The sequence below is a fragment of the Schistocerca americana genome, chromosome 1 (assembly GCF_021461395.2).
Source record: "Schistocerca americana isolate TAMUIC-IGC-003095 chromosome 1, iqSchAmer2.1, whole genome shotgun sequence".
NCBI classification, from domain to species: Eukaryota; Metazoa; Arthropoda; class Insecta; order Orthoptera; family Acrididae; genus Schistocerca; species Schistocerca americana.
The window spans coordinates 141512450-141584538 of record NC_060119.1 but is presented as its reverse complement, the minus strand read 5'-3'; the positions used below and the strand labels follow the sequence as shown (position 1 = coordinate 141584538).

Below are 72089 nucleotides of genomic sequence, written 5' to 3'. Positions count from 1 at the left end.
TTCCGACACTGACAATGTTGAGTGTTTATGGAAAAAGTTCAAGGCAATCGTAAAATGCGTTTTAGACAGGTACGTGCTGAGTAAAACTGTGAGGGACGGGGAAAACCCACCGTGGTACAACAACAAAGTTAGGAAACTACTGCGAAAGCAAAGAGAGCTCCACTCCAAGTTTAAACGCAGCCAAAACCTCTCAGACAAACACAAGCTAAACGATGTCAAAGTTAGCGTAAGGAGGGCTATGCGTGAAGCGTTCAGTGAATTCGAAAGTAAAATTCTATGTACCGACTTGACAGAAAATCCTAGGAAGTTCTGGTCTTACGTTAAGTCAGTAAGTGGCTCGAAACAGCATATCCAAACACTCCGGGATGATGATGGCATTGAAACAGAGGATGACACGCGTAAAGCTGAAATACTAAACACCTTTTTCCAAAGCTGTTTCACAGAGGAAGACCACACTGCAGTTCCTTCTCTAAATCCTCGCACAAACGAAAAAATGGCTGACATCGAAATAAGTGTCCAAGGAATAGAAAAGCACCTGGAATCACTCAACAGAAGAAAGTCCACTGGACCTGACGGGATACCAATTCGATTCTACACAGAGTACACGAAAGAACTTGCCCCCCTTCTAACAGCCGTGTACCGCGAGTCTCTAGAGGAACGGAAGGTTCCAAATGATTGGAAAAGAGCACAGGTAGTCCCAGTCTTCAAGAAGGGTCGTCGAGCAGATGCGCAAAACTATAGACCTATGTCTCTGACGTCGATCTGTTGTAGAATTTTAGAACATGTTTTTTGCTCGAATATCATGTCGTTTTTGGAAACCCAGAATCTACTATGTAGGAATCAACATGGATTCCGGAAACAACGATCGTGTGAGACCCAACTCGCTTAATTTGTTCATGAGACCCAGAAAATATTAGATACAGGCTCCCAGGTAGATGCTATTTTTCTTGACTTCCGGAAGGCGTTCGATACAGTTCCGCACTGTCGCCTGATAAACAAAGTAAGAGCCTACGGAATATCAGACCAGCTGTGTGGCTGGATTGAAGAGTTTTTAGCAAACAGAACACAGCCTGTTGTTATCAATGGAGAGACGTCTACAGACGTTAAAGTAACCTCTGGCGTACCACAGGGGAGTGATATGGGACCATTTCACAATATATATATATATATATATATATATATATATGACCTAGTAGATAGTGTCGGAAGTTCCATGCGGCTTTTCGCGGATGATGCTGTAGTATACAGAGAAGTTGCAGCATTAGAAAATTGTAGCGAAATGCAGGAAGATCTGCAGCGGATAGGCACTTGGTGCAGGGAGTGGCAACTGACCCTTAACATAGACAAATGTAATGTATAGCGAATACATGGAAAGAAGGATCCTTTATTGTATGATTATATGATAGCGGAACATACACTGGTAGCAGTTACTTCTGTAAAATATCTGGGAGTATGCGTGCGGAACGATTTGAAGTGGAATGATCATATAAAATTAATTGTTGGTAAGGCGGGTACCAGGTTGAGATTCATTGGGAGAGTCCTTAGAAAATGGAGTCCATCAACAAAGTAGATGGCTTACAATACACTCGTTCGACCTATACTTGAGTATTGCTCATCAGTGTGGGATCCGTGCCAGATCGGGTTGACGGAGGAGATAGAGAAGATCCAAAGAAGAGCGGCGCGTTTCGTCACCGGGTTATTTGGTAACCGTGATAGCGTTACGGAGATGTTTAATAAACTCAAGTGGCAGACTCTGCAAGAGAGGCGCTCTGCATCGCGGTGTAGCTTGCTCGCGAGGTTTCGAGAGGGTGCGTTTCTGGATGAGGTATCGAATATATTGCTTCACCCTACTTATACCTCCCGAGGAGATCACGAATGTAAAATTAGAGAGATTAGAGCGCGCACGGTGGCTTTCAGACAGTCGTTCTTCCCGCGACCCATACGCCACTGGAACAGGAAAGGGAGTTAATGACAGTGGCACGTAAAGTGCCCTCCGCCACACACCGTTGGGTGGCTTGCGGAGTATAAATGTAGATGTAGATGTAGTTACATTATATTACTACAAACAGTAAAATACAGTTGATTGCGTCATTTGCACTGTTTCGTACCACAGTTCACTTTGAACTGTTAGATTTAGAAATATTTCACTTTCACACAACCTGAACAAATGGCATTCCATGGCACTTTCTCAGTATTGTCACATCCATGCAGAACAGTAGTAAAGATCTACTGTACAACGAAGTCTACATGTGACAATCCACGAACATTTATCAGCATGAGGAGACTGACGTCATTACAACACCCTTTTCCTGGGTGTATGGTTCATAACGTTCGTTCTTGTGTAAATGAAAAAATACTGATATTATAAACATAAAAATAAACATGTTTCAAAACTAAGAATAGCATTACTTTGCTACAGTTTGTCTTCATTAATCACTTCTATGTCACTAACATTGGTTCAAATGGCTCTGAGCACTATGGGACTCAACTTCTGAGGTCATCAGTCCCCTAGAACTTAGAACTACTTAAACCTAACTAACCTAAAGACATCACACACATCCATGCCCGAGGCAGGATTCGAACCTGCGACCGTAGCGGTCTTGCTGTTCCAGACTGAAGCGCCTAGAACCGATCGGCCACTCCGGCCGGCCCTGATTTAAATTGAATACTGTGTTTCAAACATTCGCTGCAAGTGTCCTGTTTCATGCTTCCAGACCTTAGTTTGAATTTGAGAACAAATATCTGTAAAAAAAAGAATAGCCGGTTGTAGCGATAAAATATTTTCATTTGGAGTAAATTATTTAAAAATCGCAACGAATTATAAAAACACCCAGTATAGAAATACAAGTGCATGGTAAAGACTATGAGAGTATGCTTCCTTGCAAAGTCTATTACAGAACTTTTTTTCCACTTTTCAACCAAAACACACTCATGTTCAGAAAAAAGCAGCGCACCTTGACCGACTGGAGACAGTATGTTCGTATTCACACGACAAGTACATTAGTATGTTCTGCAGAAGTGATTAGCATTTGAACCACGTCGGCTCGCAGGTTCAAGGTCAACGTCGATATCAGGGTGCAACACCACCTACCGGTAAAATGTGCCTGAGGCTCTCATTGTCTCTATACACCGAAGGTAATGGATCAGTGTGACTCGAGCAGACGTGCAGGATGCCTCGCAGACGTAAGCGCGAACCGTGACGTCAAATTAATGAGTTTGAAAGAGGGCGCGTTATCGACATGAGAGAATGTGATGCAACTATCCGGGAAATTGCTGCTCGTGTGGGACGAAATATTTCCGCTGTGCATCGGGTGTGTGCAGCATGGTTCCCGGAAGGCCGTAAAACAAGAGGGGATGAGTCAAGTTGCACCACCCAGATATCACCCCTCCCTCATCCCAATGACACTGCGGGACAGATTCGTGTCCTCCTCGGCTCTGACGCAACAGTGGAACAGTCTAAGACATCGTACTTTATCAGTGGTGGTCGTCCGCCGCCGTTTATTACGGCATTGTGAAAGACGTGTACTTCATTCAGCATTCAGTGCTCGTATTTCATATTTGTAATCCCAGCATTCAGGTATTCGGTAATATAATGATTCAGACCCTGTTAATAATTTCTATGGGTTGGCTAATTTATTTGACGATGTTTACAGTTTGTCTCACACTGATCTGTGAGAGGAGCTTGGCGCTAGGAATTTTCTTTATTTATGGGCGAGGGCGGCAGTCTTCCTAGCAGCCATGATGGCTTCCCGTTTCCCATCCTTTTTCCGATCGCCAGGGTAGCACGTGGTGTCATTTGAACGTTCTCCTACTCTCAGTTCCCCAACCTGCCTTACCAAGCTTGTAACTGCTATTTCTGCTCGGTTTTCATATCGCGAGGTCACCTCCCTGTGAGATTCCGGCCCTCTGATTGGCCAGTTCGGGTGCGCGCCCGTTTCTCGCGGGTGGGCGCCAATTGTCCTCCGCGGGTGGATAGTGGACAAAGGGGCAGTAGGCAGTTCTAATATGACCGTGCCTAAGATTGGAGGTGCTGCTTCCAGAAGATGGAGTTTCGGTAAGCAGCATAGGTTTTCCGTGTACGATTGTGCATAATGTGCGCGATGTGTTGGTTAGTCACAGTATCTTGCAGCTCGGCACTAAAGTCTATACATTCATGCTCACTTTTCCGCTTCGACTGGCAGTCGCTCTTTCAGTTCTCCCGTGCAAATTTGACTCAGAATTTAGGTCTTCCTAGCTTGAAAGCTTGTACCCTTTGTCCTACGCCACGTGGTGAGTGTCTGGCGCCCCTTCATGTTTCGTTAACGTAGTCGGACCACGAACCAAAGTTATCTATTATCGCCTGTATGAATAGTTTCGTGTCTTGCTGGTTTTATTCCTTTAGTACAGGAGGCTACCTAGCCATTCATCCCCAGTAGCATGTCTCTTAGTCTTTGGCTGATTTATGGTGGTGGTCGTTGCATGCCTGCAACCCCTCCCTTTAGTAAACTGAACTCCATTTGATAAATACGGCTATCGTTCCTAAAATTCCTTTTCTCCTGCCATCGTGGCTTATTATGAACGTATGTTGGGGCAGGCTGCTGAATTCAATTCCTTCTTCCCCCACACCCATTTCATTGTTTAAGTGTTCAATATTCAACTGTTAAATAAATGAGTCCTTTAATCTTTACATTCTCCCTTTCATTACGTGAAATCACCCTAAGTTTCACAGTAGAATAATGCAGAACTATTCTCATGATAACGGTTGCTGTAAGGTCGTGCAGGTCTCGCGCCTTTAATGATAGGATAAAGATTCAATATCACCCGCCTCGCACGACCATTGCACGCATGGTAGCGATAATATTAATAATAATTTTCAATTATCCCCCATTGATAAACTGGGAAGTGTTCACGGCTCAGTGTGAGTACGTGAGCACTAAATCCACTTGATGTGGTGGAAGTAGTGTCACTGTTTTACCTTGCTGGTTTAGAAAAAATATCAAATTTACAGCCCCTACATCGAGGGATAGTAACCTGTAAAAGAACGAGCCACCGCTTTTAATGGGTTACATGAGCGTCGTCCAATTCTCCACTTACCTTTGGCGAATGTGCAGATACATGCTAGGCGGCAATGATTTATGGAACGACGTCACTGGAGACAGGAATGGCATCAGATAGTGCTTTCGGACGAATCCAGGTTTGAAAATGATGGCTGCATTTTGGTTCGCCGCAGACAGGGGGAGCGGCATCACGCTGAATGCATTTGCACGAGATATACACCACCAACTGGAGGCCTAATGGTGTGGGTGCTGTTTGGGTACAACCACAAATCACAGTTATTGTGTTTCCAGGAGACTGTGACCAGTGTGACCTACATGAATGACATCCTGTGACCTGTAGCCATATCCTTTCTGCACAGCGCCCCTGACACCTTTTTTCAGCAAGACAATGCATGACCCCATGCTGCTGCACGAACATGTGGCTTATTGGTGTCACAGGATGTCAGGCTTTTGCTCTGGCCCACCAGACTACTCGCCAATCGAAAATGTGTGGGATATAGTGAAAAGACTGGTGTAGTGCTGTGACCCAATGCCAACAACCGCAGATGAACTTTGGAGCCAGGTGACTGCAGCATGTATGGCTATATCACAAGACGCCATTCGCACAAGTTATCAGGGTTCATTGCGGATTCTGTGCCCACAAGGCAACAGGAAACATGCTGAACCGAGGTTAACGAAATGCTTACTATTTCTGCAGAACATAATAATGTACATGTCCTGTGAATACGAACATCCTGTTCTGTTTTTTCTGAACATGAGGGTATATGGTATGAATACTAATCAAAATGACTTTGTGTTTTCCTAACCTTTAAATTTACAGTGAAGTAGAGTTTAAGTAATATTAAAGGAGAGAAGATAGCACATCATCTTGTAATACAAACTGTAGGTCCATTAAGGTGATACCCAAGAAATTCCATGTCTTCACAAAATAATATCCACATTTTTCGAAAATTCAGGTCTACATGAATGTATTTTCTCCCTGGTGCTCCATCTGGGCCTTAATTCTTCTGTTTGCGTTTGAGTGATTGAATATGGGAAGAAATTTCTTCTTGAAGTCTAGTCATTTCAGCTGTCAATCTAGCTAGACCCATCTCTCTTCTATGGACCAGTAACACCTGTTCCTCGTTTTGCCTTTGCAACTCTCCCAATCATTCCCCTACCAATGTTCGATACACTCAGAAATGTATCTCGACATGCATTCACCACCTCAGACTGAGACTTTTTTTCTTTATATTTTACAGGCATTGCTTTCCTGACACCTTTACCATTTTCCTAATTGGGGGTGCGCCTTTGCGGTGAATTACATCAGTGTAGGCCGAAATGAACTTCTTTTGTGAACCAGAATCTATTTTCTCATAGAAACTGTAATGGAACTCTTGAATTTCAGTTGGTAAGAAACGAGCAGCACTGCAGAAGCCACTTATATGTTCGCAACTAATTTGAGACCTAACACTCCCATTTTTTGCACGCTTACCTTGCTCCGCTACATTTTTCTCCCACTTACGGTCTACATGCCCTTTTCTTTGAGTTTTCAGTTTCTGTTGGTGATTCATAGTATTCATCTGATATATCAGACTCCATAATTTAATTAAAAACTCGCAATGAACAAAAAAAAAAAAATGCCATACACGTCTTTACAATATAACGTTATGTAAACAAATGTGGGCCATGTTGTGTGTGACGGCATTACCAAAAAGAGCAACGGTTGGCTGCAGGGATTTGGCACGTCTTGAAAACAAAACAAGACTGGATTTGGTACTCTTCACCATGAACCCCAAATATACAACGGATATGGTACGTTTTGGCACACATAACAGTTCTTGTTACATAGGTAATGGTTCCAAGTAGAGCTACCACCTGTTATAACATTTTTCAATTTTTCAGATTTGGTACCTTTCGGAAATGAGCTTCTGAAAGGTCAGTGCCTTCGTGGAAAGATGTTTGCGGTTGTCTTCGGAAACATGATTGTGAACAGGCGAGCATCTCCATGTCCAAATAACTGACGGCCACGAATATGTTTCTTCAGGGCTCCAAAAATATGGAAATCGTATGGGGAGTTATAGGGACTGTGTGGAGGATTTTTAAGGGCTTACCACCGAAATTTATGCTGCGTAGTCGGAACGACCTTGGCAAACTGTGGGCGAGCATTATCCTGCAACTGAATAATTCCAATCCGTCAACATTCCTGGGCATTTGGACTACGCTGAGGAACTTTCGCGGGAAGACTATACAATCTTCATATAGTCGCGGTCTCTTCCAATGCGATTTCAATTTTTTGAGCCCTGAAGAAAGAAGTTCGTGGTCGTCGATTTGCTTCGGACGAAGAGTGCACGTCTGAATACAACCAAGGTTCCGCAGGCAAACGCAAACATTTTTCAATGAAGCCACTGACCGTCTTCTCTCACAGTGAGATAAATGTATTAACAGTTACGGCGATTATTTTTGAACTAATAAACAGTTTACTTCCATTTTTTCTATGTATCCCGCTTTCATTAGACTGCCTCTTATACTCTAGTTTTCTATTACTTACGTGATGTACACAATCGAAGGCCTTGGCGAATAGAGAGCGAATGATTATTTCTTTTGAATAGATTTCGTATTGATTGTGGCCGGCGGGGGTGGCCGAGCGATTCTAGGCGCTACAGTCTGGAACCGCGCGACCGTTACGGTCGCAGGTTCGAATCCTGCTTCGGGCATAGGTGTGTGGTATAACCTTAGGTTAGTTAGGTTTAAGTAGTTCTAAGTTCTAGGGGACTGATGACCTCAGAAGTTAAGTCCCATAGTGCTCAGCGCTATTTTGAACCATATTGATTGTGTGTTACCGCAAGGTTACCCACGAAGACATACAATTCGAAGTAGGGCTACTGTTTGTTGTTTTAATCTGTTCTGCTTACCAAAACATCACGGGAAACTGCACGGTAAATTATTTGCAGTATTCTCGCGTTTATCAAAATTACCTCTGATTATGACACATTTTGGTTAGGAAGCATAGATTGATAGGAAATCATGTCCTGAGGCGTCAAGGCATAGTTAACTGGAAGGGATGAGTGTGTTTCGGTTGGGTGGTAAAAACTGTAGATGGAGACTTCAGTGTGTGTGAAATCTTACGGGACTTAACAGCTAAGGTCATCAGACCCTAAGCTTACACACTACTTAACCTAAATTATCGTAAGGACACACATACACACCCATGCCCGAGGGAGGAGTCGAACCTCCGCCGGGATTAGCCGCACAGTCCATGACTGAAGCGCCTGAGACCGCTCGGCTAATCCCGCGCGGCAGACGGAGACTTATAAACAGACAAGTAAGCAGTCGATCGGAGGTACGATGCAATAATTATGCTGTATGATGAGATTTGCACATGGTAAGTGCTACATCACAACACTCTTCGGACTGTAGGCTACATCAACAATGATAAAATAACCACGTTCAGATCGTGGGAGGGGAAGGTAAGTGTGACAGATTTAGGCTCAACTATCAATTTCAACACATAATTTATTTTTTGTATTTCTGTGAGCAAAAATAAATACTAAACAATTTTACAACTATAAAAGTGTGAACCACATGCATATGACGGAGCTACGGCTAATGCTCCACAAGCTTGAATCATGTCTTATCAGTCTTAAGTATGTAATGTAATGACAAACATATACACATTATACAAAACGTTTAAATTAGTAACAATCACATACAGCGTTGTGCTGCGGAACACAAGAGACTATATTCCATCACAATCTCAGTACTTCAGGCAAATGGTAGTTTGTCCATGAACATTCCTTGCTGAACACAGGCGCTTGTGATGATGCAGTGTCACAACTGTCTTCCAGACAGTTCCCACGGCACTGAATTTTGCTCATATCGCAGAGAGCGAATTAAGATGCAATACTAGTATTTAATGAGACCCGCTTCCTTGCGGAGAACTCTGAGGCGAGAGAAGACTTCGTCCCAGTCGAGGAACTGGCCTATGATGTGCCTCTCGTTGCCCGGTTTGTCGTCGTAGCCTTCACGGGCGTGGATCAGCCGGATGTTGTCGAATGTCAGGATCTCTCCTGGAATCAGGACACGATATTCAGCCAGGCTACACTACACAACACATTCTCTTTACATCATCGGAGAAACCAATGTTGTTTATGACTAGAAGGTTTTTAGCCTTGAAAATACCTGGACGGGTCTTGAAGCGAACTTGATTCTTTGGGCTGTGTAACTCTTTGGTGAAGACGTCGTACGCTTTATACCAGGCAACAATCTGGTCAAGAGTGGCATTGAAGTGTGAAGATCTCTGAGGCTGGCTGTAATTTATCCTCATGAACTCGCCAAACATGTCATTACTGAAAAGAAGTAGCATTGTTAGAATAGGTGCTTATTATGGTGTTCGGTGTCAAACTGAAAACAGACGAAACGTAGGTCAGTGTCAAACTTTGAAATTGCCAACAATAATTAAAGAAAGTTAGTTTTATGTACCACCAATATCTGCTGATAAAACTTTACTAGCTACCAGTTACGAGCAAAACGATCACCAGACAACAAAAAAATGGGTAGCAGCGAAATTGGCATCACATTAAAATACAGAGGGGTCCAAAAAAATTAATCTCCACTGTTCAAAAGTCCATAATTGGCAAACTAATTGATGGAGTTGTCTCATCCTTGGTCGTGTAATAGTTTATAGTTCCGGCAATCGCCACACAAGCGTTGTATTGCGTTGTTCTGTTTTGTCAGATGACAGTCGCCAGATAGACAGGGTTTTGTTCTTAGTTGCACCTAGTTACTCGAGTAAACATGGCTGGCGCAAGGCTTACATTCGATGAAAGGAAGTCAGTTTTGAAGTGGTATTTTAAGTACGAAAACATTAATGAGGTTCAACGGCAATGGCGAAATGAGTATCAAACAGACCCACCGACACTGTTAACGATTCGTCGTATTCAAGACAAATTTGAAGCCGAAGGCTGTGTTAAAGATGTACACAAACAACGATATGGACGACCTGTTACACTAACAAGCCCAGCTAACTCCCGTAAGTACTACATCCCACGATTGCTACACGCAATGAACGAGCACGACCCAGATCGTAGAATGGAGTACTGCGAGTGGTTTACTTACATGGTGCTCAACGATGAAGAGTTTGCAGAGATGATTGTGTGATCTGATGAGGCACAGTTCAAACTCAAATCGCCACAATTGCATCTACTGGGCCGCTGAAAATCCAAATGTCCATTTAGACAAAGTCGTGAATTTGCCTTGAGTAAATGTGTGCTGTGGATTGTCTTACCGTGGCTTGATTGGGCCATTCTTCTTTGACGGGACAGTTAACGGCGAGTTCTACCTTCAGAAGCCTCAGACATCCATTTTACCAGCCATCCGAGACTTGTATGGAGACGGAAGAGTTTACTTTCAACAAGATGGTGCCCCAGCCCACTACCAAAATCGTGTTAGGGCGTATCTCGATGAAAATCTACCACAAAGATGGATAGGCCGTAGAGGTGCTGTGGAGTATCCACCACGTTCCCCAGACCTAACTCCTCTGGACTCTTATCTGTGGGGAACACTAATGGACATCGTTTAGCGATAAAAGCCACGCACATTGGATGAACTTCGAGAATCCATCGTACATTCATGTGCAAATATCCAACTGAACACGTTGCAGTCAGTAGTTCGTAGTGCAGTTCGGCGGCATCGTTTGTGTGTGGATGTTAACGATGACCATTTCGAACACCTACAGTGATATCTTTAAGTTGGACATTAAGGTACACTTTCACCAAAAATGAGACGACTCCGCCAATTAGTTTGCAAGTTATGGACTTATAAACAGTGGATATATTTTTTTTGACTCCTCTGTAATATTAGTCATTTTGCATCACTGTCGTCAAGCGTAAAACACATTTACACTGGGTGGCAAAATAAAACTGGCCCGGAAAATATTTGATCCACCTCAATACAGACAGCCCAACTTGCATCTTCCACTCTAGTGCCAGATGGTATAAGTTGGGTTGCCTGTTTTAAAGCGCACGAAATACTTTCTGGGCCAGTTTTGATTTTGCTCACCCTGTACAAGATTGAAAAATCTTACACTATTATCTGTTGCTATGTGGAGTACACTCTGCATGCTCAAGTAAATTTCAGTTTAATTGTGGCACATGTTCTAACAGAGTCTAACTCATGGCAACCTTCAGTACTTACGTATTCAATACAACTCCTGTGTCGCAGGTGCGCACTACACTATTCTTGTACTGGACTTACCATATGACAGGTGCCCTGTACAAGCTGTAGAACGTCTTCCCTCCGTCCTCTCCGATGTCTGCCCACGTAACAGGGACCGTGCTAAGAGCTTTGTAAGCCTCTGGGTTTGTAACTTTCAGCTTTTCGCTCAGGTAATAAGCATCAGCCAATAGGTTATCACCTCCAGCTCCCTCTGTCTGAACCAGACAGTGCAGCATGTTTATCTGAAAAGCAAAAAGGTGTTGTTCATATTACTTGAGACTCGGAGCTGTTTCTACCTACAGAATTTCAAGTACTCATTATTGTTTACTGTAGGTTGGTGTGAGAGTCTTACCCCAGGTTTGTACTCGTAGTACATGAGGTCGGTGTGCATCTCTAGCTTCTCCTTAAGATACGCCACATTTGTGGCGTTGGGTTTGTCCCTTATGTGGAACTGCACGCTGCAAATTTAACGAACATTGGATATGAGTTTGTGTATTTTATGTCTTAACAATTTTTCGCTGACACAAAATAGTAAATCCTTCAAACAGAGAACCAAAGCAATTATTAAACAGCAAAAAATATGTAATGAATTTTACCCATAATGCGTCCTTCTTGGGAACATCACTTTGTCTCCCAATTCCAGCAATGACTCTTCTGTTGGTGGTGTGTCGTACACTATAGCGACACCATATACAGCCATAGCTTCAAGCCAACCTCGAAGGTGTTCCTTGCTGGAAGTCAAGAGAAGAAAGGCAAAAAAAATGATTTAGATGGCTCTGAGCACTATGGGACTTAACATCTGAGGTCATCAGTCCCCTAGAAATTAGAACTACTTAAACCTAACTAACCTAAGGACATCACACACATCCATGCCCGAGGCAGGATTCGAACCTGCGACCGTAGCGGTCGCGTGGTTCCACAATGAGTGTGATTGCTACTCTGAGGTGCCACAAGAGAAGAAATCAAGGTAGATCACATCAAACCAGTCAGTAGACTAATGAAAACAGAAAAAAAAATGTTTGTGTAATGTTCATCAGTAGTTCTTTTGGCTTAATGAGTGACTCCAGAATATGAAAAAAATGTGACTTTAGATTAGTTTCATGGGGAGCGGGAAAGGGGTAAATTAATGATCTTGCATAAATTTGTTATCCATAGCTTTTCATCCGGAAGCACATTCTATCGGAATATAAAGTTCTAAAATTATACACAGTTAACTGTCTCAATGTAGATTCACTTCCTTGCAACAGCGAAAATAATTTGCGAAGTTTACGTAATCGAAAGTCGTAGAGCAGAAACCGTGCACAGTCATGTGATGGTTTCCCAGTATTTCGTTCCGCCACGCAACAGTGGCTCATTTATTGATTTAGTTCTTACCTGTTTACAACGTCGCTGTACTTGAATCTCTGGAGGATGGAGTTGTAGTTTTCGGCGTTCCAGGCAACCTTTGGGAGCCTGTAGGTCGTGTCGAGCCACTTCCTCTGGTCTTCCGGCAGTAAGCTGCGGTCTTTGAGCCACTCCAGCGTGAACTCGCTCCTGTGGCCGTCCGACCACTTCACAGCTAACTTTTCTTCGTCCGCCTATCAAAAAGAGTAGAATACGGAGTCCCACCACAAATTTTCCGTGAAGTTTAGCTGTGAACATGGTTGTTTCACCTAATGAAAAGATTCCCATTTGCAATATTTGAAAGGCGTTGCTGCTCCAGACGATTAGGTATAAACACACGTAAGAGTGAGCGTCTGAAAATAAGTTCTAGGAAAGTGTCGTGATTATAAAAATAAATCAAGGTTCATAAAGTGTCTTTTAGCTGAAGTTCATTGTCCTCATTATAATTAATTTTTTTTATTATTGTTTATTTGGCAACGGCCTTGGCGCAGTGGATACACCGGTTCTCGTGAGATCACCGAAGTTAAGCGCTGTCGGGCGTGGTCGGCACTTGGATGGGTGACCATCCGGGCTGCCATGCGCTGTTGCCATTTTTCGGGGTGCACTCAGCCTCGTGATACCAATTTAGGAGCTACTCGACAGAGTAGTAGCGGCTTCGGTCAAGAATACCATCGTAACGACCGGGAGAGCGGTGTGCTGACCCCACGCCCCTCCTATCCGCATCCTCCACCGAGGATGACACGGCGGTCGGATGGTCGCGGTAGGCCACTCGTTGCCTGACGACGGAGTGCTTTTTTTATTATTTATTTATTCGAATAGGAGTTTACGGCGCACGTTAAAACAATATTTCAATTCTGGCTGCACACAGTCTTCTTCCTCTTCGCCCACATTCGTTTCATGTGTTCCGATCTCTGCTTCGCGCACTTTTTGAAGCATAGACCTTTCTTGTTCGTTACTGAAGACAACTTTCTGAATTTTGTTCATTAATAAAGTCCTGTTATGTATGTCAATTATGTTGATGGTTGCTTCTTTGAGTTCTTTCAGTGTCCGTGTAAACTAACCCAGTTATCGTTTCAGGTTCATAACTGTATTACAGATATGCTTCGTCAGCGTGTCCTCATACTTGTACATGTCCAAAGAACAACATTCTTCTTTTGAAGATGGTGCATTGTGTTCTTTACATGTTCATAGATTTCTGTGCTAATTGTTGCCCTTGGGCCAAGTATGCTTCTAACCAGTTTGCATACCATTTTCGTGATTTTATTTATGCATCCTGCCGCACTAGTTATAGCGATTCGGAACCGTAGAGAGCTTCGAGTCTCACTATTTTACTATGATGTTTAATCTTGGTGTCACACGCCAGAGTCCTCTACTTGTGTATGTTTCTGGTATTCTGGAATGCAATGTTCGTCTTATTTACTCTTATCTCGACACTGTCCTTCTCACTGTCTTTAATGCTCAGTAACTCGACCAAATGTTTGAAAGAGCCGACTTCCTTTGTTTTGTTTTGATTTATGAGTAATTTCTGTGAACGATTTTTAATGTTTGTTATAAATTCTATCTCTGGGAAAGCAACTTTTAAACTCACTTTTCCTATTTAGGTTTTGGCATTTCCTGGTGTATCTGTTATCAAGGAAATGCCGTCTGCGAATGTAAGGCAATTTTCATAGGTATTATCTTTTGGTCCCCAGTTTGATACATTTCGTGTCGGATTTTCACCGATCTCCTTTTTCAGAGCCCAGTTGAAAAGCGAAGGTTACAGTCCGCCCCCGTTATTCTTCTACTATTGAAAATTCACGTCTACATGCACGCGTGATCCATACATAGCAGTGGGAGTCAAGTACCGACGAGGGGAGGGATCCATCGAGAGACGGAGGCAACTTAGTCACTGAAATCTTCAGGTAATTTACATGCTTACTTTTTTAAAGTGAGAAACTTGGCTTATTGTCGACCTAGAGGATAAGGAATTGGCACTTACCTGTACGTCGGTGGGCTTGACGCTTGTGTCCAGCTCGTCCCAGTAGATGATGCGCGACATCTGCTGGCTGTTGAAGCACTTGGGGCACTGGCAGTTGTCCCTGAACCACATGGTGGGGAGCTTGTGGTGCTCCCCAGAGGGCAGGTGTAGCGACACCAGATCACCGTCCACAGTCGCCACGGGTTTTGGGTGCTGCAAACAACAGCAGTCATTCACATTACTACTAGTGCCGTTATCGTTGGCCCAAAATCGACTGCAAGTCATTGTAAATCACTTCAGAGGAACTGTTGGGATCACAAATTACTGCAACGAATTTACCTAGTACGCATTGTCAGTGAATTTCTTTCCACCACTAGCTACTTTGTCCCAAAGTGTCCTGCTTACAGCGCTGATGAAGCCTACAGTCCTACTCGATGTCAACGGAAAGCTGACCACTAGCACGTTTATTCCAACATGATATCAGACATTGTTCGAAATATCAAGTAAAATACGAGACAATAAAATGCTCAACACCGAACAATAAAAACTTATCTTTCGAAGAGAGTCCCATCTCTTCAACTCGTCCCACATGATGGCAAAAGCTGCAGGTGTAATCAGTATATAGGCATTTTCAAGTTGAAATTCGTGATGGTGCAACTTGGGTGACTATTGGTTTTTCTTGTTGTTCTGGACATAGTAATTGTGTGGGACTGAAGGGTTTTTCCATTTCCTGATATGTTGGCTTACAAGACTTATAGACTGAATTGGAGTACATGTATGTGTTCGTTCACAGTATCCACACGTACAAAGAATCCTGTCGCAGATGATGTTTGATATCTGCTTCACTTTCCACCTTATACATCTACATCTACATAGATACTCTGCAAACCACCATGAAGCGCATGCCAGGGGTTTTAGGCTTTCTACCCATTCGAGTCGCGTATAGAGCGGGGGAAGAATCACTGCCTCGCCTCTGTAAATGCAACAATTATTCAAATCTTAGCGGCCCGTACGGGAATGATAAGTATGGGCTCAATATTACGCTCTACATACGTCACTTAATACTCCTTCCTGAAACTTTGAAAGTAGCCTTTTAGCGTCTGCCAATTCAGGTTTTTCAGCATTTCCATGACTTCCTCTCGTGAGGAAAACCTGTCACTTCCCGTTCTTCTGTGTTTATGTTCAATATCTACTGCTAGTCCCATGGTATGTGTCCCGGATACTGAGCAATATTCTAAGATGGAACGCACTAGTGATTCTTAAGCAGTCTCCTTTGTAGATTAACTGCATTTTTCCCGCATCCTGTCACCGATCCGATATTTGCCATCTGCCTTTTCACGAATGAGCCTATGTAACCGTTCCATTTCATATCTCTACAAACTGTTACATCTTGGTATTTATGTGAGCCGGCTGCTTCTAATTGTAATGCACTGATTTTGTACGGTACTTCTTTTCTGCGTTCCGTTAACTGCACAGGTTTACGCTTGTGAACATTTAAAACAGATTGCCAATCTTTGCATTACATTGAACTTTTCTCAAGACCTGACTGGACATTAGTGCGATTATTTTCAAACAGTGCTCCATTGTAGATTATTGCATCGTCTGCGTAAAGGCCGAGGTTACTGTAAATACTGTCTGCCATGTCATTAACATACAACATGAACAACAAGAGTCGCAACACAGTTACCTAAGGCCCACCTGCATTTACTTCCACTTTCAATCTTGGATTACATGCTGCGTTCTTCCTGTTATGAAATCCTCAACCCAGTCATATATTTTGTTTGATACAATGGAGACGCGATTACACGGTCCTCGGTTACACGGATTCGCGATTATCCGGACTGTGAACAGCGAGCAAGTATCTTTGTACTGTCTAGTCCGTGTACTATCCGCCCGCGACTCGTGAGAGAAACGAACAGCAGCAAAAGCAAGAAAATGAAACAGAAGGAAACAAAGGTGCAGAAAATCATCCAGAACCATCTCATGCAAGTGCATTTCAATCCCTCGAAACAAATTTCATATGGTTCTAAAAAATGGTTCAAATGGCTCTGAGGACTATGGGACTTAACTGCTGGGGTCATCAGTCCCCTAGAACTTAGAACTACTTAAACCTAACTAACCTAAGGACATCACAAACATCCACGCGCGAGGCAGGATTCGAACCTGCGACTGTAGCGGTCAGGCGCTTTGACACTAGCGCCTTGAACCACTCGGCCACTCCGGCCGGCGGCATCATAATTAAAGAATTTCTTTGCATAGCTATCTCTTCAGCAGAGAAACGTGGAACAAGGAATTTAATAGGTCCTAAAGCAGTGGGGAGGACAGGCATGTGTAAGGCTAAGCTAGTGGGGCCCCAGTCTTAAGTGTTGGACGTACCTGCTGAACGGCTGCGGCAGCCTGAGTAGCCACCAGACGGCTCTGCCTGCTCATGGGCACCAGAGAACGCGAGGCGCTCACCAACAGGTTACGCAGCATCTTTCCCTTTTCTGGAAGACAGAAAGAACAAGTGGTTATAACAAGCAACAAAAACAACTTCTGGACAATGTGGATTTCGCTCAGGACGATGACCGAATTCCTAAAATTATTGCTGTTGGAAATCTTTGTCAGTTGGCGAAGACTTGACTGTGTCAACCAGGGCCGGCCACGGTGTTCCAAATTTCACGCGTGCAGGTTGTGCGGGTTGCGGGCAGGGCAAGGCAAGGCGCGCCCTGACACTGGGGTTTACACGGTTCTTCTCGGAAGCAGCCGATACAGTGCCACGTTTCATTTAGTCTAGTGGTATGACATTTTTAGGTCGGTACAACTTTATTAAGTTCGGGATTAAGCGACGGGTATTGCAAATTTCCTATGAAACGATATTACAATACCGTGCAGAAAGAACTGAAAGTTAATTGACAATGAAAACCACAAAATTTACAACTATCGACTGACGGGATTCATTATTGTCTACCTCAAGTAGCGCGTTTTGCAAAATCTGCAGTCATGGAGCACGTGGAGAGATTGGTGATACGAACAGAAAAGTTCTGAAGTCGCAGTTGCTAGAGTTGTCGATAGAACTGAACGAAGACAATGGAGCTTTTACATATTATTGCAAAGCAAGTTGGTCAAGAGTCATTCTTGGGACGATTTTTCGATTAAAAACTTACTATCGTTGAATATATGAAGGAAAATGGAGTGCTGGAACGATAATTAGAACATCTGCAATCGATTGCAGACCTCGCATTTCAAGTGGACGTAACTGCATACCACCTACAGTAGGACACTGCAAGGAGAGAAACAACTTGTTTCTAAGTTTTTGGGGATATGTGTAAAGAAAAAATCGCGTTTTGGAAGGGATTCATTCTGAGAAACGCAGTCCAGTTCCCTAAGTTCACTGGCGTTGGATAAAATGCGAGTTTTGAAAAACACATTGTGGTCTTGAAAGATTTGCATGTTTTCTACTCGTTTTAAGGACACTGCCAACCTTACATCTGTTTTTGAGACCGTTTGCCATTTCGTTTGAAAGCTACATTGAGCATCTGCAGATGTGACTCACTGACCTGCAAGGTAAGTCCTGGTTTAAAGACAAATCCCTTTAACGTTAACGCTGTCTGGGATGTTTACATTGCTTTCTCGGGTAGAATTTCCACATCCGCATAATGCGATGATCAGCATGTGTGCGTTAAAAACGTTTTTTCGATTATGAAACTAAATAATTCACATTATGCGGCGTCTTGAGTGCGAAAATTTATGAAATTGTTTGCGCCTGTCCGTATGTCACCAGTTGGTACCAGATAAAAATTATGTGCCTTCACTGTGCTAAAAAAAGTTAAATAACACTGAAAATAATTTTTGCCTTTTATGTGTGTAGTTGAAAACTATGAAATATAAAACCAAGTCCTACGCAATGCGTCTGCATGGCCATTTAAATGCGGCCCGTTCGCAGTTTCTACCTCACGTTCAGCTTGGTGTGGCGGTGCAGAAATCGTGACCCAGCCCGGCTGCGCTCTATGGCATTCGTGTCACGGCACGGCCTGTGGGCGGAATTCTTGGCCACTCCTGGTGTAAACCATGATATCCACATTCAAAAGTTAAACATTGTGGGAAAGTAGAAGTGCGTTCGTCGTTTTTATCTTATAAGCATGACAGAAAGCGTGGTTTAGTAGTTTCCAGTCCCACACATACCAATTAACACTTATAATTTTGAAACATTAAGAAAAAGTGTTCCGCTGGGTTCTATTTTGTATCCAGTATTGCTCACAAACTTGTATCGTCAGTAGATGCTAATTTTGCCTTTTTTTACAGATGGTACACAAATAGCAACAACTCTTACTGAAAAGGCAACAAAATATTCGATAACGTCGAACATCATTTATTAAATCTCTGTGCAGAGCACCTTATGAGCAATGCTAGGCTAGATGAGGAAGAAACTGGAATTAAAGTAGCTGGGATAAATATAAAGAACTTTAGATAAGCTGATGATACCATAATAATGGCGGAAGTTGAAGAAGATGAACGATCCGCTTACCGAAGTATAAAGACTGATCTAATGCTGACTGTCAAGAAAACGAAAAATTATTATCACTTCATGATATAAAGGTGCAGAAAAAGTGAGGTAGTTTCTGTATTCAGTTCTCACGACTCCCAGATTTCTGGTGATGGTGATTGAGCTACGAAATCAAGAGACGCTTGCTATTCGGCAGGAACGTAATGTCCACCCGTGACAGTGTTTTGAAGAGTAGCGACTTAACTTTAACAACAAAGGACCGTATAGTTAGGGCTACGGTCTTTGCAGTTGTGACATACGGATGAGATAGCTGGACAATAAGAAAGGCTGAACGGCACAGATTCCTTTGAATTGTGGTATTGTAGGAAGCTCCTTAGAGTTCCATGAACCGCAAGGAGAACGAATAGGTCAGATTACAACAAATAAGACCAGATTGCTCCTTGAAAGATCTGATACTGAAACAAAAACTGACCTGCGATGAGCGTATTATAAGACGTTAATGCTGGGGAAGATTGACAACAGAAGAAGAAAGCGGCAAAGTATGGTATGTATCGACTGAATCACAGAAGTAATGGATTAGAAACTGGAAAGTCTGCGGGAGAAAGTGCAGAACAGAAGAAACTGGCGCGCTTTGGTTCGTGGGTCACGGAGAGTCAGAATCGAATAAATGGATAGAGAGAGAGAGAGAGAGAGAGAGAGAGAGAGAGAGAGAGAGAGAGAGACAGAGAGACTCAGTACATGCAATCCAGTAATAATCATAGAACTTAAAAGCTATAAAACAATCTGTATTAAAAATTAAATACAAGAAGTAGAAAGTGATCACATTTTGGGACAACAGACAGTTTGCAACCTTAATTATCAACCTCCACCCCAGAAATGATGAAGTGCATTTGTGCAGTTACATGTACAGTACGCATGATTACTGCTATAGGTGATTTAAAAATGAACGAATTACTTTAATCTGCAGTTACAGAATAATGTTCAGGGGGAACTCGACAAATATTTTCACAATGCGTGAGTGTATTATAAGAATTCCAATTGGCGGTATATCTAGAATATGCTGCAAAAGTCTTTAAAAATGTTACATTTTGACAACTGCTTCAGAACAATTAGGTTCATTAATATCATTTGTCTTTAGCAATAATTCACTTTTCTCAAAAAATACCATAAAACAGAAGCTCAACGAAGACTTCAGGAGCTCAACAGTAATATACAATGGAGTCGGATGCATTTAGCAGTATGCCAGAACTTATTAAGTTGTCTAATGGGTAATGAGGTGGAGTTTAAGACTGAATAAAAGGACTTACTAACAACAGCTCCTCCTACTTCACTGAATGGGTATCTTCAAAGAAATACTTAAAATTATAATATTTCTAGTTTAAGCAGCAACCGTGGTATGAGTAAACAAATTTTTAAACCATACATGTGACTGACTGCTGCTTAAATTGTAAACTTTATAATAGTACTACAGACGCGTTTCTCAATATACCAAGATGTTGTAGCATTAGTCTTAATAAAAAGTATTTTAGCTCATCTTATAATTAATATTAATAGAGCAATGTAATAACATTTTGTAATAGGAAGCGGTTCCTGAAGCTTTTGAAATGTGATGATACAGAAGAATACTGAAGATTAGGTGGGTAGATAGAATAATTAACGTGTATGTTCCGAATCGAAATGGGGAAAAAAACTTGTGCCACAATATGACCAAAGAAGGGATCGTTTGTCATGACACACCCTGGAGTCAAGGAATTGTCAGTTTAGTAAGGGGGGATATGCTAGCAATAAAAGTTGTGAGGGATACCAACGCTTGAATACAGCAAGCAAATTCAAATGGACGTAGGTTGCGGTGGTTGAGATGAAAAGGATTACACGGGATCGACTAGCGTTGAGAGACCTGTAACAAACCAGTTTTCGGGCTAAAGACAAGTTTACTATTGGTTGTTACGAAAAATGTAAAATAGTGTGCAACTAATGGAATACATGCGAAACCGGAAATAATCCGACACTTACTTGTGGTTGCGTCGGGAGAGACTGAAAGAGTACAAGCACTCGAGAAGGCTGACCCGAAGTATGGGCTTGGTCAGGCTACAGACTGTATCCACCTAGAATGTGGCTGCGGTTTATATACGCTAGATCGCACATCGTGGAATCCCCGCGAACTATCTCCGCGTGCGTCTTATCAGCACGCCTTTGCCCCATCGCATGACCTGTAAGGCCTCTGTTGACAATACAGTGAAACGTGACGCCGGTCACCCAGGAAAATAACTTCACGTTTTCCTCAAGCACGCGGACATCAGGGAAGGTTACAAAAGTCCTTTGCATAGCTCCACAATATTTCGATGTCTATTCGCTCAGTAGCTTATCAAGCTGTCACGTCACTCACCCTGTATGCAGGAGCGTTCTCACAGGTCAGTTAATTAGTTCCATATTCCGTCGATCATTTTGCACAGTAGATTGTAATGATGTGGATCGAGTTATTCTACATTCACATTGTACTTCAATTTGTATATACGGTTACATTCTGAACATTAAGTTTTATTCCAAAAAGAAAAAAAGATATTCAAATGTTGCGAGTTAGTAAGTCCTAACAACCGCCTTTTATTCATTACAGGAATAGAAATTCTTCTACGGAATAGAAGGAGTTGTCAAGGAGAAACTTCCTGTTTGTTTTCAAATTTTACTTTGCTGTCTGTCAGATATTTTGTATCGCTGGGGAAGTGATCAAAAATTTTTATTGCAGCACTGTGCATCCCTCTTTGTGCTAAAGACAACGTTAATGTGGAGTAATGAATGTCATTTTTCCTTCTCTTATTGTATTTATGCACATCATTGTTTCTTTTCAACTGTGGTTGTTTATTTACAACAAACTTCAAGCGGGAACAAATATATTGTGAAGCAGTAGGCAGAATACCCAGCTTCTTAAACAGATGTGATTGGTTATTATGTTGTACAGGCACCTTCATATCCAACAAAAAGAATGCAGAAAGTTGTACATTGTAATGATTGTGGGTGAGCTCCACATATTATTCTTATAGCACGTTTCTGCGCAGTGGAGACTTTCTTTCTGAAGGATATGTTAGCCCAGAACCTTATTCTATATGATGTTACTGAATGAAAATATACAAAATTTTTCAACTTACTGATTTGTCTCTCCCCAAGATTTGCAATGATTCTAAGGGCAAATGTGGCTGAACTAAGATGTTTTAGAAATTCCAACATGTGCTTTTTCGAATTTAAGTACTCATCAATATGGACACCTAAGGATTTTGAAGTTTCAAACCTATTTACTATTTCCTCACCATGTGTTACACTTATCATAGGTGTAGTACCCCTGAATGTGCAGACCTAAATATGTTTTTTTTTGTTTTTTTTTGTTTTTTTTTAATGAGTGTGAAACCATTCGCAGAAAATCAGTCAGTGATACTTTAAAGAACTTTGTTTACCATTTTTTTTGTTACTGTATGCATGCTTGGATTGAAAACAGTACCAGTGTTATCTGAAAAAGAACTAATTCGGCTTGTCGTATATTAGATGGAACATCGTTTACATATATGAGGAACAATAGTGAACCTAAGATTGAGCATTGGGGAAACCCATTTCGTGGATTCTCCCCTTTCAGAATTATGTTCCCAGACTATACTGGTAGAATTACTAGGTACAACTTTCTGCATTCTTTCTGTTAAATATGAAGGTGCCTGTACAACATAATAACGAATCACCTAAAGTAACTGATGACAATGACCTGTTCTTTATTGCTGTGTTGATTTTATACTAAAGACATTCATAAAATAGTAAATATCATTAAAAGCTACAAGTCTATATCCTTCTTTAGGTACTTGACTAAACTGATGTATGTTAGTACCAGTTTGCATGTACACTTAATATTTGGGTACGAACTATGGTTAAACTACCTTCAAAGTAAAATGCTTAATTTTATCATAGCGTCCCTACCTGTCCAGCCTTAATTAATATACGAGAAAAGACTTAACTGGAAATTGTTAGATTATTTGTTCAAAAGAAAGGGTAAAAAGACGTTAACGGTAGTGAACTAGAGAAAAAATCAGAGAACATAATATTGATAATTAAACTCAAAAATTAACCAACAACTTGTCTTTGGGCAGCATGTAAGACCAGGCTAGTATTTCAAAATACATTAACTTGCAAAAAAGAAGGAAGGTAACAGGACACACGATATGAGCTTTTACTAAACATATTTATTCATGGATAGCCACAAAGAATCAGTGGTGGACATCCTATCAACATTCTTAACTGATGCCTGAACATAAAGTAAATTAATCTGCTTTGAGAAAATAAAATTACTTTGTATGTACATGATGGGAAATAGAAGAAAAGGAACAGGAAACAAACGACTTCATTCATCCAATGAAGATTCACACGAAAAAAGACTAGGTTCAGACAAACGAAGTACCACAATTACGTCCATGCACTAACCTCAAAGAGGTTTATACAGACTGAAACATCTTCTTATCATAAATACACGACGCGAGAATTCACACACACAACATACAATGAACCGAACTGACCACGCAGTGGAATAATCATATATTTAACCGTTCCAAACAGAATTAAATGTAAAATCGCAGGAAGTATGGAATCAATGAGGGAATACGACTACAGGAATGAAGAGATCATGAATGACACTGAATTGTTATCAAAACAAGCAAGGTGAAAGACAACAATGGTTCCAGCAAACAGTGGCCTCCACTAAACAATGGCAGTTACCAAAAGTTCCCACAAAACACAAAGGTCCAATAGCTCAATTACATTATCCGGCACTGATCAATTAAACGAGACGGGATAACATATAGAGACGAGGTAATGGGGCTGAAGGCCCAAAGAAACAGAAACACATGGGACAACAAGAACGAGGCAGACACTATAACAGGCGAAAGATAAGTAGAATAAATAACAGGCCAAAGACAACTAGAATAAATGAGAAGAATTATTGCACACGCGTGAAGTCACAATGACTCCCGCATTCACACAAGGTCAAAAGTACCCTACCTCAGCCTAAATATATTCCGTGGAGCACACTCCACACAGCAATGTTCCTAACGAACAAAGCAAACTTCGAGCACGATTAAATTATAAAATTAGCATTGCATGGAACACCCCGATGAATTAATAGGAACACTTCAGTTAGGCTGGAGAAATTGAGTATCTCCATCGACTCAACACATGAAGACCGCAGTTAAAGATGCGACCCATCTCATCACTGGTAGCATACTCCTTACTTAAGAGCTATGAACCACACTCACCAATGGCTAGTACCAGAGCGATGCTCCACTCAGCGTACTCTAAGACCCACGTGTGAAACGGAAGCGATCAGAGGAGTCGTTTCTGTCACCAGCCTAACAGACAGATAGCTATCGAACAAAAGAGACAGATCTCTTTGTCCAGGTGACATATACAAGGTTCGTTAAGCTGTGCTCCCGGCAGACGGAAAGCATCTCAACTACTAAACACAAACAAACCCGAAAAGCCACAGGAAAATATGCATTGACTCACATTCTAGCACACGCAAGGCAGGGTAAAGGAGGGACATGATAAATATGGTTCTCTATTACTCATGGGAAATAAATGGATCATGTAAAGAATTGACATACTGATGCAAAGCACTAGTTGCATGCATAACATTGAATTTTCATCAACTACATAGCTCAGTCTTATATTATACTAGAACTGACATGTGATTACATTTTCACGCAGTTTGGGTGCATAGATCATGAGAAACCAGAACCCAGAACAACCACTTCTGGCCGTAATAATGGCCTTGATACGTCTGGGCATTGAGTCAAACAGAGCTTGGATGGCGTGTACAGGTACAGCTGACCATGCAGCTTCAACACGATATCACAGTTCACCAAGAGAAGTGACTGGCGTATTGTGACGAGCCAGTTGCTCGGCCACCATTGACCAGACGTTTTCCATTGGTGAGAGATCTGGAGAATGTGCCGGCCAGGGCAGCAGTCGAACATTTTCTGTATCCAGAAAGGCCCGTACAGGACCTGCAACATGCGGTCGTGCATTATCCTGCTAAAATGTAGTGTTTCGCAGGGATCGAATGAAGGGTAGAGCCACGGGTCGTAACACATCTGAAATGTAACGTCCACTGTTCAAAGGGCCGTAAATGAGAACAATAGGTGACCGAGACGTGTAACCACCCCATACCATTACGCCGGGTGGTACGCCAGCATGGCGATGACGAATACACGCTTCCAATGTTCGTTCACCGCGATGTCGCCAAACACGGATGCGACCATCATGATGCTGTAAACAGAACCTGGATTCATCCGCAAAAGTGACGTTTTGCCATTCGTCGTTGAGTACACCATCGCAGGGGCTCCTGTCTGTGATGCAGCGTCAAGGGTAACCGCGCCATGGTCTCCGAGCTGATAGTCCCTGCTGCTGCAAACGTCGTCGAACTGTTCGTTCAGATGGTTGTTGTCTTGCAAACGTCTCCATCTGTTGACTCAGGGTTCGAGACGTGGCTGCACGATCCGTTACAGCCATGCGACTGCTAGCGATACGAGGCCGTTGGGATCCAGCACGGAGTTCCGTATTACCCTCCTGAACCCACCGATTCCAAGCTCTGCTAACAGTCATTGGATCTCGACCAACGCGCGCACCAGTGTCGCGATACGATAAACCGCAGTCGCGATAGGCTACAATCCGACCTTTATGAAAGTCGGAAACGTAATGGTACGCATTTCTCCTCCTTACACGAGGCGTCACAACAACGTTTCACCACCCAACGCCGCTCAACTGCTGTTTCTGTGTGAGAAATCGGTTGGAAACTTTCCTCATGTCAGCACGTTGTGGGTGTCGCCACCGGTGCCAACCTTGTGTGAATGCTCTGAAAAGCTAATCATTTCCATATCACAGCATCTTCTTCCTGCAGATTAAATTTCGCATCTGTAGCACGTCATCTTCATGGTGTAGCAATTTTAATGGCCAGTAGTGTAATAGAACTATGCTGCTGACAAACTGTGCAGAGGATGACGTAAACAGAATAACATGGGACAAGAAGTCTTATGAAGCGACTCTCCAGAGACTTTCATCACCTCGAAAAGATCAGGCCAGCAGCACTGGCTATAGACCGCATTTGGGCTGTTCAGGACACGTGTCACCATCCAAATATTCTCGTCGTCCGTCTGGAAAATGTCTGTCACACAATGGTTTGTCCACTAGCAGAAAGACGAAGTAGTCACTGCGTGTCTTAACAAGGGAACGAGGCAAAATTTGACAAACCACAGAAGCAGCGTGTGTGTCTGTGTATTGTGCAGAACGAACTGGGCCTTGCCGTGGAACGAAAACGACCCTTCGCAGAACTTCCCGCGACTCTTCCTTTTGACAGCCTCCAATGATGGTTTCCTCTTTACAAGCATGGTCTGATAGAAAAAAAAAAGTACGTGCAGAAGCATCGCGGCCAGAGATGTGTATTACGTGAAACACATATAATTGAAATAAAAATATATAATGTTAAACTATTTCTATCTTGCATTTGAAATACTGCTTTCAATAAGCATTTTCTGTTCTACCTGAAATGGTTGAAATACAAGGCGAGTCAAAAAGGGCTTTACAACTTAGGAATGACATAAAAATTTATTGAGCTAACTTACAGAATCTGCCGCAGTGGTTACACCGGTTCCCGTGAGATCACCGAAGTTAAGCGCTGTTTATTTATTTATTTATTGTTCCGTGGGACCAAATTAAGGAGAAGTCTCCATGGTCATGGAACGAGTCAATACATGAAATTATAACACGATATTAGAAACAGATAAAATGAAATATAAAAAACCATATTCAGGTGACAAGTCGTAAGTTTAAATAAAGAAAATCAACAATGTAACACTGGAATTTGCTCAATTTTTTAGCTCTTCCAGGAGCTCTTCGACAGAATAGAAGGAGTGAGCCATGAGGAAACTCTTCAGTTTAGACTTAAAAGAGTTTGGGCTACTGCTAAGATTTTTGAGTTCTTGTGGTAGCTTATTGAAAATGGATGCAGCAGAATACTGCACTCCTTTCTGCACAAGAGTCAAGGAAGTGCATTCCACATGCAGATTTGATTTCTGCCTAGTATTAACTGAGTGAAAGCTGCTAACTCTTGGGAATAGGCTAATATTGCTAACAACAAACGACATTAAAGAAAATATATACTGTGAGGGCAATGTCAGAATTCCCAGACTATTGAATAGGGGTCGACAAAAGGTTCTCGAACTTATACCACATATAGCTCGAACAGCCCGTTTTTGAGCCAAAAATACTCTTTTTGAATCAGAAGAATTACTCCAAAAAATAATACCATACGACATAAGCGTATGAAAATATGCGAAGTAGACTACTTTTCGTGTTGAAGTGTCACTTATTTCAGATACTGTTCTAATGGTAAATAAAGCAGCATTTAGTTTCTGAACAAGATCCTGGACATGGGCTTTCCACAACAGCTTACTATCTATCTGAACGCCTAGGAACTTGAATTGTTCCGTCTCGCTTATAATATGCCCATTCTGTCTGATCAACATATCGGTTCTTGTTGAATTGTGAGTTAGAAACTGTAAAAACTGAGTCTTACTGTGATTTAACATCAAATTATTTTCCACAAGCCACATACTTATTTCATGAACTACATTATTTGATACTGTTTCAATATTACACACAAGATCCTTCACTACCATGCTGGTGTCATCAGCAAACAGACATATTTTTGAATCACCTGTAATACTAGAAGGCATATCATTTATATAAATAAGAAACAGCAGTGGCCCCAGCACCGACCCTTGGGGAACGTCCCACTTAACAGTGCCCCATTGTGACTGAACATCACTACCACTCTCAATATTGCGGAGAATTACCTTCTGCTTTCTGTTCTTAAAGTAAGAGGCGAACCAATTGTAAGCTACTCCCCTTACTCCATAATGGTTTAACTTCTGCAGTAATATTTTGTGGTCAACACAGTCAAAAGCCATCGTTAAATCAAAGAAAACACCTAGCGTTCGCAACCTTTTATATAATCCGTCCAAAACCTCACAGAGAAAAGAGAATATGGCATTTTCAGTTGTTAAACCATTTCTAAAACCAAACTGAACATTATGTGAACATTATGTGAATTTAAATGTTCCAGTAACCTTGTATATACAACCTTCTCGATAACTTTAGCAAACACCGATGGCATAGAAATAGGTCTAAAATTGTCAACATTATCAATGTCTCCCTTTTTATAAAGTGGCTTCACTACCGAGCACTTTAATCGGTCAGGAAACCGACCACTCCTAAAGGAAAAGTTACAGATATGACTAAGTACTGGGCTAACATACATAGAACAATACTTCAGTATTCTGCTAGATACCCCGTCATATCCATGAGAGTTCTTGGTCTTTAGTTATTTAATTATTAACTCAATCTCCCTCTTGTCAGTATCATGGAGGGGCATTTCAGGTAACAGTCTCGAAACACTTTTTTCTAGGAGCGCTATATGACTCCCTGTTGGGACTAGGTTTCTGTTTAGTTCACCTGCTATATTCATAAAGTGATTATTAAATACTGTACACATATGCGACTTATCAGTAACATGGACATTCCCACTACGCACTGATTCTATATCCTCGACCTGTCTCTGCAGACCAGCCACTTCCTTTACGACTGACCATACGGTTTTAATTTTATCCTGAGACTGAGCTATTCTATCTATTAAGGAGGTCTACCAGCATCCTCTTCCTTGCACAATCACTTATACAATTAATATTGAAGTCACCACATATGATGCGAGAACTGTGGGAGACAGCGAGATTCCAAGATACTGCATAGCTTGGTACAAAGCTGGAAAGTGAGTTGTGTAACCAGGAAACGCCATATGGCCTCCTAATCCAGTGTGAGCGCCACGCATGGGGAGGATCCTATGCTTTGTAGAAGTGGGTCCAAAGGAACGATTCATTAGAGTGGACTGAGGAACACCTTACAAGGAATGTTGACTCACCGTTAATTTGCTCCCTGCTGGTCACGTTTCTGGTAGAGATCGGAAATGGGGCGTTTACGTGTTCTATTTTGCAGGTTGCATACTTTATAAATCAAGGCCCGGCTGTTACACCTGGAAAGACGACTTCGATTTTTATCCCGCCTCTGTCTGTCCATCTCCTCCTCCCCCCTTTCTCTGTCCACCTCATCCTCCCCCATCCCCCAGTCACTCTCCATCTCTCTCCTTCTCCCTCTCTCTCTCTCCTTCTCTCTGCTCAGCGGTGACCATCTGCACATAAGACCCCTGGCAAGCCTTACAATACAACCTGCACAACACATTAGTCGTGCAGGAAGCCTGGATTCAGGGGGGGGGGGTGTTACAAAATGAAAGAGAGAAATAAAACCCAACCCCCATCCCTATTGGAACTACGTGGTTCTTACCACCGCGTACTTCCTCCAGCCAATAAGTACCAAAATTGGTTGAGATCGATCCTTGGGTTAGGAGGAGGTGTGGAGCGCTCGCGCGCACGCGCGCGCGCGCTCACACACACACACACACACACACACACACACACACCGACAGATTTACTTCAAATTTCTACCCAAAACTCTCATAAACATTCGGACAGATATATGTTATGTATTCCTTACTATACATATTATATTACTATGGGCAAGTCAAAAATTACCTACATTTTTCATTCTACGATTTATTAACATGAAGCTACAGCTATACAGTTCACATCATTTTTCTACGTAATCTCCCTTTTTCTCAATGCACTCGGCCCAACAGTCAACAAGCTTTCGTATTTCTGCCAAATAAAAGGCTTTCGGTTGGTCGTGAAGCCACTTTTGCTCCGCATTTCAAAAATGATTCAAATGGCTCTGAGCGCTATGCAACTTAACTTCTGAGGTCATCAGTCGCCTAGAACTTAGAACTAATTAAACCTAACTAATCTAAGGACATCACACAGAGCCATGCCTGAGGCAGGATTCGAACCTGCGACCGTAGCGGCCACGCGGTTCCAGACTGAAGCGCCTAGAACCGCTCGACCACACAGGCCGGCCGCCGCATTTCGCACGTCCACATCTGAGGCAAATCGGCGACCATGTAAAGCACCCTTGAGTGGCCCAAACAAGTGAAAGTCACTTGAAGCAAGGTCTGGGCTGGAGGGAGGGTGTTCCAGTACCTCAAATTTCATATTGTTGATTGTTTCAATAGTTTGACGGGCCGTGTGTGGCCATACATCGTCATGCAACAACAACACCTTCTCCGACATCGGCGTTTGGTGCGAATTGCTGGCTTCAGCTTCTTTTCCAACAATTCACTATACCCCACACTGTTGATAGTTGTTCCGTTTTCCATGATCTGCCAGTATGAGTCCCTGTGAGTGCCAAAACACGGTTAACACAACCTTTCCTGCAGATGACCCGACTTGAATTCTTTCTTCGTCGGCGATCCAGGGTGTTTCCACTGCATACTCTGGCGCTTTGCCTCAGGCTCGTAGTGATGCAGCCATGTTTCATCTCCGGTGACAGTTCTGCTCAAAAATGCATCACCTTCGTTGTTGAAGCGAGTGAGTAAGCGATGGCAGACCCTAACATGGGTGAGCTTATGGTCGTCGGTAAGCCTTCTTGGTAGCCACCGTGCACAGACCTTATGGAAACCAAGTTCGTCGTGGATGATGTGATGGGCGGACCCATGGCTGATGTTAAAAGGATGCTACCTCTTCGATAGTGATTCGCCTATTCACCAGAACCATCTCTAGAGCTTCGTAAATGTTGTCATCTGTAGTGGAGGCTGATGGCCGTCCCGCTCCCTCTTCATGCATTACGCTTGTTCGACCACTTTTAAACTTCTCGATCCACAAAAACACAGTGTTACGTGATAGTGCACTTCTTCCATATTGTGATGATAGCATGCGATGAATGTCTGCTCCTTTGACACCCTCTGACCAGAGGATCACTGCCCGTTGTTCCTCTCTGGTGCGCACTTCTAATGGAGCTGCCATGCAATATCTGCAACAGATGGAAGGACAATGACTGACACAGATTTACCACAACAGTATAACAATGACAAGTGCGAGGACAGAAGACAACGCGCGCAATGTAACAAACGTTATGGCAAAAGTGTAGATAACTTTTTACTTGCCCTCGTATATAATATATGAAGGGGAAACGTTATTAGCTAAAATCTATAAAAGTTCTTGACCGATTTACTCCAAAGTTTTCCACGATACTCTGAGACGCCGTTCACACCGAGATGATACGAAATTCGATTGAAGCATTGCAATAAAGATCGTGCGATGCGATCCTCATTGGTGAGACAATCGTGTTCCGACTGGGATGATTTGACATGCAATACATGATTTGGCTCGCCATACAGCAAGCAACATGACATCACTTTTCTATTTCAGTTGCGATAATGATCTATTCTGAAGAGGACATTATTGTGGCTTATCATTATTTAAAGCTCAAAAAATTGTAAAGGATATGCTGGATGCACCATACAGTGCTATCTCAAGTATAGTTCACTGTGATTTCTCGTCAGCTCTGCCACCACGAACACAAATTCCACTTATTCTGCAGAAGGAGCCCAGAGAGTTTCCACATCCTGGTGCAACTAATATCAGCTACTCTGACAAAGCAGTAGACAGATTTTCGACTTGCTGCTAGTCCTGCTGAGAATCTACTCGCTGCAATTAAGCAAGCTGATGTAAGTGTCTGAGTGATGTTAAAAATGTCTCAATGGAAGTTTCATTTTTAGTAGGACCGCCTAGTATGCTACTTTTTTCAGTGTGTGCTTATATTAATAAAGGTTACAAATTAATAAAGCTAATATAGTATTACTACAACTGTTCCATTCAACAAAGTCATATACACTCCTGGAAATTGAAATAAGAACACCGTGAATTCATTGTCCCAGGAAGGGGAAACTTTATTGACACATTCCTGGGGTCAGATACATCACATGATCACACGGACAGAACCACAGGCACATAGACACAGGCAACAGAGCATGCACAATGTCGGCACTAGTACAGTGTATATCCACCTTTCGCAGCAATGCAGGCTGCTATTCTCCCATGGAGACGATCGTAGAGATGCTGGATGTAGTCCTGTGGAACGGCTTGCCATGCCATTTCCACCTGGCGCCTCAGTTGGACCAGCGTTCGTGCTGGACGTGCAGACTGCGTGAGACGACGCTTCATCCAGTCCCAAACATGCTCAATGGGGGACAGATCCGGAGATCTTGCTGGCCAGGGTAGTTGACTTACACCTTCTAGAGCACGTTGGGTGGCACGGGATACATGCGGACGTGCATTGTCCTGTTGGAACAGCAAGTTCCCTTGCCGGTCTAGGAATGGTAGAACGATGGGTTCGATGACGGTTTGGATGTACCGTGCACTATTCAGTGTCCCCTCGACGATCACCAGTGGTGTACGGCCAGTGTAGGAGATCGCTCCCCACACCATGGTGCCGGGTGTTGGCCCTGTGTGCCTCGGTCGTATGCAGTCCTGATTGTGGTGCTCACCTGCACGGCGCCAAACACGCATACGACCATCATTGGCACCAAGGCAGAAGCGACTCTCATCGCTGAAGACGACACGTCTCCATTCGTCCCTCCATTCACGCCTGTCGCGACACCACTGGAGGCGGGCTGCACGATGTTGGGGCGTGAGCGGAAGACGGCCTAACGGTGTGCGGGACCGTAGCCCAGCTTCATGGAGACGGTTGCGAATGGTCCTCGCCGATACCCCAGGAGCAACAGTGTCCCTAATTTGCTGGGAAGTGGCGGTGCGGTCCCCTACGGCACTGCGTAGGATCCTACGGTCTTGGCGTGCATCCGTGCGTCGCTGCAGTGCGGTCCCAGGTTGACGGGCACGTGCACCTTCCGCCGACCACTGGCGACAACATCGATGTACTGTGGAGACCTCACGCCCCACGTGTTGAGCAATTCGGCGGTACGTCCACCCGGCCTCCCGCATGCCCACTATACGCCCTCGCTCAAAGTCCGTCAACTGCACATACGGTTCACGTCCACGCTGTCGCGGCGTGCTACCAGTGTTAAAGACTGCGATGGAGCTCCGTATGCCACGGCAAACTGGCTGACACTGACGGCGGCGGTGCACAAATGCTGCGCAGCTAGCGCCATTCGACGGCCAACACCGCGGTTCCTGGTGTGTCCGCTGTGCCGTGCGTGTGATCATTGCTTGTACAGCCCTCTCGCAGTGTCCGGAGCAAGTATGGTGTGTCTGACACACCGGTGTCAATGTGTTCTTTTTTCCATTTCCAGGAGTGTATGATTCCGATTGAGGAGTTTTCAGAAAAGACGTTGCTGCATTGGAAGACATATCAGTCACCATCGACGGTGTACCTGTAGATGGTGTTCTCTGCGTGTTTGAAGAAGTGGAAGAAGGCCATGGTGATAAGGGAAATCCTGATGTGTCCTTCTCGGCTTCGTCCAGCTACTCGTGCAGTAGTAATAGAAATTTCAGGTTTCTTTTAGACCTGTTGCAAAATGTCCTGAAATCAGATAGCATGGACCGATAGGAAAAGCAGTCATCATAGCCAGATGGCGAGTTCGAGCGTTTGTTATTTATTTCAGTAAGCTTTTTCATTTCCAGCTTCGGCTTGTACGGGCTTGTTTTTACCAGTCCACAGCAGATACCCAGATAATGCAATATTACTTGGCGGTGACCTTAACCTACCGAGTATAGATTGGGACGTTTATGGATTCGGTGCAAGAGATGCAGACACACTGTTTTACAAAGAACACTCTACGGCATTGGCCCCTTAACTAGCTTGCATTTATCCGTGAATCTCCCGCCCAGCACAAACTCCCTAGCGACTGGAAAAAAGCGCACTTGACGCCAGTATATCAGAAGGAAAAGAACGGATCCGCAAAATTAAAGAGCAATACCCCTAACCTCGGTTTGCTGCAGAATCCTTGGACATACACTACCTTCCACAAGTTAGGAAACACCTGACAATTATAGACAATGGAAAGGAAATACATTATATAAATGCATTTTGTTATTGCCCAATTGTTTATTAAGCTCAAATAATATACAAAAGATGCAACAAATAAATTTTCGATTCCTCAAAATAGGCACCCTTTGCTTTCATCACTGCCTTGCACACTCTCGGCATGCGTTGCGTCATTTTTCAAGGTTTCAGTTGGAATTAATCTCCATTCTTGCTGCAGGACCTCCCACAATTGTGACCCACTCACGATTTCCCGTTTCCGGATCCTCCTGTCCAATTCATTCCATAGTAGCTCGATTGGGTTACAATCAGGAGATTGGGGCGGCCAGTCAATTTTTTTCAATATTTTACGAACCTCTAGAGACTTCATATAGTTGTGACACAAGCGAGACGTATGTTTCGGGTCGTTCTCTTGCTGCAAGACAAAGCCTTTCCTATCAGACGCAAACCAGATGTCTTAGCATGTCACTGGAGAACGGCATGATAATCCTTTTGGTTCAGTTTTCATTTATTTTCACCAAATCTCCGACTTTATTCCCTCCAAAGGATCCCCATACCATCACAGAACCCCCTCCATGCTTTGCAGCTGGAATTACGCACTGAGGATTCAAGCGTTCATGGGGTAAACGGCGTACAAATTGACGGCGTTTACTTCCAAATATTTCGAACTTGGATTCATCAGAGAATAAGACTCTTTCCCAATCCCCCGCTATCCAATGTTGGTATGTCTTAGCTCACTGAAGCCTTTTCTTCTTGTTGACAGGACCCAACAGTGGTTTCCTTGTTGCTACATAACCTCGGAGGTTGTTGTCTGCCAGGCGTCGTCTCACTGTTGACTCACTCACCTGTATATACCTCGTTGCTTTTAATTCACGGACGGTTTTTAATCTGTTATGTTTACTGGACACTACCAAATACTTTTCCTGGCGTTCTGATATTTTCCTGGGTGTTCCTGAGCGAGGACGATCTCCATAGGAGCCTGTTTCTCGATAACGGTGTATGTTTTTGACAACTCCGCTGATGGAAATCTTCAGTTTCTTTGCTGTTAGTCGGACACTATTGCCTCTTTGGTGCAAAGTGATTATCATTACCCGTGATTCATAAGGAATCTGGCACTTTGGGGCCATTTTCAATTACGTTCGCGGCGCGTTATACTTTTATGCAAACGCAGCTACAAGTGAACAGAAATGTAAACAACGTACCTCTACATATCCATGCGGTCTACTAGCGCCACCTGGCGTGTTTAGTATGTATGTATGTATATGTACAGTAATTAAGTGTATAATACTGTACGTGCCATTACTAAGCGTTATTTGAGCTTGCTATTCCGTATTCTAACCAATAACTCACATAGATCAATTCTATCTTGCTCTGTTGTAATACGCAGCATGGTGTTTGCAAACTTATGGAGGCCAGTGTATTCTCAGTTCGAATATAATAAACCTTCTTGAGACTGAGAAGCTTATGTCCACAAATCAGCAAGGTTTTAGAAAGCATCGCTCATACGAAACTCAGCTCACCTTTTTCTCACATGATACACTGAGAACTATGGATGAAGGGCAAGAGGCAAATTACACATTTCTAGGTTTTCGGAAAGCATTTGACACAGTGGCCCATTGCAGCCTGTGAACGAAGGTACGAGCATATAGAATAATTTCACAGATACGTGAACGGTTCGAAGATTTCTTAAATAATAGAACGCCTTATGTTGTCCTCGACAGCGAGTGTTCAGCAGAGACAAGGGTATCGTCAGCAGTGTCCCATGGAAGTACGATACGACTGCTGTTGTTCTCTGTATACATCAATGATTTGGTGGACAGGCTGGGCAGCAATCTGTGGTTGTTTGCTGATGATGCTGTGGTGTTCGGTAAGGGGTCGAAGTTGAGTGACTGTGGAAAGATACAAGACGACTTAGACAAAATTTCCAGTTGGTGTGATGAATGGCAGTTAGCCGTAAATATGGACAAATGTAAGTTAATGCGGATGAGTAGGAAGAACAAACCTGTAACGCTCGGATACAGTGTTACTAGTCTGCTGCTTGAAAACAGTCAATATCTGGGCGTAATGTGGCAAAGCGACATGAGGTTGAATGAGAATGTGAAAAGTGTGGTTGGGAAGGCAAATGTTAGTCTTCGATTTATTGGGAGAATTTTAGGAAAGAATGGTTCACCTGTAAAGGAAAGCGAATATAGGACGCTGATGCGACGTATTCTTGAGTACTGCTCGAGCATTTGGGATCCGTACCAGGTCGGACTGAAGGAAGATAACGAAGTAATTCAGAGAAGGGGTGCTTTATTTGTTATCGGTAAGTTCGAACAAAACATAAGTGTTACGCAGATGGTTCGGAACCCAAACGGGGATCCCTGGAGAGAAGGCGTCGTTCCTTTCGGGAAACACTATCGAGAAAAATTATAGAACCGGCATTTGAAGCTGACTGCCGAACGATTCTGCTGCCGCCAACATACATCGCGTGTAAGGACCGCGAAGATAAGATACGAAAAATTAGGGTTCATCCGGAGGCGTACAGACAGTTGTTTTTCCTTCGCTCTACGTGGGAGTGGAACATGAAAGGAAATAATTAGTAGTGGTACAGGTTACCTTGTTCCACACACAGTACGGTGGCCTACGGAGCATATGTGTAGACGTAGATATAGATACGAAAAAGAGAAACAAGAGGCAGCTCCGCACTCCGCATTGTACACCATAGCGCAGTGATCGTCAAAGCTTTTTACTCGAGAGTCAGTATTAACACTGAGGGACGGCACCTCGGGCCGCATGTGCACCAATCTTATTACTAATTGCTAAGCTATACAAATCGGGAAGTTGGAAGCGTCCAGTAGACTAGTAGTGGTAAGGGCGCGATAAGTCGGCAGCCGTCCCTCATGTAGTGATTGTTAAAAATCGGTACCATTCAGACCACTTCGTGTCGGCTGATCTCTATTTCAGACTGTTGCACCCTCAGCGACCCCAAAGTCGTAGCACAGCTCTGCCTAACTAAGTCTTGTGTTGTCTGTGTGAATGGATGGTTAATTGGTTAATAAAAGCAACTGTACTTATGATTCACAGCGTTATTCAATATCAGACACTATGACATATGATTTGAACGTCAGTTTTCTTCTAGTCATTGCACTGTATTATAAGATCTTTAATGGAATGTTCCTCGCTGCAAGTAAGTATCACATTTGAAGATGACCGTCTCTGTAACCCGCATTGCCGGCCTCTGTGGCCGAGCGGTTCTAGGCACTTCAGTCCGGAACCGCGTGACCGCTACGGTCGACATGGATGTGTGTGATGTCCTTAGGTTAGTTAGGTTTAAGTAGTTCTAAGTCTAGGGAACTGATGACCTCAGATGTTAAGTCCCATAGTGCTCAGAGCTATTTGAACCATTTTGTAACACGCATTCACAAACCCATGTTACTTCCGTCTCAAAATTCATACAGTAGCAGCTGATCGCTGCGAGACACTCGCACACGTGAGTTATCGGTACTGGAAGACAAACCAATAAAAGTTTCCTGCTGTAACGCAGCAGTGGCCGCGCTTCTTGACCCCTATACCCCTGAGGTAACTTTACTTAGCTCATGAACGAATTCATCAACATCGATTAAAATTAAGCACATCTTAAAATCGTGACTGGCTGTGTAAGTATTTTTTTGTTACCAAGCAGGAAAACTACAGCTCTTAACGTTAGTTGACGTTTTGGATTCGGCTGTTAGTTGTCAGATGCATATTGTTATAAAATGCGGCTGAGAATCGGGGGCCACAAGAATAATTGATTCGGGCCGCATGCCATAGGACGACCACTGCCATAGCCGGTGAGAATTCCGTCTCATGTGGCACCTAGCTGCCGATCTCGACGTGGACAACCTCGAATATACCTCACATTTTTTCTCGAGAACGGAAAGTGGCATCGCTCTACATCCAACCTTTAACACTTGCGGTTTGTTATCTATATTTTGTAAGCCTCAACGAATGACATAAAACTGCCTGTGACTTCGTTTTCCACTGCTGCACCTCGCCACTGCGACGGCCACCGCCGCTAGCAGCGAAGGACGCACTGGTGTGTCACGTGGGCTAAGCCACTTGAACGGATATTGTTCCGTGCTGTGCGAAGTGCTTCGTACCTCGTCATATTGCTACATCTATAACGACCCTGCTTTGTTTCTGGACAGTCTCATCTAGGCCATTGGTGTACATTCAGTGTGTGTCTTATGATAACTCTTATTGTGGTGTCACCGCCAGACACCACACTTGCTAGGTGGTAGCTTTAAATCGGCCGCGGTCCATTAGTACATGTCGGACCCGCGTGTCGCCACTGTGTGATCGCAGACCGAGCGCCACCACAAGGCAGGTCTCGAGATACGGGATAGCACTCGCCCCAGTTGTACGGACGACGTACCTAGCGACTAACTGACGAAGCCTCGCTCCTTTGCCGAGCAGATAGTTAGAATAGCCTTCAGCTAAGTCAATGGCTACGACCTAGCAAGGCACCATTAGTAACATTGCATGTATCTAAAGAGTCTCACTTGTATCGCCACAATCTCCAGATGTACCAAAAGGATGGATTAAAGTCAAATATTCCAGAAGCTACGTACTTTTCTTTATAGCATTCATTACGTATCCTGTTTCAGACCTCACGCCATCCTGCTTTGGCTTAGCGCGTGCCTTTCGGCTTCCTCTCATTGTGTCTAGGCTGTCTTGTCTAGACACAACACTTATTCTGTTTGTAGTTTACACTTTCGTAACGAAAGCGGACGGAAAAGATTGACTTAAGCGAACAGAGGCGAAGTGACTGAAAGATACGTCATCCCTCGCCCTCATCCCGCCCACCCTCCCTCACATCCCTGCCCCATTTACGTGCTTGTGCATCTGTGTTCACAATCTTAGTATCTTCTACTACGTGAAATACTGATACTAGTGAGTGAACACTTAGATTTTATAGTGTAGAAATTTTGTAAAGTTGTCGCACTTGTGAAAGACTGCGTGACCTAAATACTAGTACTCTCAGTTCTTGGGACAAACGTTTTCTAAAGCGGTTCTTCTACCTTCTACCTTCTACTTGCGTGGAATGAAATGTAACAAACTGTGTCCCACCTCCCCCCACCCCCCGACACACAACAAGACCCTGGATCTGCAGTTGACCTGCAGTGATCAGATAATTGAATGATTCGTGATCAACTTTATGAGGCAACAATATTTCAAATCTGCACGCAATGGGCTTTCCAGACATTATGTCAATGATCTGTCGTGAGGGTTTTGACCCGGGTAACGTCACACTGACTGGTTGAGGAATTTGACAGGGCACCAGGAGTAGACAATATTCGGTTAGAAGTACTGATAGCCTTGCGAGAGCCATGACAAAACTATTCCATCTGATTAGCAAGATGTATGAGACAGACGAAAACCCGCAGGTTTCAAGAAGAATATAAAAATTCTACTTTCAAGGAAGCAGAAGCTCATAGATGTGAAAATTACCGAACTATCAGTTTAATAAGTCATGGCTGCGAAACACTAACACAAATTCTTTACAGACGAATGGAAAAACTGGTAGAAGCCGACCTCGGAGAAGATTTGTTTGGATTCCGTAGAAATATTGGAACACGTGAGGCAATACTGACCCTACCACTTATCTTACAAGATAGATTAAGGAAAAGCAAATCTACGTTTCTAGCATTTGTAGAATTAGAGAAAGCTTTCGACAATTTTGACTGGAATACTCTCTTTCAAATTCTGAAGGTGATAGGGGTCAAATACAGAGAGCGAAAGGCTATTTACAATTTGTACAGAAACCAGATGGCAGTTATAAGTGGAGGGGCATGAAAGGGTGGAACCAAGGAAGTGGCTGGGAAGGGATTGAGGCAGGGTTGTAGCCTATCCTCGATGTTATTCAATCTATATATTGAGCAAGCAGCAAAGGAAACAACAGAAAAATTTGGAGTAGAAATTAAAATCCACGTAGAAGAAATAAAAAGCTTGAGGTTTGCCGATGACATTGTAATTCTGTCAGAGACAGCAAAGGGCTTGGAAGAGCAGTTGAACCGAATGGACAGTGCCTTGAAAGGAGGATATAAGATGAACGTCAACGAAAGCAAAACGAGGATAATGGAATGTAGTCGAATTAAATCAGGTGATGCTGAGGGAATTAGGTTAGAAAATGGGACACTTAAAGCAGCAGATGAGTTTTGCTATTTGGGAAGCAAAATAACTGATGATTTCCGAAGTAGAGAGGACTGGCAGTGGCAGGAAAAGCGTTTCTGAAGAAAAGAAATTTGTTAACATAGAGTATAGATTTAAGTGTCAGAGACTCTTTTCTGAAAGTATTCATGTGGAGTGTAGCCATGTGTGGATGTGAAACATGGAGAATAAACAGTGTAGACAAAAAGAGAATAGAATCTTTGAAATGTGGTGCTACAGAAGAATGCTTAAGATTAGATGGGTAGATCACGTAACTAATGAGGAGGTACTGAACAGAACTGGGAAGAAAAGAAATTTGTGGCACAACCTGACTAGAAGAAGGGATCGGTTGGTAGGATACGGTCTGAAATATCGAGAGATCACCAGTTTAGTACTTGAGGAAAGCATGGAGGGTAGAAATGTAAGGGGGTGACCAAGAGATGAATACAGTGAGCAGATTCAGGAGGCTGCAGGTTTCAGTAGTTACTCGGTGATGACGCTTGCACAGGATACAGTAGCATGAAGAGTTGTGTCAAACAAGTCTGGATAAGTTTGAATAGCACAACAGCAAGCAACATCACTCTGCTGCCATGGTCAACGAGATGTTAGTCACAAAGGTACTTCAGATTGTAACAGCATCTATATGAAGAGCAATGCGGTAGGTCATTATCATGCTTAACCAACTTGTGCCAATGCCAGACACCTGCTAGAGATTCAGATACCACATTCCCATATAAATCAGCTAACTGTTCATTACAGGGCATGGAGAATAATAAAAAGTGTGCAGTAGACTTGTAAAACTACCGTATACCAGTATACACTATCACAAGCAAGTGCAGATTACAATATTTTTCCTAGTAGCTGTGGTCAGTAAGCTCGTACCTGCGTTACCAGAAAGATAACTGTGTTGCATACCTATTGGGCGTTACCTCACAAAGATCGCTTCGTTTATGTAAGGAGTCAGTTATTACTCGATTTCCCTAAAAACTCGATTTCCCTAGAAACTGAATGAGAATATATAAAGGCTCAGGTAACCTATGTAACATTTTTGTTTTACATAGTTATCCTCCTGTTTGTTATTTAAAAGTAAACAGTGTTATAGTAAAATCTAAACTGTTGGCATGTGACGTGAAACAGGGATGTTGTAGTAAAAATAAAGAAAACAATACAGATTTATCATATAGCGCTAGAAAATGCAGTTTCCTCAACAAAAAGATAAATAAAAAGAAACCGCAAAACAAAAATACACTCCTGGAAATGGAAAAAAGAATACATTGATACCGGTGTGTCAGACCCACCATACTTGCTCCGGACACTGCGAGAGGGCTGTACAAGCAATGATCACACGCACGGCACAGCGGACACACCAGGAACCGCGGTGTTGGCCGTCGAATGGCGCTAGCTGCGCAGCATTTGTGCACCGCCGCCGTCAGTGTCAGCCAGTTTGCCGTGGCATACGGAGCTCCATCGCAGTCTTTAACACTGGTAGCATGCCGCGACAGCGTGGACGTGAACCGTATGTGCAGTTGACGGACTTTGAGCGAGGGCGTATAGTGGGCATGCGGGAGGCCGGGTGGACGTACCGCCGAATTGCTCAACACGTGGGGCGTGAGGTCTCCACAGTACATCGATGTTGTCGCCAGTGGTCGGCGGAAGGTGCACGTGCCCGTCGACCTGGGACCGGACCGCAGCGACGCACGGATGCACGCCAAGACCGTAGGATCCTACGCAGTGCCGTAGGGGACCGCACCGCCACTTCCCAGCAAATTAGGGACACTGTTGCTCCTGGGGTATGGGCGAGGACCATTCGCAACCGTCTCCATGAAGCTGGGCTACGGTCCCGCACACCGTTAGGCCGTCTACCGCTCACGCCCCAACATCGTGTAGCCTGCCTCCAGTGGTGTCGCGACAGGCGTGAATGGAGGGACGAATGGAGACGTGTCGTCTTCAGCGATGAGAGTCGCTTCTGCCTTGGTGCCAATGGTGGTCGTATGCGTGTTTGGCGCCGTGCAGGTGAGCGCCACAATCAGGACTGCATACGACCGAGGCACACAGGGCCAACACCCGGCATCATGGTGTGGGGAGCGATCTCCTACACTGGCCGTACACCACTGGTGATCGTCGAGGGGACACTGAATAGTGCACGGTACATCCAAACCGTCATCGAACCTATCGTTCTACCATTCCTAGACCGGCAAGGGAACTTGCTGTTCCAACAGGACAATGCACGTCCGCATGTATCCCGTGCCACCCAACGTGCTCTAGAAGGTGTAAGTCAACTACCCCGGCCAGCAAGATCTCCGGATCTGTCCCCCATTGAGCATGTTTGGGATTGGATGAAGCGTCGTCTCACGCGGTCTGCACGTCCAGCACGAACGCTGGTCCAACTGAGGCGCCAGGTGGAAATGGCATGGCAAGCCGTTCCACAGGACTACATCCAGCATCTCTACGATCGTCTCCATGGGAGAATAGCAGCCTGCATTGCTGCGAAAGGTGGATGTACACTGTACTAGTGCCGACATTGTGCATGCTCTGTTGCCTGTGTCTATGTGCCTGTGGTTCTGTCAGTGTGATCATGTGATGTATCTAACCCCAGGAATGTGTCAATAAAGTTTCCCCTTCCTGGGACAATGAATTCACGGTGTTCTTATTTCAATTTCCAGGAGTGTATATCTGTTGTGGTTGGCAGGAGAGCCAACACCGTGTTACTAGAGGAGGCCGAAAGGCACGCGTTTTAGTTCACGCAGGCTGGCGTGAGGTCTGGAACAGGACAAGGAAATTAGAATTTAGAAAAACGGACGTAGCTGGTGGAATACTTTAATCCATTAATGGTGAACGTCGGTCTGGACGGTACATCATTCACAATATCAATAGTAACTGATTATAGCGCCTTGCTAGGTCGTAGCAAATGACGTAGCTGAAGACTATGTTAAACTATCGTCTCGGCAAATGAGAGCGTATTTTGTCAGTGAACCATCGCTAGCAAAGTCGGTTGTACAACTGGGGCGAGTGCTAGGAAGTCTCTCTAGACCTGCCGTGTGGCTGCGCTCGGTCTGCAATCACTGAAAGTGGCGGCACGCGGGTCCGACGTATACTAACGGACCGCGGCCGATTTAAAGGCTACCACCTAGCAAGTGTGGTGTCTGGCGGTGACACCACATTCCTCCCCCGAAAATCGGCGTATGGTTGTGGCATAAGGCTTCCGCCCCCGTGGGGAGGACCCCACGTTGACGTATGCGACGAGGTGGGGAGCCTAACAACAGGCGAGGCCGTGCCACCCGCACCCTGCCATTCGGACCATGGGGAGCTAGGAAACGCCTGAAAACCTGTTCCAGGGTGCACGCCAACATGCGGTGTGTGTGCGCCCGAAGAGAGACAGGAGGGGCCGAAGGGTCGACCTCCATCGGGTCGGGGCACCCGACGGGTGAAGACGACATATGGTCCGGAGCTGGCAAGAGTTCCATGTCGGAGGACATCCGGTCACGGGAAGCGATCGGCGGCTCGTGACCCAGGGAGACGCCCGGCGGTTGCAGCGACGCGTCCACTGCGGGCGTCGTCGGCGGGAGAATAGGCGGCGGCGGCGGTTCAGGCGGCGCGTCGCCATGGGGCAAAATGGAAGGCAGCGTCGGTAACACCTGGGGCTGAGGCGAGCCAGTAGATGGGTCCCCAGGGCGCTGACCAGACGGCACCGTCGCTGAAAGCAGACGGCGAGCGGCAGATCCCATGCGACGACAGAGGCGCAGCTGGTTGAGATGCCGGCGCACCTCACCAGAGGCCCCCAAAACCAGATACATAGCGCGTCCGAGGCAGCCAAGAATGCGCCCGTTGAGCCAACGCCATGAACCTCGGTAGTGACGATAGTAGACAACGTCTCCTGGAGCAAAAGCAGGTGTCTGCCGCTGCACAGGAACCTGATGCGGTGGATGTAGCAAAGACATCAAGGTTCGATGAGGACGACCGTGGAGCAACTCAGCCGGCGAGCGACCATCTCGGGGCTGAGAGCGATACGACGACAAAAAGAGCAATAACGCGTCCTCCCGAGAATGCGATTCTTTCAAAATCTGTGAATTGAAAGTCCTGACCAATCGTTCAGCGGCACCGTTTGACTGTGGCGAAAACGGCGCGGACGTCAGATGTTGGATACTATTGGCCTTGCAGAATGACTGAAATTCTGCGGACATGAATTGTGGGCCATTGTCGGAAACAATAGTCTGTGGAAGACCTTCAAAGGAAAAGATAGCAGATAACGCTTGGATGGTGGCAGATGACGTCGTGGAAGACATCCGGACAACAAAAGAAAAATTACTGAATGAATCTACCACAACCAACCATCCAGCATTCCAGAATGGACCAGCAAAATCGATGTGTAAGCGTTGCGAAGGGGAAGTGGCTTTTGGCCATGCAAAGAATTCCCGCGGTGGTGCCGATTGTTGTTCGGCACACACCATGCAAGAAGAGCACATATTCGAAATCGCGGCATCGATTCCGAACAAAGTACAGTGCTAACGAGCAAGTTGTTTCGTTCTCACTATACCCCAATGTCCTTGGTGGAGAAGCTGTAAGACAGAGGACTGTAACGAACGTGGGACCACGACCCTGGACTGATCATTATCAGAACGCAACAGCAAAACACCACGTCGAACAAAAAGTCTCTCCTGGTGAGCAACAAATCGGCGAACCAACGGATCCCCGATCCGTGACTTTGACAAGGGTCATTGCGTAGCAACAAAACGCAGAACGGTAGCAAGGAGAGGGTCGGCAGCTGTGGCTGTAGCTACACGACGAAAATCAATCGGAAACGATTCGACCACGTCATCGGTTTCCGCATCAATGAACATGCAAGCAAGTTCGGAAGAATTGAATGCTCTGTCCTCAGCAACAGGCAAACGGAACAACGCATCGGCGTTTCCGTGTTTAGCAGTGGACCGATACAAGATATCGTAGCGGTACTGCGAGAGGAAAATAGACCAGTGAATGAATTTCTGCGCTGTACGGGGAGGTACAGGCTTGTTCGGATGAAAAAGCGATGTGAACGGTTTGTGGTCTGTGATGATGGTAAAGTGACGACCATACAAGAAATCATGAAACTTTGTAACACCAAATACGAGAGCCAATGCTTCTTTCTCGATCTGTGAATAATTTCTTTGCGCAGACGAGAGTAATTTGGACGCAAAGGCAATAGTGCGATCGTGCGATCCATCTTTGTGCGCAAAGCACAGCACCGATCCCGAAATCCGATGCATCCACCATCAACAAAAGGGGCTTCTGGGGATCGAAAGGCGTAAGTCAAGTATTGGAAAGCAACGCCGATTTCAACTGGCGAAAGGCGCGTTCGCATTCCGTCGTCCAGACGAACGGAACGCCTTTACGGCGTAAGCGATGAAGCAGAGCTGAAATGGAAGACGCATGCGGGATATAACGGTGATAATAGTTGATTTTTCCCAGCGCACTATGTAGCCCCTTCAAATTCTGCGGCGAAGGCAAGTCTTGTATGGCACGGAGGTGCTCGGGACTGGGATGATGCCTTGGGCATTGAGTACATGTCCCAGGTAGGGCAAGTCACGAGCAAAAAACACACATTTGTCCTTCCGCAAGCGAAGACCATTTTGTCGCAAGACCTGAAATAATGTTCTGAGAGTGGCTAAATGTTCTTCTTCCGTCTTTCAGGAGATCACAATATCGTCCAGATAGTTTGCTGCAGTAGGGACCGACGCACAAACAGTTTGGAGATAGTGCTGAAACAATGCAGGGGCGGATGCACACCCGAATGGCAGTCGTTTGAATCGATGCAAACCAAGATGCGTGTTAACCACCAAAACCCGCTGGGAGTCTTTGTCCACCAGTATTTGCAAGTACGCATCTGCTAGGTCCAACTTCGAAAAATATTTACCCGGGCACAGTTTGTCAAGAAGATCTTCCGGGTGGGGTAAAGGAAAAGTTGCAAGCACTTGTTATGGATTCACTGTTGCCTTGAAGTCCACGCAAAGTCTCAATTTTCCGGAAGGTTTTGGCAAAATTACTAAGGGTGATGCCCACAGAGAAGCCTGCACACGTTTAATTACACCTTGTGATTCCAAATCGTGTAATGTTTTTGCAACCTCATCATGCAATGCATGGGGAACATTGCGCGCTCTGAAAAATTTTGGTTGCGCGTTTACTTTCAGTCCCAAATGTGCTTTATAGTTCGTAGCGCACCTAAGGCCCAGTGCAAAAATGTCTGCAAATTCTTCACATAGATGAGAAACACTGTCTGAAGGCACAGTCTGGTTCATTGATAGGACCTGATTTACTATAGACAAGTTAAATAACTGAAATAAATCTAAACCAAACAAGTTCACTGCAGAAGAAGAACGAAGGACGTAAAATGACACAAGTTTTGTTTGTCCTTTGTATGTTGCAAGAAGGCTGCACTGTCCTAACACAGGGATATCTTGAGCTGAATAACTAGTTAACTTAACATTTGCAGCCCGCAACGGAGGTGTACCCAGCTGTTTGTACGTGTCTTGATTGATCAGTGAAACTGCAGCTCCAGTATCGAGCTGGAATGGTCTCACTTTGCCGTTAATGTCCAAGTCTACAAAAAGTTTATTGTCCTGCTGACGACAAGAGTGACTGTTTCGTGCAACGTGAACTGACACTGATACAGAATCACTTGCGACTTGACGGGATTTCCGGCGATGTCGACGCACACTATTTGTGGGACGAACACAGTTACTGTTAGAGAGAGTGGCACTGAGCGGAGTGGAATGAACTACATGAATTTCCATGGGCGAAGTTTCACGAGCCAGAGTATCCTTTGTTCGAATTCGGCGCGAAGCAAAGTGCCTGGAATGGTTGTGAGTTTCCGATCTGAGCTTTTTCTGGCAAACACTCTTAACGTGTCCTTTTTTATTACAGAAAAAGCAAATAGCCTGGTGTGACGGGCAATTCTCACGCGCATGTCTTGTAGCACACCGCGGGCATGATTTTAGCACTCTACTTGCTTGCCTGCACGGCACACGTGGCTGATAGCCTGGTGGCAGCGGCGCGGCCGGGCGCGAGAGCTGTTTACTGCTCTGTGCAGCTCGCCCGGCGGGCCGGTTAACCTGACACACGGCTGGTGAAGTTTCAAATGATTCCTGAGCAAAGTCAAGTGTGTCCTGCCGATCCAATATGTCCATAACTTGTTGAAGGGAGGGATTGACTAGTTTCAAAATCTGTTCCCTTATACGAACATCAGAAACGTTCTGTGCAATTGCAAGACGTACCATAGTATCTGAATAAGGGAGTCCACATTGACACTCAAAAGCACAATCCCTAGTAAGGCCCGGCAAGGTTGCAACCCACTCCCGATTAGTCTGACCTGCTGTACGTTTTGTATGAAAGAAGGCATACCTTTTCGCAACTACATTGACTGATTCTTTGAAATATGCATCTAATGCAGACAAAATTTCGTCGTAGGACAGAGTTGCTGCGTCGCGTTGGGGAAATAATTTGATTATCGCACGGTACATTTTTACGCCGACCGAAGACAACAAAAATGGCTGCCGCTCGTTACCTTGAATTCTGTAGGCGGTGAGATGGAATCCAAATTGGCGTGACCACTCCGTCCAGCTTTCCAGTGCAGCATCAAAAGGTCGAAAAGTTGGTGCAACTGCGTGTTGTGGCTGTGTTAGCGGTGCAGCGGCGGCTGCCGCATCGTTTTGCATTGCCCGTTGACCCAGGACGAGCTGTCCTAGGGCATCCAGTAAGGCCTGCGTCTGCTGATTCTGTAAGCGATAAAATTCGGAATCTACATCTGGATATTGTGGCGAAGCCATGACACAAGTAAGTCAGGGCAATATCGATAAGAACGCGGTTGCCTCGTCGCCAACGTTTCGGTTGGCAGGAGAGCCAACACCATGTTACTAGAGAAGGCCAAAAGGCACGCGTTTTAGTTCACGCAGGCTGGCGTGAGGTCTGGAACAGGTCGGTTGCACAACTGGGGCGAGTGCTAGGAAGTCTCTCTAGACCTGCCGTGTGGCTGCGCTCGGTCTGCAATCACTGACAGTGGCGACACGCGGGTCCGACGTATACTAACGGACCGCGGCCGATTTAAAGGCTACCACCTAGCAAGTGTGGTGTCTGGCCGTGACACCACAATATCAAACATTGCTTCAATAATTCTTCGACCTTACGTACAACTTGTTTCCGCTAGTCATAAACAACTTTCGCATTTATCTATAATAACAGGAAACTTCTGCCTTTGATCATGATGAAGGACGTTCTATTGAGCGCAAAATAGCAATAATAATTATAAATATATATTTTTATGTTTGTGCGTATAAACTGTACTTGCATCAAAAGTAATTGCTTTGGTTACATAAAAGTGCAGAAGATACGCGGTCAGCTAATTTTTATTGCTTATAAAACGCAATTTGTATTCCTTAAGGCTGTAAAATACACATTGAATGATGTGAGGCTCTAATTAATTGAAAAACAAACAACCAAAACAACAACAACAAAAAAAACAAAGAGAAGGTTTCGGCTCCTAGTTCCTCTCTTACACATTCATTTGTTTCTTTCCCTACAGATGTTACCAACACTACCGGGAATACTACCATTTATGTAGTGTACCAAAACTACCGAATGGTAGTTCTGGTAGGGCGCAACTCTAGTGTGCCGTAATCCCAACGAACGCTCAAAGTATGTCGCAAGGTGAAAGGTGGCCTAGACTGATAAGAGGTGTAACTCGCTAGAGTAAGTTCTTCGAAAAGCATGATACCTGCTCCAACAGGGTGTAATTCAAACTTTGGTGGCACCCTTGCCGCATGGAGTGTGTTTTTGTGAGATAAACTGGGTTTCGTAGTGTATCTGTCATCATTTCTCACAGACAGACGTTACAAGAACCTGCTGTTACATGTAGTTATTTGCTTATTCGGCTGCAGCGGGCTGCTGGTCACCAATAATTACAAGCAGTACATGTATCAGACTACTGCTGCCGAGCCGCCTAAGAGAGATTCGATGAGTGCTCCATGGACATTAACGTACATTCATGGTCCATGAGAGCACCAGGCTTCGATGTCGTTAAGCACATCACTGATCCGTTTATAGATACATGACCGTCTTGACTGTAGTCGGTTGCTATCATTTGTCGAGTAATCACACATGTCTCCAGACTCGGGCGATTCTCGTTCTTCTTTTCATGTTCATTCATTTATTTATACATTCCTTCAGAAGCAGCGCCTCTGTAACGTCTACAGACGACAGATATTGACAAATCCTAATCTATTCACAGTAATAATTACTTCTAGGTTACTTTATATGTGTACATTAGGAGAAAAACAACTACTTTGAACGAAGCCACTGCTCCTTCTCCTATACTGCTCAGCATCTGTTCTTATTCATACTTGGAACATAGCATTTACATAACTTTACAGAGACGACTATCATCTGTGTATTGTCTGTGACAATGGCAAAGACAAGATCAGTTTTTCGGAATTTACTTCCCCTAGTTCTGATATTCCGATAAACTGTAGGAGTGGCTAATGCTTACATGGTAAGTTAGTTTCATTCTTATGCCTTCAGCGTAGCAAGTTTATAGTTTTTACGATATAATTTAAAGATGCTGTTCTGTACGCCGGGCAGTGAGGCAAAGATGTGTTTTTGCTCTCCGGGACGTTCAACTGTCTTCCTCTTTACGGAGGCAACAACGATACCAGAGAGAGCAGTTTATGTTCATCAGCTCGTTGAATTACACGCTTCTATTACGAATTCCGCCATAACTTTCGTGTTTAAAGCAGTAAAAAACCAAAGAGGTAAAAACAATTCCGTTTTGTTGTTTCTCTGTTTATTAATCCAGTGAGAATTTTGCGTTCCCGAGTAACGTGGCTGCAGAGGGATGGGAAAAAAGCTATTTGTTCTGCTACTCTCGGTAATTAACTGCTTTAAAGAACGTTAGAGCGAGGAACCCGTGGCGTTATATTATCCACACCAGATAATATTATCGATAGACATTTGTTGTTGCCATACGACCTACAAGAGATATAATAGATGTGGTAACATCTGGCTTCTAGGAGGTGAGATATAATATGTGGCGTTCTTTCACTTTGATTTTGAATATTTAGAGATTTCTAATTTTCTACCTGATTCCTTTCCGCAACCTACAATGAACATTCACACCGGGGTGTTAAACTCCTCTTCGCTCTACAAAGGGACGCATAGTCTATATCGAAAATATTTTTACTTCTAGTAATATGTTTGTGAGTTGTGCTGTTCATCCTAAATTCACTCAATACCATTATGGAGTACATATAATGGAAAGTAAGTTTTAGAATCACTAGGTCCCAGAAGAAACTTCAACAGATGTTCTGTTATCGGCTTCACTAAATATTCATACTATACACTTTTCTCGAATAAATACTCTTTTGTCTTTAGCTGGATTGTCTTGGACACTAGATTATGCCATAGATTAGTACTGACATGCAAAACTACATTAGCTATCCCACCTGCAGGTCAACACATGAGAGAGACTTCAAAGTGCAAACCTGAGAGAACGGAGCTTTCTTGTTAATTGGCCACCTCAGTTAGTTATCCGCCTGGATGCTTAGGAACGCCACTCAAGGAACCTCATACAGTGCGTATCCACTGATCTCTATTTCTGGTGGGTAAACCATTCTTATTCGTTTAGGATGTCGTAATATTTTGTAAGATTAAAGGATAAGCCGTTTGCTGTGGATTAGTCGTAAGTTTGTTCCACTATTCTCCTGGCTGTGTCTGGTACGAATTCAGTTTCTGCCCGTTATCAGTGTACTTGTACATAAGTAAAAATCATAGTTTTTCAAGTCCCAGATCAAGTAATTATGTAGGTCTAGAAATGGGCTCAAACCAATTACTGTACGTTGCTAAATTCTATGTTTAATGTTTCTCCACTCTGAATTTAGTCGTACTCCTGTCGAATAATTTGTCGATGGGTTTCTCTGTCTTTTTATTGTTCACATGAGTTTGCATCTATACAAGATGAATGCCTTTAATGGAGTACTGTTCTGTAAGGGGCAGTCAAATGAAAACGAGACAAATGGAAAAAAAGTAAAGTGTTTATTACTTCAAAAGTAATGGTCAGAACTGTTAATACATATAGAGAAGCTCATTTCCTAAAGGTGCCAAATCTATGAAATCTAATTTAACAGGAGAGACAAAAAACGCGCCGGCCGCGGTGGTCTAGCGGTTCTAGGCGCTCAGTCCGGAACCGCGAGGCTGCTACGGTCGCAGGTTCGAATCCTGCCTCGGGCATGGATATGTGTGATGTCCTTAGGTTAGTTAGGTTTAAGTAATTCTAAGTTCTAGGGGACTGATGACCACAGATGTTAAGTCCCATAGTGCTCAGAGCCATTTGAACAATTTTTTTAACAAAAAAAGGACATTTTACAATCACAGTAACATCAGAATATGTTTTGTACCTTTGTTGTTATATTCAGACAAATGTTGAGACACGTTACACCAAGTATCTCTATTAAATGTTTAATTGTTACTGCATGAATAAAAATGGATTTGTCACCTTTTGGCAGAGAAGTGTGTTAATTTGTTAACTGTTGTTCTGTAGTTACATTATATTACTACAAACAGTAAAATACAGTTGATTGCGTCATTTGCACTGTTTCGTACTACAGTTCACTTTGAACTGTTAGATTTAGAAATATTTCACTTTCACACAACCTGAACAAATGGCATTCCATGGCACTTTCTCAGTACTGTCACATCCATGCAGAACAGTATTAAAGATCTACTGTACAACGAAGTCTACAGGTGACAATCCAAGAACATGTATCAGCATGAGGAGACTGACGTCATTACAACACCCATTTCCTGGGTGTATGGTTCATGACGTTCGTTCCTGTGTAAATGAAAAAATACTGATATTATAAACATAAAAATAAACATGTTTCAAAACTAAGAATAGCATTACTTTGCTACAGATTGTCTTCATTAATCACTTCTATGTCACTAAGATTATTGGAAGATTATGACTGTTATCTTCGTTCAAGCTCTGTTATAAAAAGATAAATCCGCTACTGAATATCCCATGTCCCCAACAAGTTTAATTACATCACTCATTTCTGCAAGTTGTAGGTGGCTTTTAGAATCAGATTTCCTAATTCCTGACGTAATATGCTCATATTTAACTGGTTCTTTTTCTTTAGAATTTTATGTTCACAATGAGACGTTTCCGCATAGAAAGGTTGTACACCAACCAGACCTGTTTGTGCCTGCAAAGTAATCCTCATCGGTTTGCTTGTTTTGGAGGTAGCATACAGGCTATTGACATATCTCATCAGCTGACCCAATTAAAATCAACATCTTACACATGCAATTTTACAGTATTTTTAAAAATCATATCATACTCTTCTGGCAAATGATACAACTTTTTGCCCTGATTTTTTTTTCCCCAACCAGTTCAAAAGCTCCATTTGCAGCCCTGTAGGAATGACCTTTAATGAGAGAGAACCACTATACCTCCAAGTTGAATTGATGTGCAGTTTCTGACGACATCAAAAGATTACAGTAGTTTTTGTTCTGAAATGAACAGCTGTCACAAAACACTCTTAATGCATCAATGCACCTCTCCTTTCAAAGGGGAAAGAGTGTTTGCAAGAAAAAGTCCCACAAATAAGAATTTATTTTGTTAGATGCCCTACCCCCTCATTTTCTAGCCATCTGTTGAAGTGTGTTGTATTCTCATCAACAATTTTCTCTTTTCCCACACCACAGTACCAAGAATATAATACCACAGCTGCCTTGAGTAATAGGTCTACCCAATGGTAGTCTTAGGCACAGGCTGATAGTGCATCAAATCAAAATTTATAGTCAGTGAATTTTCAAACAACTGGTTAAGATTCTGAAAAATGCCTTTGCCCCGGATTTATGAACCATGCTTGAACAACCTGATTTAAATTGTATACTGTGTTTCAGGCATTCGCTGTAAGTGTCCTGTTTCATGCTTCCAGACCCTAGTTTGAATCTGACAACAGATATCTGTAAAAAAAAGAATAACGGGTTGTAGCGATAAAATATTTTCATTTAGAGTAAATTATTTAAAAATCGCAAAGAATCATAAGAACACCCAGTATAGAGATACAAGTGCATGGTGAAGAATATGAGAGTATGCTTCCTTGCAAAGTCCATTACAAAACTTTTTTTCCACTTTTCAACCAAAACACACTCATGTTCAGAAAAAAGCAGCGCACCTTGACCGACTGGAGACAGTATGTTCGTATTCACACGACAAGTACATTAGTATGTTCTACAGAAGTGATTAGCATTTGAACCACGTCGGTTCGCAGGTTCAAGGTCAACGTCGATATCAGGGTGCAACACCACCTAACGGTAAAATGTGCCTGAGGCTCTCATTGTCTCTATACACCGAAGGTAATGGATCAGTGTGACTCGAGCAGACGTGCAGGATGCCTCGAAGACGTAAGCGCGAACCGTGACGTCAAATTAATGAGTTTGAAAGAGGGCGCGTTATCGGCATGAGAGAATGTGATGCATCTATCCGGGAAATTGCTGCTCATGTGGGACGAAATATTTCCGCTGTGCATCGGGTGTGTGCAGCATGGTTCACGGAAGGCCGTAAAACAAGAGAGGATGTGTCAAGTTGCACCACCCTGATATCACCCCTCCCTCATCCCAATGAAACTGCGGGACAGATTCGTGTCCTCCACGGCTCTGACGCAGCAGTGGAACAGTCTAAGACATCGTACTTTATCAGTGGTGGTCGTCCGCCGCCTTTTATTACGGCATTGTGAAAGACGTGTACTTCATTCAGCATTCAGTGCTCGTATTTCATATTTGTAATCCCAGCATTCAGGTATTCGGTAATATAATGATTCAGGCCCTGTTAATAATTTCTATGGGTTGGCTAATTTATTTGACGATGTTTACAGTGTGTCTCACACTGATCTGTGAGAGGAGCTTGGCGCTAGGAATTTTCTTTATTTATGTGCGAGAGCGGCAGTCTTCCTAGCAGCCATGACGACTTCCCGTTTCCCATCCTTTTTCCGATCGCCAGGGTAGCACGTGGTGTCATTTGAACGTTCTCCTATTCTCAGTTCCCCAACCTGCCTTACCAACCTTGTAACTGCTATTTCTGCTCGGTTTTCATATCGCGAGGTCACCTCCCTGTGAGATTCCGGCCCTGTGATTGACCAGTTCAGGTGCGCGCCCGTTTTCCGCGGGTGGGCGCCAACCGCCCTCCGCGGGTGGATAGTGGACAAAGGGGCAGTAGGCAGTTCTAGTGAGACCGTGCCTGAAGCAGGAGGTGCTGCTTCCAGAAGATGGAGTTTCGGTAAGCAAGAGCGCCGACGTGCACTGTAGCTTCGCGCCCTGCGGCCCAGAGGGAGCCTTATAGGCCATTCTACTGATGTGCGTTCCTTAAATTACGGTTTACGCAATTTTTCCGGGTTATAAGACCATAGGTTTTCCGTGTACGATTGGGCATAATGTGCGCGATGTGTTGGTTAGTCACAGTAGCTTGCAGCTCGGCACTAAAGTCTATACTTTCATGCTCACTTTACCGCTTCGACTGGCAGTCGCTCTTTCAGTTCTCCCGTGCAAATTTGACTCAGAATTTAGGTCTTCCTAGCTTGAAAACTTGTACCCTTTGTCCTACGCCACGTGGTGAGTGTCTGGCGCCCCTTCATGTTTCGTTAACGTAGTCGGACCACGAACCAAAGTTATCTATTATCGCCTGTATGAATAGTTTCGTGTCTTGCTGGTTTTATTCCTTTAGTACAGGAGGCTACCTAGCCATTCATCCCCAGTAGCATCTCTCTTAGTCTTTTACTGATTTATGGCGGTGGTCGTTGCATGCCTGCAACCCCTCCCTTTAGTAAACTGAACTCCATTTGATAAATACGGCTATCGTTCCTAAAATTCCTTTTCTCCTGCCATCGTGGCTTATTATGAACGTATGTTGGGGCAGGCTGCTGAATTCAATTCCATCTTCCCCCACCCACATTTCATTGTATAAGTGTTCAATATTCAACTGTTAAATAAATGAGTCCTTTAATCTTTACATTCTTCCTTTCATTACGTGAAATCACCCTAAGTTTCACAGTAGAATAATGCAGAACTATTCTCATGATAACGGTTGCTATAAGGTCGTTCAGGTCTCGCGCCTTTAATGATAGGATAAAGATTCAATATCACCCGCCTGGCACGACCATTGCACGCATGGTACCAATAATATTAATAATAATTTTTAGTTATCCCCCATTGATAAACTGGGAAGTGTTCACGGCTCAGTGTGAGTACGTGAGCACTAAATCCACTTGATGTGGTGGAAGTAGTGGCTCTGTTTTACCTTGCTGGTTTAGAAAAAATATCAAAATTACAGTCCCTACAGCGAGGGATAGTAACCTGTAAAAGAACGAGCCACCGCTTTTAATGGGTTACATGAGCGTCGTCCACTTCTCCGCTTACGTTTGGCGAACGTGCAGAAACATGCTAGGCGGCAATGATTTATGGAACAACGTCATTGGAGACAGGAATGGCATCAGATAGTGTTTTCGGACGAATCCAGGTTTGAAAATGATGGCTGCATTTTGGTTTGCCGCAGACAGGGGGAGCATTTGAATGCATTTGCGCGAGATATACACCACCAACTGGAGGCCTAATGGTGTGGGTGCTGTTTGGGGACAACCACAAATCACAGTTATTGCGTTTCCAGGAGACTGTGACCAGTGTGACCTACATGAATGATATCCTGTGACCTGTAGCCATATCCTTTCTGCACAGCGCCCCTGACATCGTTTTTCAGCAAGACAATGCATGACCCCATGTTGCTGCACGAACATGTGGCTTATTGGTGTCACAGGAAGTCAGGCTTTTGCTGTGGCCCACCAGACTACTCGCCAATAGAAAATGTGTGGGATATAGTGAAAAGACTGGTGTAGTGCTGTGACCCAATGCCAACAACCGCAGATGAACTTTGGAGCCAGGTGAATGCAGCATGTATGGCTATATCACAAGACGCCATTCGCACAAGTTATCAGGGTTCATTGCGGATCCTGTGCCCACAAGGCAACAGGAAACATGCTGAACCGAGGTTAATGAAATGCTTACTATTTCTGCAGAACATAATAATGTACATGTCCTGTGAATACGAACATCCTGTTCTGTTTTTTCTGAACATGAGGGTATATGGCATGAATACTAATAAAAATGACTTTGTGTTTTCCTAACCTTTAAATTTACAGTGAAGTATAGTTTAAGTAATATTAAAGGAGAGAAGATAGCACATCATCTTGTAATACAAACTGTAGGTCCAGTAAGGTGATACCCAAGAAATTCCATGTCCTTCACAAAATAATATCCACATTTTTCGAAAATTCAGGTCTACATGAATATATTTTCTCCCTGGTGCTCCATCTCGGCCTTAATGCTTCTGTTTGCGTTTGAGTGATTGAATATGGGAAGAAATTTCTTCTTGAAGTCTAGTCATTTCAGCTGTCAATCTAGCTAGACCCACCTCTCTTCAATGGACCAGTCACACCTGTCCCTCGTTTTGCCTTTGCAACTCTCCCAATCATTCCCCTACCAATGTTCGATACACTTAGAAATGTACCTCGACATACATTCACCACCTCAGACTGAGCCTTGTTTTCTTTATATTTTACAGGCATTGTTTTCCTGACACCTTTACCATATTCCTAATTGGGGGTGCGCCTTTGCGGTGAATTACATCATTGTAGGCCGAAATGAACTTCTTTTGTGAACCAGAATCTATTTTCTCATAGAAACTGTAATAGAACTCTTGAATTTCAGTTGGTAAGAAACGAGCAGCACTGCAGAAGCCACTTATATGTTCGCAACTAATTTGAGACCTAACACTCCCATTTTTTGCACACTTACCTTGCTTCGCTACATTTTTCTCCCACTTACGGTCTACATGCCCTTTTCTTTGAGTTTTCAGTTTCTGTTGGTCATTCATAGTATTCATCTGATATATCAGACTCCATAATTTAATTAAATACTCGCAATGAACAAAAAAAAAAAAAAAAAAAAGAAATACCAGAAACGTCTTTACAATATAACGTTATGTAAACAAATGTGGGCCATGTTGTGTGTGACGTCATTACCAAAAAGAGCAACGGTTGGCTGCAGGGATTTGGCACGTCTTGAACACAAAACAAGACTGGATTTGGTACTCTTCACTATGAACCGCAAATATACAACGGATATGGTACGTTTTGGCACACATAACAGTTCTTGTTACATAGGTAATGGTTCCAAGTAGAGCTACCACCTTTTATAACATTTTTCAATTTTTCAGATTTGGTACCTTTCGGAAAAGAGCTTCTGAAAGGTCAGTGCCTTCGTGGAAAGATGTTTGCGGTTGTCTTCGGAAACATGATTGTGAACAGGCGAGCATCTCCATGTCCAAATAACTGACGGCCACGAATATGTTTCTTCAGGGCTCCAAAAATATCGAAATCGTATGGGGAGTTATGGGGACTGTGCGGAGGATTTTTAAGGGGTTACCACCGAAATTTCTGCTGCGTAGTCGGAACGACCTTGGCAAACTGTGGGCGAGCATTATCCTGCAACTGAATAATTCCAATCCGTCAACATTCCTGGGCATTTGGACTACGCTGAGGAACTTTCGCGGGAAGACTATACAATCTTCATATAGTCCCGGTCTCTTCCAATGCGATTTCATTTTTTTGAGCCCTGAAGAAAGAAGTTCGTGGTCGTCGATTTGCTTCGGACGAAGAGTGCACGTCTGGATACAATCAAGGTTCCGCAGGCAAACGCAAACATTTTTCAATGAAGACACTGACGGTCTTCTCTCACAGTGAGATAAATGTATTAACAGTTACGGCGATTATTTTTGAACTAATAAACAGTTTACTTCCATTTTTTCCATGTATCTCGTATTCATTAGACTGCCTCTTATACTCTAGTTTTCTATTACTTACGTGATGTACACAATCGAAGGCCTTGGCGAATAGAGAGCGTATGATTATTTCTTTTCAATAGATTTCATATTGATTGTGGCCGGCGGGGGTGGCCGAGCGGTTCTAGGCGCTACAGTCTGGAACCGCGCGACCGTTACGGTCGCAGGTTCGAATCCTGCCTCGGGCATGGGTGTGTGTGATGTCCTTAGGTTAGTTAGGTTTAAGTAGTTCTAAGTTCTAGGGGACTGATGACCTCAGAAGTTAAGTCCCATAGTGCTCAGCGCTATTTTGAACCATATTGATTGTGTGTTACCGCAAGGTTACCCACGAAGACATACAATTCGAAGTGGGGCTACTGTTTGTTGTCTTAGTCTGTTCTGCTTACCAAAACATCACGGGAAACTGCACGGTAAATTATTTGCAGTATTCTCGCGTTTATCAAAATTACCTCTGATTATGACACATTTTGGTTAGGAAGCATAGGTTGATAGGAAATCATGTCCTGAGGCGTCAAGGCATAGTTAACTGGAAGGGATGAGTGTGTTTCGGTTGGGTGGTAAAAACTGTAGACGGAGACTTCAGTGTGTGTGAAATCTTATGGGACTTAACAGCTAAGGTCATCAGACCCTAAGCTTACACACTACTTAACCTAAATTATCGTAAGGACACACATACACACCCATGCCCGAGGGAGGACTCGAACCTCCGCCGGCATTAGCCGCACAGTCCATGAAGCGCCTGAGACCGCTCGGCTAATCCCGCGCGGCAGACGGAGACTTATAAACAGACAAGTAAGCAGTCGATCGGAGGTACGATGCAATAATTATGCTGATATGATGAGATTTGCACATGGTAAGTGCTACATCACAACACTCTTCGGACTGTAGGCTACATCAACAAAGATAAAATAACCACCTTCAGATCGTGGGAGGGGAAGGTAAGTGTGACAGATTTAGGCTCAACTATCAATTTCAACACATAATTTATTTTTCGTATTTCTGTGGGCAAAAATAAATACTAAACAATTTTACAACAATAAAAGTGTGAACCACATGCATATGACGGAGCTACGGCTAATACTCCACAAGCTTGAATCATGTCTTATCAGTCTTAAGTATGTAATGTAATGACAAACATATACACATGTATACAAAACGTTTAAATTAGTAACAATCACATACAGCGTTGTGCTGCGGAACACAAGAGACTATATTCCATCACAATCTCAGTACTTCAGGCAAATGGTAGTTTGTCCATGAACATTCCTTGCTGATCACAGGCGCTTGTGATGATGCAGTGTCACAACTGTCTTCCAGACAATTCCCACGGCACTGAATTTTGCTCATATCGCAGAGAGCGAATTAAGATGTAATACTAGTATTTAATGAGACCCGCTTCCTTGCGGAGAACTCTGAGGCGAGAGAAGACTTCGTCCCAGTCGAGGAACTGGCCTATGATGTGCCTCTCGTTGCCCGGTTTGTCGTCGTAGCCTTCACGGGCGTGGATCAGCCGGATGTTGTCGAATGTCAGGATCTCTCCTGGAATCAGGACACGATATTCAGCCAGGCTACACTACACAACACATTCTCTTTACATCATCGGAGAAACCAATGTTGTTTATGACTAGAAGGTTTTTAGCCTTGAAAATACCTGGGCGGGTCTTGAAGCGAACTTGGTTCTTTGGGCTGTGTAACTCTTTGGTGAAGACGTCGTACGCTTTATACCAGGCAACAATCTGGTCAAGAGTGGCATTGAAGTGTGAAGATCTCTGAGGCTGGCTGTAATTTATCCTCATGAACTCGCCAAACATGTCATTACTGAAAAGAAGAAGCATTCTTAGAATAGGTCCTTATTATGGTGTTCGGTGTCAAACTGAAAACGGACGAAACGGGTCAGTGCCCAACTTTGAAATTGCCAACAATAATTAAAGAAAGTTAGTTTTATGTACCACCAATATCTGCTGATAAAATTTTATTAGCTACCAGTTACGAGCAAAACGATCACCAGACAACATAAAAATGGGTAGCAGCGAAATTGTCATCACATTAAAATACAGAGGGGTCCAAAAAAATGTATCCACTATTTAAAAGTCCATAACTGGCAAACTAATTGACGGAGTTGTCTCAACTTTGGTTGTGTAATAGTTTATAGTTCCGGCTGTCAGATGACAGTCGCCAGATAGTGTTTTGTTCTTAGTTGCACCTAGTTACTCGAGTGAACATGACTGGCGCAAGGCTTAATGAAACGAAGTCAGTTTTGAAGTGGTATTTTAAGTACGAAAACATTAATGAGGTTCAACGGCAATAGCGAAATGAGTATCAAACAGAGCCCCTGACACGTTTAACGATTCGTCGCATTCGAGACAAATTTGAAGCCGAAGGCTGTGTTAAAGATGTACACAAACAACGATATGGACGACCTGTTACAGTAACAAGTCCAGCTAACTCACGTCGTGTGTTACAATAGTTCTCTCGCTCACCACAGAAGCCTGTGAGACAGTGTGCCCGTGAAACTGGAGAGAGTCGCTCAAGTGTTCGGCGAATTATGAAGACAGCAAAGGGGAAGTGCTACATCCCACGATTGCTACACGAAATGAACGAGGACGACCCAGATCGTAGAATGGAGTGCTTCGAGTGGTTTACTAACATGGTGCGCAATGATGAAGAGTTTGCAGAGATAATTGTGTTGTCTGATGAGGCACAGTTCAAACTCAATGGTACAGTAAATCGCCGCAATTGCATCTGCCGGGCTGCTGAAAAACCGAATGTCCATGTAGACAAAGCCGTGAATTTGCCAGGAGTAAATGTGTGGTGTGGGTTGTCTTACCGGGGCTTGATTGGGCTATTCTTCTTTGACGGCACTGTTACCGGTGAGGTGTACCTTCAGAAGTTTCAGACATCCATTTTACCTGCCATCCGAGACTTGTATGGAGACGGAAGAGTTTACTTTCACTACCAAAATCGTGTTAGGGTATATCTCGACGAAAATCTGCCAGAAAGATGGATAGGCCGTAGAGGTGCTGTGGAGTATCCCCCATGTTCCCCAGACCTTACTTCTCTGGAATTTTAGCTGTGGGGAACAGTAAAGGACGTCGTTTATCGACAAAAGCCACGCACATTGGATGAACTTCGAGAACCCATCGTACATTCATATGCAAATATCCAACTGAACACGTTGCAGTCAGTAGTTCGTAGTGCAGTTCGGCGGCATCGTTTGTGTGTGGATGTTAATGATGACCGTTTCGAACACCTACAGTGATATCTTTAAGTTGGACTTTAAGCTACACTTTCACCAAAAATGAGACGACTCCGTCAATTAGTTTGCAAGTTATGGACTTTTAAACAGTGGATACATTTTTTTGGACTCCTCTGCAATATTAGTCATTTTGCATCACTGTCGTCAAGCGTAAAACACATTTACACTGGGTGGCAAAATAAAACTGGCCCGGAAAATATTTGATCCACCTCAATACAAACAGCCCAACTTGTATCTTCCACTCTGGTGCCAGATGGTATAAGTTGGGTTGCCTGTTTTAAAGCGCACGAAATACTTTCTGGGCCAGTTTTGATTTTGCTCACCCTGTACAATATTGAAAAATCTTACACTATTGTCTGTTTCTATGTGGAGTACACTCTGCATGCTCAAGTAAATTTCAGTTTAATTGTGGCACATGTTCTAACAGAGTCTAACTCATGGCAACCTTCAGTACTTACGCATTCGATACAACTGTTGTGTCGCAGGTGCGCACTACACTATTCTTGTACTGGACTTACCATATGACAGGTGCCCTGTACAAGCTGTAGAACGTCTTCCCTCCGTCCTCTCCGATGTCTGCCCACGTAACAGGGACCGTGCTAAGAGCTTTGTAAGCCTCTGGGTTTGTAACTTTCAGCTTTTCGCTCAGGTAATAAGCATCAGCCAATAGGTTATCACCTCCAGCTCCCTCTGTCTGAACCAGACAGTGCAGCATGTTTATCTGAAAAGCAAAAAGGTGTTGTTCATATTACTTGTGACTCTGAGCTGTTTCTACCTACAGAATTTCAAGTACTCATTATTGTTTACTGTAGGTTGGTGTGAGAGTCTTACCCCAGGTTTGTACTCGTAGTACATAAGGTCGGTGTGCATCTCTAGCTTCTCCTTAAGATACGCCACATTTGTGGTGTTGGGTTTGTCCCTTATGTGGAACTGCACGCTGCAAATTTAACGAACATTGCATATGAGTTTGTGTATTTTATGTCTTAACAACTTTTCGCTGACACAAAACAGTAAATACTTCAAACAGAGAACCAAAGCATTTATAAAACAGCAAAAAATATGTAATGAATTTTACCCATAATGCGTCCTTCTTGGGAACATCACTTTGTCTCCCAATTCCAGCAATGACTCTTCTGTTGGTGGTGTGTCGTACACTATAGCGACACCATATACAGCCATAGCTTCAAGCCAACCTCGAAGGTGTTCCTTGCTGGAAGTCAAGAGGAGAAAGGCAAAAAAATGATTTAGATGTCTCTGAGCACTACGGGACTTAACATATGAGGTCATCAGTCCCCTAGAAATTAGAACTACTTAAACCTAACTAACCTAAGGACATCACACACATCCATGCCCGAGGCAGGATTCGAACCTGCGATCGTAGCGGTCGCGTGGTTCCACAATGAGTGTGATTGCTACTCTGAGGTGCCACAAGAGAAGAAATCGAGGTAGATCACATCAAACCAGTCAGTAGACTAATGAAAACAAAAAAAAAATTGCTTGTGTAATGTTCATCAGTAGTTCTTTTGCCTTTATGAGTGACTCCAGAATATGAAAAAAATGTGACTTTACATTAGTTTCATGGGGAGCGGGAAAGGGGTAAATTAATGATCTTGCATAATTTGTTATCCATAGCTTTTCATCCGAAAGCACATTCTATCGGAATATAAAGTTCTAAAATTATACACAGTTAACTGTCTCAATGTAGATTCACTTCCTTGCAACAGCGAAAATAATTTGCGAAGTTTACGTAATCGAAATTCGTAGAGCAGAAACCGTGCACAGTCATGTAATGGTTTCCCAGTATTTCGTTCCGCCACGCAACAGTGGCTCATTTCTTGATTTAGTTCTTACCTGTTTACAACGTCACTGTATTTGAATCTCTGGAGGATGGAGTTGTAGTTTTCGGCGTTCCAGGCAACCTTTGGGAGCCTGTAGGTCGTGTCGAGCCACATCCTCTGGTCTTCCGGCAGTAAGCTGCGGTCTTTGAGCCACTCCAGCGTGAACTCACTCCTGTGGCCGTCCGACCACTTCACAGCTAACTTTTCTTCGTCCGCCTGTCAAAAAGAGTAGAATACGGAGTCACATCACAAATTTTCCGTGAAGTTTAGCTGTCAACATGGTTGTTTCACCTAGTGAAAAGATTCCCATTTGCAATATTTGAAAGGCGTTGCTGCTCCAGACGATTAGGTATAAACACACGTAAGAGTGAGCGTCTGAAAATAAGTTCTAGGAAAGTGTCGTGATTATAAAAATAAAATAAGGTTCATAAAGTGTCTTTTAGCTGAAGTTCATTTTCCTCATTAGAATTAATTATTTTATTGCTATTTATTTGGCAACGGCCTTGGCGCAGTGGATACACCGGTTCTCGTGAGATCACCGAAGTTAAGCGCTGTCGCCATTTTTCGGGGTGCACTCAGCCTCGTGATGCCAATTTAGGAGCTACTCGACCGATTAGTAGCGGCTTCGGTCAAGGATACCATCGTAACGACCGGGAGAGCGGTGTGCTGACCCCACGCCCCTCCTATCCGCATCCTCCACCGAGGATGACACGGCGGTCGGATGGTCCCGGTAGGCCACTCGTGGCCTGACGACGGAGTGCTTTTTTTTATTATTTATTTATTCGAATAGGAGTTTACAGCGCACGTTAAAACAATATTTCAATTCTGGCTGCACACAGTCTTCTTCCTCTTCGTCCACATTCGTTTCATGTGTTCCGATCTCTGCTTCGCGCACTTTTTGAAGCAGAGACCTTTCTTGTTCGTTACTGAAGACAACTTTCTGAATTTTGTTCATTAATAAAGTCCTGTTATGTATGTCCATTATGTTGATGGTTGCTTCTTTGAGTTCTTTCAGTGTCCGTGTAAACCAAACCAGTTATCGTTTCAGCTTCATAACTGTATTACAGATATGCTTCGTCAGCGTGTCCTCATACTTGTACATGTCCAAAGAACAACATTCTTCTTTTGAAGATGGTGCATTGTGTTCTTTACATGTTCATAGATTTCAGTGCTAATTTTTGCCCTTGGGCCAAGTAATCTTCTAACCAGTTTGCATTCTATTTTCGTGATTTTATTTACCCACCCTTCCGCACTAGTTATAGCGATTCGGAACCGTAGAGAGCTTCGAGTCTCACTATTTTACTATGATGTTTAATCTTGGTGTCACACGCCAGAGTCCTCTACTTGTGTATGTTTCTGGTATTCTGGAATGCAATGTTCATCTTATTTACTCTTATCTCGACACTGTCCTTCTCACTGTCGTTAATGCTCAGCAACTCGACCAAATGTTTGAAGGAGCCGACTTCCTTTGTTTTGTTTTGATTTATGAGTAATTTCTGTGAACGATTATTAATGTTTGTTATAAATTCTATCTCTGGGAAAGCAATTTTTAAACTCACTTTTCCTATTTAGGTTTTGGCATTTCCTGGTGTATCTGTTATCAAGGAAATGCCGTCTGCGAATGTAAGGCAATTTTCATAGGTATTATCTTTTGGTCCCCAGTTTGATACATTTCGTGTCGGATTTTCACCGATCTCCTTTTTCAGAGCCCAGTTGAAAAGCGAAGGTTACAGTCCGCCCCCGTTATTCTTTTACTATTGAAAATTCACGTCTACATGCACGCGTGATCCATACATAGCAGTGGGAGTCAAGTACCGACGAGGGGAGGGATCCATCGAGAGACGGAGGCAACTTAGTCACTGAAATCTTCAGGTAATTTACATGCTTACTTTTTTAAAGTGAGAAACTTGGCTTGTTGTCGACCTAGAGGATAAGGAATTGGCACTTACCTGTACGTCGGTGGGCTTGACGCTTGTGTCCAGCTCGTCCCAGTAGATGATGCGCGACATCTGCTGGCTGTTGAAGCACTTGGGGCACTGGCAGTTGTCCCTGAGCCACATGGTGGGGAGCTTGTGGTGCTCCCCAGAGGGCAGGTGTAGCGACACCAGATCACCGTCCACAGTCGCCACGGGTTTTGGGTGCTGCAAACAACAGCAGTCATTCACATTACTACTAGTGCCGTTATCGTTGTCTCAAAATCGACTGCAAGTCAATGTAAATCACTTCAGAGGAACTGTTGGGATCACAAATTACTGCAACGAATTTACCTAGTACGCATTGTCAGTGAATTTCTTTCCACCACTAGCTACTTTGTCCCAAAGTGTCCTGCTTACAGCGCTGATGAAGCCTACAGTCCTACTCGACGTCAACGGAAAACTGACCACTAGCATGTTTATTCCAACATGATATCAGACAATGTTCGAAACATCAAGTAAAATACGAGACAATAAAATGCTCAACACCGAACAATAAAAACTTATCTTTCGAAGAGAGTCCCATCTCTTCAACTCGTCCCACATGATGGCAAAAGCTGCAGGTGTAATCAGTATATAGGCATTTTCAAGTTTAAATTCGTGATGGTGCAACGTGGGTGACTATTGGTTTTTCTTGTCGTTCTGGACATAGTAGTTGTGTGGGACTGAACGGTTTTTCCATTTCCTGATATGTTGGCTTACAAGACTTATACACTGAATTGGAGTACATGTATGTGTTCGTTCACAGTATCCACACGTCCAAAGAATCCTGTCGCAAATGATGTTTGATATCTGCTTCACTTTCCACCTTATACATCTACATCTACATACATACTCTGCAAACCACCATGAAGCGCATGCCAGTGGTTTAGGCTTTCTACCCATTCGAGTCGCGTATAGAGCGGGGGAAGAATCACTGCCTCGCCTCTGTAAGTGCAACAATTATTCAAATCTTAGCGGCCCGTACGGGAATGATAAGTATGGGCTCAATATTACGCTCTACATACGTCACTTAATACTCCTTCCTGAAACTTTGAAAGTACCCTTATAGCGTCTGCCAATTCAGGTTTTTCAGCATTTCCATGACTTCCTCTCGTGAGGAAAACCTGTCACTTCCCGTTCTTCTGTGTTTATATTCAGTATCTACTGCTAGTCCCATGGTATGTGTCCCGGATACTGAGCAATATTCTAAGATGGAACGCACTAGTGATTCTTAAGCAGTCTCCTTTGTAGATTAACTGCATTTTTCCCGCATCCTGTCACCGATCCGATATTTGCCATCTGCCTTTTTACGAATGGGCCTATGTAAGCGTTCCATTTCATATCTCTACAAACTGTTACATCTTGGTCTTTATGTGAGCCGGCTGCTTCTAATTGTAATGCACTGATTTTGTACGGTACTTCTTTTCTGCGTTCCGTTAACTGCACAGGTTTACGCTTGTGAACATTTAAAACAGATTGCCAATCTTTGCATTACATTGAACTTTTCTCAAGACCTGACTGGACATTAGTGCGATTATTTTCAAACAGTGCTCCATTGTAGATTATTGCGTCATCTGCAAAAAGGCCGAGGTTACTATAAATACTGTCTGCCATGTCATTAACATACAACATGAACAACAGGAGTCCCAACACAGTTACCTAAGGCCCACCTGTATTTCCTTTCACTTTCTATCTTGGATTACATGCCGCGTCCTTCCTGTTATGAAATCCTCAACCCAGTCATATATTTTGTTTGATACAGTGGAGACGCGATTACACGGTCCTCGGTTACACGGATTCGCGATTATCCGGACTGTGAACAGCGAGCAAGTGTCTTTGTACTGTCTAGTCCGTGTACTATCCGCCCGCGACTCGTGAGAGAAACGAACAGCAGCAAAAGCAAGAAAATGAAACAGAAGGAAACAAAGGTGCAGAAAATCAGCCAGAACCATCTCATGCAAGTGCATTTCAATCCCTCGAAACAAATTTCATATGATTCTAAAAAATGGTTCAAATGGCTCTGAGGACTATGGGACTTAACTGCTGGGGTCATCAGTCCCCTAGAACTTAGAACTACTTAAACCTAACTAACCTAAGGACATCACAAACATCCACGCGCGAGGCAGGATTCGAACCTGCGACTGTAGCGGTCAGGCGCTTTGACACTAGCGCCTTGAACCACTCGGCCACTCCGGCCGGCGGCATCATAATTAAAGAATTTCTTTGCATAGCTATCTCTTCAACAGAGAAACGTGGAACAAGGAATTTAATAGGTCCTAAAGCAGTGGGGAAGACAGGCATGTGTAAGGCTAAGCTAGTGGTGCTCCAGTCTTAAGTGTTGGACGTACCTGCTGAACGGCTGCGGCAGCCTGAGTAGCCACCAGACGGCTCTGCCTGCTCATGGGCACCAGAGAACGTGAGGCGCTCACCAACAGGTTACGCAGCATCTTTCCCTTTTCTGGAAGACAGAAAGAACAAGTGGTTATAACAAGCAACAAAAACAACCTCTGGACAATGTGGATTTCGCTCAGGACGATGACCGAATTCCTAAAATTATTGCTGTTGGAAATCTTTGTCAGTTGGCGAAGACTTGACTGTGTCAACCAGGGCCGGCCACGGTGTTCCAAATTACACGCGTGCAGGTTGTGCGGGTTGCGGGCAGGGCAAGGCAAGGCGCGCCCTGACACTGGGGTTTACACGGTTCTTCTCGGAAGCAGCCGATACAGTGCCACGTTTCATTTAGTCTAGTGGTATGACATTTTTAGGTCGGTACAACTTTATTAAGTTCGGGATTAAGCGACGGGTATTGCAAATTTCCTATGAAACGATATTACAATACCGTGCAGAAAGAACTGAAAGTTAATTGACAATGAAAACCACAAAATTTACAACTATCGACAGACGGGATTCATTATTCTCTACCTCAAGTAGTGCGTTTTGCAAAATCTGCAGTCATGGAGCACGTGGAGAGATTGGTGATACGAACAAAACAGTTCTGAAGTCGCAATTGCTAGAGTTGTCGATAGAACTGAACGAAGACAATGGAGCTTTTACATATTATTGCAAAGCAAGTTGGTCAAGAGTCATTCTTGGGACGATTTTTCGATTAAAAACTTACTATCGTTGAATATATGAAGGAAAATGGAGTGCAGGAACGATAATTAGAACATCTGGAATCGATTGCAGACCTCGCATTTCAAGTGGACGTAACTGCATACCACCTACAGTAGGACACTGCAAGGAGAGAAACAACTTGTTTCTAAGTTTTTGGGGATACGTGTAAAGAAAAAATCGCGTTTTGGAAGGGATTCATTCTGAGAAACGCAGTACAGTTCCCTAAGTTCACTGGCGTTGGATAAAATGCGAGTTTTGAAAAACACATTGTGGTCTTGAAAGATTTACATGTTTTCTACTCGTTTTAAGGACACTGCCAACCTTACATCTGTTTTTGAGACCGTTTGCCATTTCGTTTGAAAGCTACATTGAGCATCTGCAGATGTGACTCACTGACCTGCAAGGTAAGTCCTGGTTTAAAGACAAATCCCTTTAACGTTAACGCTGTCCGGGATGTTTACATTGCTTTCTCGGGTAGAATTTCCACATCTGCATAAGGCGATGATCAGCATGTGTGCGTTAAAAACGTTTTTTCGATTATGAAACTAAATAATTCACATTATGCGGCGTCTTGAGTGCGAAAATTTATGAAATTGTTTGCGCCTGTCCGTATGTCACCAGTTGGTACCAGATAAAAATTATGTGCCTTCACTGTGCTAAAAAAAGTTAAATAACACTGAAAATATGTTTTGCCTTTTATGTGTGTAGTTGAAAACTATGAAATATAAAACCAAGTCCTACGCAATGCGTTTGCATGGCCATTTAAATGCGGCCCGTTCGCAGTTCCTTCCTCACGTTCAGTTTGGCTTGGCGGTGCAGAAATCGTGACCCAGCCCGGCTGCGCTCTATGGCATTCGTGTCACGGCACGGCCTGTGGGCGGAATTCTTGGCCACTCCTGGTGTAAACCATGATATCCACATTCAAAAGTTAAACATTGTGGGAAAGTAGAAGTGGGTTCGTCGTTTTTATCTTATAAGCATGACAGAAAGCGTGGTTTAGCAGTTTCATGTTCCACACATACCAATTAACACTCATAATTTTGAAACATTAAGAAAAAGTGTTCCGTTGGGTTCTATTTTGTATCCAGAATTGCTCACAAACTTGTATCGTCAGTAGATGCTAATTTTGACTTTTTTTACAGATGGTACACAAATAGCAACAACTCATACTGAAAAGGCAACAAAATATTCGATGATGTCGAACATCATTTATTAAATCTCTGTGCAGAGCACATTATGAGCAATGCTAGGCTAGATGAGGAAGAAACTGGAATTAAAGTAGCTGGGATAAATATAAAGAACTTTAGATAAGCTGATGATACCATACTAATGGCGGAAGTTGAAGAAGATGAACGATCCGCTTACCGAAGTATAAAGACTGATCTAATGCTGACTGTCAAGAAAACGAAAAATTATTATCACTTCATGATATAAAGGTGCAGAAAAAGTGAGGTAGTTTCTGTATTCAGTTCTCACGACTCCCAGATTTCTGGTGATGGTGACTGAGCTACGAAATCAAGAGACGCTTGCTATTCGGCAGGAACGTAATGTCCACCCGTGACAGTGTTTTGAAGAGTAGCGACTTAACTTTAACAACAAAGGACCGTATAGTTAGGGCTACGGTCTTTGCAGTTGTGACATACGGATGAGATAGCTGGACAATAAGAAAGGCTGAACGGCACAGATTCCTTTGAATTGTGGTATTGTAGGAAGCTCCTTAGAGTTCCATGAACCGCAAGGAGAACGAATAGGTCAGATTACAACAAATAAGACCAGATTGCTCCTTGAAAGATCTGATACTGAAACAAAAACTGACCTGCGATGAGCGTATTATAAGACGTTAATGCTGGGGAAGATTGACAACAGAAGAAGAAAGCGGCAAAGTATGGTATGTATCGACTGAATCACAGAAGTAATGGATTAGAAACTGGAAAGTCTGCGGGAGAAAGTGCAGAACAGAAGAAACTGGCGCGCTTTGGTTCGTGGGTCACGGAGAGTCAGAATCGAATAAATGGATAGAGAGAGAGAGAGAGAGAGAGAGAGAGAGAGAGAGAGAGAGAGAGAGACAGAGAGACTCAGTACATGCAATCCAGTAATAATCATAGAACTTAAAAGCTATAAAACAATCTGTTTTAAAAATTAAATACAAGAAGTAGAAAGTGATCACATTTTGGGACAACAGACAGTTTGCAACCTTAATTATCAACCTCCACCCCAGAAATGATGAAGTGCATTTGTGCAGTTACATGTACAGTACGCATGATTACTGCTATAGGTGATTTAAAAATGAGCGAATTACTTTAATCTGCAGTTACAGAATAATGTTCAGGGGAAACTCGACAAATATTTTCACAACGCGTGAGTGTATTATAAGAATTCCAATTGGCGGTAATTCTAGAATATGCTGCAAAAGTCTTTAAAAATGTTACATTTTGACAATTGCTTCAGAACAATTAGGTTCATTAATATCATTTGTCTTTAGCAATAATTCACTTTTCTCAAAAAATACCATAAAACACAAGCTCAACGAAGACTTCAGGAGCTCAACAGTAATATACAATGGAGTCGGATGCATTTAGCAGTATGCCAGAACTTATTAAGTTGTATAATGGGTAATGAGGTGGAGTTTAAGACTAAATAAAAGGACTTACTAACAACAGCTCCTCCTGCTTCACTGAATGGTTATCTTCAAAGAAATACTTAAAATTATAATATTTCTAGTTTAAGCAGCAACCGTGGTATGAGTAAACAAATTTTTAAACCATACATGTGACTGACTGCTGCTTAAATTGTAAACTTTATAATAGTACTACAGACGCGTTTCTCAACATGCCAAGATGTTGTAGCATTAGTCTTAATAAAAAGTATTTTAGCTCATCTTATAATTGATATTAATAGAGCAATGTAATAATAATTTGTAATAGGAAGGGTTTCCTGAACTTTTGAAATGTGATGATACAGAAGAATACTGAAGATTAGGTGGGTAGATAGAATAATTAACGTGTATGTTCCGAATCGAAATGGGGAAAAAAACTTGTGCCACAATATGACCAAAGAAGGGATCGTTTGTCATGACACACCCTGGAGTCAAGGAATTGTCAGTTTAGTAAGGGGGGATATGCTAGCAATAAAAGTTGTGAGGGATACCAACGCTTGAATACAGCAAGCAAATTCAAATGGACGTAGGTTGCGGTGGTTGAGATGAAAAGGATTACACGGGATCGACTAGCGTTGAGAGACCTGTAACAAACCAGTTTTCGGGCTGAAGACAAGTTTACTATTGGTTGTTACGAAAAATGTAAAATAGCGTGCAACTAATGGAATACATGCGAAACCGGAAATAGTCCGACACTTACTTGTGGTTGCGTCGGGAGAGACTGAAAGAGTACAAGCACTCGAGAAGGCTGACCCGAAGTATGGGCTTGGTCAGGCTACAGACTGTATCCATCTAGAATGTGGCTGCGGTTTATATACGCTAGATCGCACATCGTGGAATCCCCGCGAACTATCTCCGCGTGCGTCTTATCAGCACGCCTTTGCCCCATCGCATGACCTGTAAGGCCTCTGTTGACAATACAGTGAAACGTGACGCCGGTCACCCAGGAAAATAACTTCACGTTTTCCTCAAGCACGCGGACATCAGGGAAGGTTACAAAAGTCCTTTGCATAGCTCCACAATATTTCGATGTCTATTCGCTCAGTAGCTTATCAAGCTGTCACGTCACTCACCCTGTATGCAGGAGCGTTCTCACAGGTCAGTTAATTAGTTCCATATTTCGTCGATCATTTTGCACAGTAGGTTGTAATGATGTGGATC

General features: G+C 43.4%; 2 protein-coding genes, 1 long non-coding RNA gene and 1 pseudogene across 3 annotated transcripts; 1 reads left to right on the top strand and 3 right to left on the bottom strand.

Annotated features, from left to right (window-relative positions):
• Positions 1 to 8595: 8595 nt before the first annotated feature.
• On the bottom strand, positions 8596 to 14690 carry LOC124621273 (gamma-butyrobetaine dioxygenase-like). The gene is made up of 7 exons (XM_047147127.1): positions 14593 to 14690; positions 12606 to 12808; positions 11828 to 11962; positions 11584 to 11689; positions 11271 to 11473; positions 9198 to 9364; positions 8596 to 9085 (listed from the first exon to the last, which is right to left on the bottom strand). Exons 1-7 carry the CDS (start codon positions 14650 to 14652, stop codon positions 8922 to 8924), a joined length of 1038 nt encoding a protein of 345 aa, XP_047003083.1. The 5' UTR covers positions 14653 to 14690; the 3' UTR covers positions 8596 to 8921.
• Positions 13087 to 13204, top strand: LOC124561191 (annotated as a pseudogene).
• Positions 14691 to 14697: 7 nt separating the features above from the next.
• LOC124621262 lies at positions 14698 to 21200 on the bottom strand. Its single transcript, XR_006980564.1, has 3 exons — positions 21071 to 21200; positions 16948 to 17057; positions 14698 to 14784 (listed from the first exon to the last, which is right to left on the bottom strand). It is a non-coding gene; the product is annotated as an uncharacterized LOC124621262 (long non-coding RNA).
• Positions 21201 to 59075: 37875 nt separating this feature from the next.
• Positions 59076 to 71698, bottom strand: LOC124620757 (gamma-butyrobetaine dioxygenase-like). The gene is made up of 9 exons (XM_047147092.1): positions 71629 to 71698; positions 67507 to 67616; positions 65153 to 65344; positions 63217 to 63419; positions 62441 to 62575; positions 62197 to 62302; positions 61884 to 62086; positions 59761 to 59927; positions 59076 to 59648 (listed from the first exon to the last, which is right to left on the bottom strand). The coding sequence occupies exons 2-9, from the start codon at positions 67603 to 67605 to the stop codon at positions 59485 to 59487; spliced, it is 1269 nt and encodes a 422-aa protein (XP_047003048.1). The 5' UTR covers positions 67606 to 67616; positions 71629 to 71698; the 3' UTR covers positions 59076 to 59484.
• Positions 71699 to 72089: the final 391 nt, after the last annotated feature.

Coding starts and splice junctions, on each gene's coding strand:
- LOC124621273 (XM_047147127.1), bottom strand. CDS start 14,652: ATGTCGCGCATCATCTACTGGGACGAGCTGGACACAAGCGTCAAGCCC. Junction 12,809..14,592: donor TCAAGCCCACCGACGTACAG/GTAAGTGCCAAT, acceptor TCTTTTTGATAG/GCGGACGAAGAAAAGTTAGC. Junction 11,690..11,827: donor CCAAGAAGGACGCATTATGG/GTAAAATTCATT, acceptor TTAAATTTGCAG/CGTGCAGTTCCACATAAGGG.
- LOC124620757 (XM_047147092.1), bottom strand. CDS start 67,605: ATGCTGCGTAACCTGTTGGTGAGCGCCTCACGTTCTCTGGTGCCCATG. Junction 65,345..67,506: donor CTGCCGCAGCCGTTCAGCAG/GTACGTCCAACA, acceptor TGTTGTTTGCAG/CACCCAAAACCCGTGGCGAC. Junction 62,087..62,196: donor ACTACGAGTACAAACCTGGG/GTAAGACTCTCA, acceptor TTTGCTTTTCAG/ATAAACATGCTGCACTGTCT.